This window comes from Physcomitrium patens, chromosome 14 (genome assembly GCF_059467195.1).
Source record: "Physcomitrium patens ecotype Gransden chromosome 14, ASM5946719v1, whole genome shotgun sequence".
Classification (NCBI taxonomy): Eukaryota; Viridiplantae; Streptophyta; class Bryopsida; order Funariales; family Funariaceae; genus Physcomitrium; species Physcomitrium patens.
Genome location: NC_143423.1, coordinates 8000176 through 8071898, shown reverse-complemented (window position 1 = coordinate 8071898; position 71723 = coordinate 8000176). Strand labels below are relative to the sequence as shown.

Genomic DNA, 71723 nt, shown 5'->3' with positions numbered 1-71723 from the left:
TATACTTCTAAAATATTTGATGTTGATCAGCTTCTGGGTATACTCAGATATGCCGACAGGCATGCAACCATGGTTTAATCTAACTTTGTTGATGATTCCTTTTTAACTTCCGTTCTTGCTTGTTACACAACAAATTTTTTGCTTGTGATCTCTCTATTCTTTCTTTGGACTGCCATATTCTCTTTACTGTTAAGTTCTCATTCTTAATAACCATACTCTTTCATTATATTCTACTGAATTTTCTTCCTATCTCTCATCTAAGTAAACCGGCAATTAATTCCTAATACTCAATGCTATTGTCTATTCTCAACAGCGGCACCAAAATGTGATTGTTGTTTTACTTATTCTACAATTTTTTTCAGAATAAACCTATATAGGAGAATTCAAACATAGGAAAAGACTAAGTGCATGAGTTTTACTTATTAGAATCACACAATTAATCATATTCCAAACTACTAAAATACCAAGAAACATTATAATATTTTCTCCTAATAACAATACTCCTTCATCAACTGATAATAATAATGTGCAACCCTGCACTCTCAAAAGACTGTTCAAATCACATAATTTCCATCCAACACCAAAAATAACAGACTTCACTCCAACCAATCTAGATTCACATAATTTCTGTAATCACATACTTCCTTTGTTCAAACACACACAGCTCTCAATAAACAACAATCATAATCTTCCAATAACTCTTCATATAATTCAATTACTCAGTGCTCAAATTATATAATCAATAACTCATAAATCAATCTCTGATTTATTCTACGGACTCACTTTTCAATATTTAAAAACTATCCATTACTTTTCAACAATAAAGAAAAACAAAGAGGTAGCACCAAGCTTAATCCTGGCTCATGACTATCTCAGTCTGGCACTCAGACTAACTTCTACGACTCCTATATACTTACTCCTTATTCCCAGATTGTAACCGTAATCCTATAATTAACCGCTTTTAATAACTAAGTTAACCATCTGTCCTCCTGAATTGACTATTCTATAGACTATTAGTCTATTTTATCAATATCTTACAGAAATAAATTAATATCTATTCTACAAATATCTCCTTTTTTATTATATAAATATAAGAAAGCTTATGAAATGAAGAATGCAATGACACAAATACAAAAATAATTAAATAAATTAATACTTATTATATATCAAATCAATTTATTATTATAAAAAAAATAAAATTAATAAATAGCAAAGATATAGAGATGATTGAAGCTATCCAATATCTACACTAAATTATGCTATTCTTTTTATTGTAGAACATAATTTAAATATTAAAAAACTAAGAATTATCTTATTTCACAAGTTGGATGGTACAAGATCAAAATTTTGAGGATTTATCAATCAAGTACAATTGATAATTAAGCTTCAGTTTCAAAGCTATCTAATTCTAGAATTAAAAGTTAAGTTTTTTAGTACACTTCTTTCACATTCTATACTATGATAGTTTTTAACTTTTTTTGAATGATGAGATCCATTATTGAATAATTTAAAGGCTTTATTGATAGAATTTTGATCCATGTATAGAAAACATGATGCAATTTGTATTGCAAAAAATAAGATTTAAATTTTGTAACAAAAATATCAATTCATAACATTATATGTTGTACAATTTTGACAACTTATAACTTGTTGAAGATGAAGATGATCTTGCATAATTTCCACTACATAGAATTAAATTATAATAAATTGTGAATAGTGAAAAGATAGCAAAGGATTAAAATAAGTTACTAGGATTATAGCTAGAATTTTGAGTAGTGGCTAGATTATGAAGAATCTAGGATTTAGTTGGATGTAATAAAGAAGAATAAAAATAATTATAGATGAAGTTCATCTATAATAGATATAAACTTTAGCTATAAGTAAAGAATGTTCGAAATGAGAGTTATTTACTCCATATTTCTTTTTATATGCAATATTACTGTATTAAGTATTGTGGCTTATAACTTCTCTTTTTTCATCAAGTTATGGATCTACTCACATTTTCTTGTGATTTTTGAAGTTGTATGAAGTCTTTTTTGTTGTATAGAATAGATCATATTGTTTTCGCGAGTGTTAGGCTTTAGAATCTCCTAACTTTCACATTCATATCTAGATCTAGACCTTGGTTTATTTTTACTTTTTGTTAAGTGCATTATGGATTTGGGATATATTTTATACCTTAAGGTGATGTTATTGAACACTTATATTATACTTTCTTGCTGAGTTAGATCTTTGATGGACTAACTATGTAGTTTCATGTGTTAAAGAAGTTTAAAGGACTTAAAGACCTCTTATGATACTTAGAGGTGATTTGTGAGCATAAAAGTGATATAAGAGTGGAAAATCTGATTTGAGACGTTTATATAGTTCATTAGACTTATAAAAAGTCCTAGAACTAAAGTTTAAAAATATTTTGAGAATAAAAATAATAGTTTATTTACAAAGAGGGTATTTTAAGATTATATGGAAATATCTTTTTATTGATTTTGAGAGCTTTAGGACTATTTTTTTAATTTTTTTTGTTACATCTCTTCTTTAGATATGGCTTCAAGTAAAGATGAAGGCTTGAGAGCAATTAAAAAATTTAATAGTAAAAAATTCTATAATTAGAAGATAAAAATAGAACTTTTATTAGCTTTTTAGGATCTTTGAAATATTATAGATGAAAGTGAAGAGCTTCCAAGCATGCTTGCTATTATGAAAGAAATAAAGGACTATAAATGTTATGAAAAAAAGACTTTTGAATTCATTATATGTAATATTGATGAAGCCAACTTCTCCCACATTATCTCTTACAAAGGTCCAACAAAAGCATAGAAGATTCTTTGTAATATTTGTGAAAGAAAGAATTTATCTAACATCATCTATACAAGGAAGAATTTTTTTACTTGCAAGATGGAAGAAGGTGAAGACTTCATGGCACACATCAACAAAGTGAAGGCACTTGCAAATCAGCTTACAATTATAGACAAGTCTTTAGAAGATACAGATATTCTCATGGTTCTATTTATGAGCTTGCCTAAATCTTATAACTACCTCATTGTGGCTTTGGAATCCATCAAGATCAAAGAACTCATAATAAACTATGTAACAGCAAGATTTAGCCATAAAGTGATGAAGAAGAAAAAAAAAAAGCCTCAAAGTAAAGATTTAGGACTTTATTCATGACAAGACAAGGAATACTATTCAAATCAATAAGGTAATGTCAAAACTTGCTTTATTTGTGGCAAAATAAGACATTTTGCTTGAAATTGCTATAAAAGCAAAAAGATAGAAAGGAAGAATGCAAATAGTCTGTAAGATAAGTTTGAAGGATAAGATTATGCATTCACAACAATAAATGGCTTTTTCATGGATGCTATATGAAGATGGATTGTGAACTCAAGTTGTTTCAAGTATATGATATCTTATAAGTATTTATTTGATACTTATGATGCTATTATAGCATCAAATGTGATTTTGGCAGATAGTGGCACATGTGAAGCCATTGGAATTGATTTTATTATAGTAGAGGTAGTTGTGACTAGAAAAATTAATAGGATTAGATTAAAAACATCTTCCATGTATCCAAGATGAAGCAAAACTTATTTTCATAAATGAAAATAAATAATAAAACTCATCCAATAACATTTCATTCAAGAAAATTTTCAAAAATTAAAATCAATTATAAAATCCACAAAAAAAAATTCTTACAATTATAGATTCATTTCAAGAATGGTGCCATTATTAAGAAGGCAATTTTGGTTTAATTATTATATATACGGATTATAAGAACCTTAAATATTTTATATGATCATATATTTTGAATTATTATTAAGTATATTGGAGCATGTCTTTCTCAAGATTTGAATTTAAGTTCATTTATCAACCAAAAAAATAACAATGTTTATCAGATATTCTTTTTTATAATTTTATCTTACACCAAAAAAAAAGAAATGTGACTTTTAATCAATAATAGATAATTTTCTTAAAATTAGAGAATTTTATTTTTAAGCAATGAAATCAATACTAACTATTAATTCAACTTTTTTTAAATAAGTTTAGTCAAGTATGTCCTTTGATCTTGTTTATGATTTTTAAAAAATTCTTTTAAATTTTATGATACTTTCAAGTTTGAATTCAAAAAAAATTTGTTTCATTTTAAGAATTGCTTTTATGTTCCAAAAGACGAAGCATAATTATGTATTTTCAAAGCTTATTTTGAATTCTTAATAATAAGATATTTTGGATATAATAAGTTTTTAAAATTAATATCAAAATATTTTTAGTAGATAAAAATATAAAAAGCAATTAAAGATTTGTACAATCATGTAATATTTTTTTAAGATTAAAAACTTTTTATTATTGACCTTACGGACTTTTTGACTTAATATCTATTCTAATACAACTATGGTATTTTATTTCTAAGGATTTTATCATAGATCTTCCAATCTCAAGCTTTTATAATTCTATATTTGTATAAGTAGATCATTTTATTAAAATAAAATATTTTGTATTATATAAAAAATCTATCAAAAGTGAAAAAACAACTAAGCTTTTCATTAATAATATCTGTTACTATTATCAATTATTTAAAGATATAATTTCAAACAGTAGGTCTCAATTTGTATCAAGATTTTAAGAAATTCTTTTTAAAATTTTAAATATAAACATAAAACTATCTCCAATTTTCTATCTTCAAATTAATGAACAAATGGAGCACATAAATCAAGTTTTGGAGCAATATTTGAAGTGTATTATGAACTACCAATAAGGTAATTGGATAATTCTTTTACCAATGACAAAATTTTCTTATAATAATATAATATATTTTTTAATATAATAGATAATTTTTTTTGCTAATTATAATTATCATCCACAACTTCATGATTTTATCTTTTCAAAAGTTGATAATCTTATGGTGGAAGATTTGACAAATTATTTATCTGAGCTACATACATTAATGAAGGCATATCTAAAAAAACTTAAGAACAATAAAAGATCAAAGTAGATGATTATTGCAAAGAACAACCTAAATTCTATATTGAAAATAAGGTATGATTACTTTGTTGTAATATTAAGACTATTTGTCCTTCTGAAAAATTAAATTATCATAAACTTTGACCATTTTCTATATATAAATAAGTTAATTTTGTTGCTTATTGATTACATCTATCAAAGTCTATGAAAATTCTTTCTATATTTTCCATGTATCTTGTTAAGCCATATGAGATAGTGAATATCTCAAGAAGAAGACAAATACCACTACTTCCTCTAGAAATGGATAATAATCAAGAGTTAGAAGTTGGAGAAGTATTAGATTTAAAGCAAGGCTAAAATAGGTTGGGATATTTTATTTATTAGTAAAAATATAATATTAATAAATATACATAAAATTTAGAAAAAAATCTTATAAATATAAAAAAATATTATTTTTTTTTTATTAATAACATCCATCAAAATCAAGATAAAAAGTCAAGCAATTTTTTGCTATAAAGTAAAGGATGTTCAATGGAGATTACATTCTATCTTCTATTTTTTATTGTGAATTATTTTTATTTTTTGATGTTAATAAGATGGAGAATCTATAATCTACTGATTTAATTTAAGAACTGTCATTTAATAAGATACTAGATAAGACATTGCAATTGTTATAGCTTTTAAGATAATGTAATCAAGATAAAGATTCTTAAGAATAATATGTTCTTCCTTGAATAAATGGCACAATACAATACATTTGGCATCACAACCTTAGAAAAGACCCTCAATATTTGGTGATTTTATTAGAAGTAAGAATAACTCTTGATGGTATAATAAATGTTTTATTTGAAAGAAGTTATAAAGACTTCAACAATGATCAAATAATAGGATAGTCTTTTGCATTGAAATGGAACATTATCAATAGCTAAGAGATGTATTAATCATCTTCAAAGAAAATAATAATCAATGTACATGATAAATACAACTTGTCACATCTTAAACTTCACAACATGTGATTACCACTCTTCATGGAGTACATTCTTAGAAATAAGGTATAATATCATAGATATACATATTTATCCTAATTATTACTTAAATAACATAAATAGATAGAAGTAAGTAAAAATATGTCAATTTTATAATATTTTTTAGAAAAGCTTTTTAAAAGCTTTATAGATGAGGTTTCACATTTATACATGTCTATAGGTGATTGATAGATTAGAAACTTAGCCAAAAAATTAGCCACATATTGTACTTATTAATAGCTTGTGGTATAAGCTAACAATATGGCTCATATATAAAAAAAACTTATTTTATAAGTTAAGACATATATCTTACAAATTTTCACATAGCTCTTAGGTAGATAGTATATATAGAGGTAAGAATGAAGCCTTCTTCACTCTTATTAATTATTTTCTTGCTTCTAGTCTAATTTCAAGGATCTCTAGTTTTCTTGTCTTTTAGCAATAGCCATTTTAGTTTCTTTTTAAAATACATATTTTTTATTTTTTATTTTTTTATCTTTCTTTGAAAAAAGCCTCACTTCTTTATTTGCTTTTTTTAAGTTTTTATCTTTAATAATTCTATAAAAAATATCTTAAAAATATCAATACAATATAAAATTGGTGTTTTAATAAAAGTTATCTTTAAAAATTTAAATGTTACTTAAGCTTCTTTTATCTTCTCAAGTTTTTTTAAAAGTCAAATATGTGAATAGATATGTAATTTTAATCTTTTTTTTGATAAAAATCTAATATTAATTAATAATTATTAAAAAAAATTAGATATTTTATTACAAGATTATTATTTAAAATAATATATTTTAATAAGAATTCATTAAAAGATATAATATATTTATATAGAAATTTACTTGATTTAATTGATTAAAAAGTCTTGATATTAAATGTAGAAGTTATCTATTCTTAATAATAATCTTATGAAGTGTTTTATAATTTATACACATTTGCAATGATTTTTCTTTTTTCTTCACAAATAAGATAAGAATTTTTGCTTGAAATTTTTAATGGCATATGAAGTTCTTAGCTAAATTTTTATTAATATATTCTTTAAGTGAAGCTCATTTATTTTGTGATAAAATATAACTTCGTCCTAATGACAAATGAGCTCTTTTTTTAAGATCAATTGATCAATCCTAAAGAAAAAGATTTGGAAAAATATACGTATTTTTTTTTAAAATATCTTGATAATCCTTATTTTAGATTGAAATACCATATAAAATCTTTCTACTATTAATAATAGATGTGGTATAAATAATAAAAGATAATCCTTTTTGAGATTATAAAAAATATATATTTATTTAAATATTATATTATTTTATCTACAATAAATTTTATCAAATAAAGAACTAATAATAACAAAAATTATTAAGCTATTATAACCATATTTTATTATATTTATAAAAATAGTTTCATATATAATATCTCTAGAAGACAAAAAACAATCATCTATGACTTTTAAATGTACCAGCTTAGTTTTTTTAACTAATATTATATTATATCTTTCAATAAAGTCTTTATCTTTATAACAAACTAAGATTATCAAATCTAAGAAGATATAAACTTCGTGATTTTTGGATTTTAAATAAACATCTATAATAGAATAAGGTGATAGTTTTGAAAAAAGAATATAACTAAAATTAAGTATTATACAAGATTTTAGTTATATGATTTCTATTGTGAATGGACAAACTTATTTTCTAACACATTATCTTCTTTAATAGCCATGCTCGTTATATTGTTGTTGCATTGCTTCTTTGCACAATATTGAATAAAGTACTTAGATTTTTTATAATATAAGCACAATATTTTTTCATGACATAAAAGTCTTTTTTTACTTATTGAAAGATTTAAAACATATTGCATCATTAATAAAGCTAAACATATAAACAATATTGACTTTTATATTTAGCTTTATTATAATATGTAATATATTTTAAATCTTTCAAGTTAAGTTTATTAAAAAATTAATTTTATATTCATCTTTAAATATATTTACAATACACATTGGTTTGTTCATAATATGGTAGTAGATAGAAGTGTAAATCGAGTAATGTTGAAGAAGAATAATGGTTGTGAATATTAGAAGTAAGAAAGAATGTATTAAGATTGTATATGAATGGTTTACCACTTCATTAAATGATATGGTATAAATTTACATGATTATGTATAATTCATTATATTAATTTAAAATAAATATTATATGGCATTAAATCATTTATATCTATAATATATATAGAAAAATATATCTAAATATAATATTTCATAATCAAAAAATAAACATATCATTATATAAGCTACTTATTTAATTATATAATTATTTAATAAGTATAAATTTAAAATTTTTAAACCTTCAATATCAAAAAATCTATTCAATTTTAGAACAATTGAAATATATATATTTAGAATTGAAAAATCTCAAATATAGCTATAAATCTATTCAAAGCTTTTTAAAATATTTTTATTATAAAAATAAAAAATCTAAGGTCTAATTTAATATTAATATTTATTAAAAATTTAAAAATTATAAAAAAATATTTATATTACTAAAATTATAGATTTAAAAATAAATAAAAATCAAATAAAATAAAAAATAAATAAATAAAGAAGTCAAAAAATTGAATTCATTCATATTATATTAAATTCTAAATTTAAAACTAAAATAAAAAATTAAAGGTAATAAAATATATTTAATTTTAAATAATTATTTTATCCTTCTAATGATATAAAGTACATATTATTTTAATTTTAGATGAGTAAGTTATAAAGGTTTAAAGGTAAGAAGAAAAATATAAAAAATTTAAATAAGTAGATTTTATTTTGAGAATAATTTTCTTAAAAAATCTAAGATTTAAGCCTCACTAAATCTCACAAAGTAATGTATAAGATATCTTAAAAAATACATGAGGCTTTAGTCTTATCTTCCTATATGTATCAAAGATGCTATAATCTATATTAGACATATGCAATTTCTTTTTCTACAACTACTATAGTGGTTATTAATTATTATGATTTTTATTAATAAAATATTTTTATTTTTTACAATTTTGATTTCATTATGGTCTTCAAACATAAAAAATTAGCTTATAAATCCTTTAAAGTGTATTATCTATTTTTAAAAGAATCTTTCTAAAAATACATTGACTATTTTATTTGATAATAATATTTAGTAGAAAACATACTTAATGACATGTTTATTAGAAAACATACTTAGAATGTTTTATTGATACAAAAAATATACTTAGTATGTTTATTACACATTTAGAAGCAAAATCACTAGTATTACAACTTAAAAATTGAAGTAATGAAAAAAAAGTACTTCTTATTTTACTAATATTGTTATTCATATTATTACAAAATAATCCCTCTAACTATAAACCAACACAAATAAATACATAAAAAGATTAAAATTTTTATATTCGTAATACATTTAATGTATATAAAAATCCAATTACAATAGAAGATTAATTTTTTAATATAATAACTTTATATCAACATACAACTAAAAAATATAATAAAAATTGCATAAATAAGATTACCTTGTTTGATATTTCATAAAATAATTAATAATTAATAATTAATAAGATTATAATTAAATAAGATTACCTTGTTTGATATTTTATAAAATAGATTTGAATTTAGTTTCGATATTTGTATATATTTATATTCTATTTTCTTTTCCACAATATTTTTACCTATGCCTCATAGTTGATCATGTACTCTTATGATTTTACTATTATTTATTTTTATCAATGATTCATAAATCAATGTATTTAATATAGATTCCATATCATGTTTTAATATATTTTTTTGATTATTGGCCCATATTTGCAATACTCTTTCTTTTAACATGCCTTCTTGGTACACATTACTACCAAAGAAACAACATATGTCCAAAAATATTTTCTTCTCTTCAACTTTCAAATTGTCAAAGCTTACTCTTAATATCTTTCAAATCTTGTAATTACTATTTTTTTCATTTCTATCTAAATTTTTTTTCTTTATTAACTTTTATAAATTTTTCTTCTAACATCTCAATCTCTTCTTTTTTCTTAAAAATTCTTCCATACTTTTAGATTCAATGGTAGGCCATTACAAGCTCTTATAATTTTTTTGCCAACCTCAACAAGTTCATTAGGTAGATTTTCTTTGCCATAAGAATGAATAATCAACAACTTCATTTTTGTTTCTTCATCAAGTTCTTCAATATTTAATTTATAATTTTTTTTTATCACAATACTTTATTGCTTTTAAATCTCAAGTTACTACAATAAATGTGCTATTATTGCTTGCAAATATATCATCTATAGGCATAATATCTTTAATTTGACTTTGATTCTTTATATTATCAAAGACCAAGATGGTTTTATTTTCCATCAAGAATGATTTTAATATTTTATGAGCTTCTTTTGCATCCTTTGGTTTTACCTTGACTTCAAATTGTTCTAAACTATTGCAAGAAATCACCACTACTTTCAATACACTCAACAAAGCATAAAACATTGATATGTCTTTTATACTAATAGCAAGTTAGTATGTATTTGTTGATATTATATATTTTAATGACAATTGTTTTTTAATGCACCAAAATATGGTGCATTTTCCACTTCAATTTCAATTAAAAACTTTCTCTTTAATAAGTTCAATCTTTCACAAATATTTGCAAACTTTGATCAATGCAAAGGATTCAATTTCCAACATTCTTAGATAAGTTCAATCAAGTCATAACAATTTAAGGGTAAATTTGGTCTTTCATCTTTTTCAATTCTTTCTAATATCTCCTTCATCTTAAAAACACTATAAAAAAAATCTTTTTTGAAATAATCTTCGAGCATATTATTGCAAATGAATAAATATTTGCTTCGAAAGGATACATTGTTATTATTTGAAATTTAGTTTTTAATACCTTAGGAATCATATATGCAATAGTAGTATAAAAAATATTATTCTTTGTAATCTTTGGATTGCTTCTAACTTTAATTTTAGATATTTCAAAATCTATCACTTTTACAATAGCATATCAAATAATCTTATTCATGATTTTTTTCTCTACTATATCAATCAAAATATTATCAAGTTTTAGATCACGATGTACCATGTGCATATCATGCAAGTAATACATTCCTTTTTTAATTTGATTTATAATATCAATAAGAAAAATGTAAGATAATTGCTCTTTTTTTTTACAATATGTAATTTAAATTTATTTGCAATAATTCTATTTCCATACATAAAATCTTTTTTAATTATTATTTCAAAAGATTCACCACTTTTATTATTATTACTTTTTATTAAAAAATAATATGTTATTAAGTTGAGATGGCATAAATTTGCTAAAATGGTCACCTCTCTTTTAAAAAACTTGTTATGTCCAACATCTATTTTTTTAATTGTACACAAAACTCCCAACAACTTTGATTTGTAAATTGTACCATAACTTCTATCACTAATACATTTTATGATTTCAAGACTTTTCATGTCTCATGATAGTTTTGAATCATCCCATTCTTCATCTTTTATACAAAGTGGATCTTGTAATCTATATAATAAATGCTTTGCTAATCCATAATATTCAAAATTTACTTTTCTATTTGAATGAATCAACCTCTCATATAGAAAATTAATATCACTTTCTATTTCACCACATATTACAATATTAAAAGTAGAAAATGTGATGTCTTCAAAATTCTTGGAATAATTCTTTAAAATCACATCACTTATTTTATTACAATAATATTTTAAATCCAAACAATAAATGGTATACATATCTATTCACTTACTGAAGCGAATGTATTTAAGATCAATTAGTTCTTATAAAGTAATACTACTAATCTTACACAAAATAAAGTAAGATAAATATAATAGATAATAACATATTATTTAAGCACTTTTGAAAAATAATTTGTTAGTAGCTACATACAAATTAAACAAAAAATTCTAATAGATCAAGCCATTGCAATAATATCATCATATATAAGGAAAAAATATAATAAAAATTCTATAATAGTATAAAGGACTAGTAATTATTGGAGATGATTAATTTAAAGTAATTCTTTTAATTGATATATTCCTAAAAACGTAATTCCTATACATATCTTAAGTGTCTTTAGACATATAATTAAGGTGCTTAAGAAGAAATCATACTCAAAGAAGAAAACTTATAATTCACTCTAGTAATGTCCATTATGTTATTACATCATCTAAGTATGTAATGCATTAATGTACCTATTCTAAATCAAATAATACATTTTATATTAGTAACTTTTTGTCATTTTATCCAAATTTTAAATAATACTTAAAGAAAATGTACTAGAGATTAAGGTGATTAAAAAGCCATTCAAAAACTATTTTTTAATCCAATGAATTATGAATATATCAAGGCTTGAAATTTCATGATAGAAATGGTTAAACAATTAAGTAAGTTAATTTTTTCATATTATCATAAATAAATTATATAATTATTTAAGTCAATATGAAAAAGGTACACAAGTTGAATTAGATATTATGCACAATAAATAGTTTTTATTGAATTGAGTTGCTACCTTATAAAATATTAAGATTTAACATCACTTGCTTAGAACCTCAATGATTCAAAAAATCTAAAATTACATCAAATCAAAAAATAAATTTTCCACAAAAAGAATCCATGTTTGTATTTCCAAATAGCATGATGTAAGGATAACTTGAAAGGAAATTATGAAATATGATTCACCGCACTAGTAGAGCACTTTGCAAAACCAAAGATCAAAAGAACAAGAAAAGAAAAGTGAGAAGACCATACTTAAGAGGCAAAGAAACAAATGGCAAGGAAAGGAATAGGTTCCAATACAAATGGCATGGTGGAAATGGCAGTGATGCATTAGATTGCAAGCATAAGGAAGGAAGGAGTGGCAAGAGTCACAAGAAGAATAAGGAAGAGAAAAATATGTGGTGTCAAGTTGTGACATGATTACATGATGAAAATATGATTAAAAATAAATTTTTAATTAAAAATCTATTATATTAATTCAATAAAAATTTAAAAGATTTTAATAAGGCTTTTATAAAAGTCTCTTAGCCTATTTTCTTGTTTTAATAGCAAGTAGATAAAAGTTAGTTAGTATTTTTACCTTGTAGAATATAAAAACTTTTTTATTGCCTTAGAAAGGCCATAAATTGTTAAAATCAGGGTAGAAGAAGTAAATGGTTGGTATAGTTGATACTAGAATCAAGTTAAAGGTAGAATTGGGCTAAAAAATCCTTAGGATAGATTAGATTGATATCCGAGGGTTGTTTGTTTGTGAGGGAGGATCAAAATCAAATCTTTGGTCACTAAAACAATCGCTTAGGACAAATTAGGATTTCATTCGAAGATCAAAGATTAGAGTTTGAGAGCTAGCTTAAAGCTCTTTTTAGAGGCATAAGGATTATTTTTTTAGGATTTTTGACAATTTAGAAATTATTGTTCAAATGTCAAGGTTTGTATTAGTGATTGGATTTTATATAATATAATTAGAGCTAGCAATTTTGGCTAGTTCAAGCAATTGGTATAGCATGTATGGTTCAAAATTTGATACTGTTTGGATTATTGAGTGTGCTAAGTTTATATGAAACTTTGTAATAATCTAATAGTGTGGTTTAAAGATATCTAGTTTTTAGTACAAGAGGGTTTTAGAAATTGGGAATTTGGGATTGAGTAGGATTTCTATGATATCTAGAGATCTACTAATTGGATCAAGGTTAAATGTGGCATGGTATTGAAAGACTTAAAGAACAAGATGCACACCAATTTTGAGTTAAAGTTAACTGTTGGAGAAGGAGAAATCACTACTGAGATATTTGCTTCACTTTTCAAGTTGGCGGCCAAGTGATATCAATGCAATTTTTGGAGGTTTTCTCACAATCTATAAGTTGGATTGAGCTAAAAATTCTTGAGCATATAGAAGACTTAAATTGACAATTGCATGAAAAATTTTAAATCAAGTAGATAGTAAGATTAGAAGTTACAGCTTGTTAAAGCTCATTGATTAGGATTAAGACTTATAAGAAAAATCTAAATTGCTTAAATATGAAAGTACATAGTAATTAGGATTTATGTATGATTAAGGCTACTAAGAAGAGTATTTTTTAGCACTTTTGAATTGAAATTCGGATTATATTCTTTTCAAATGGGTGAAACCTATTAGGATTTCTTGGATACTTGTGAAACACAACCTCACCTTTCACAACTAGGTATCTGATGCATTCCTAAACAAGACAACATTTAATATAACAATGGAGGAAAGAGGAGTAGGAGGACAAAGAAGAGAGCATGGATGAGAAGGTAGGATAGTGTAGAAGAATGCAATGCAGAGCAAGGTAGAGTTATGAGAAGAGGGAGGACTAGGATTGGGGTTAAGGAGGAGGGAAGGGAGGATTAGGATTAAAGAAAAGAGGAGGGAGGATTAGAGTTAGGAAAGATGGGCATCTTAGAAGCTATCAATGCCACAAGACCGAATGAGGCGCAAGAAGATTGATGATTATATTGTTGCATTTCCATCCAATGTAATAAAGTTTTCATCTTGACTTTCCTCACTTGTTGCGCAATAAATCCTTGCCTTCCAGTGCTTCTACCTACATTCATTGCTTTAATCATGTGCTAATGATTCTATTGCTATTAGAATTGCCAAATCTCTTTGGATCATGATTTGTATATGTTCTTCGTTGCATACATCTACTAAACTGAATTACATTTCAACCCATCATGTATGTCATTCTTTAATCACAATGATATTCTTCTTCCTAATGTTTTTATTGCATTGTACGCCCAACTTAAAACATTCTAAGCTTTCTATAGATTTTGAGGATTTAGAAATTTCTACATTGTTTATGAAGTTGTTATATAAAACAACATACATGCATCCTACATAACGCTCCACTACATAGTATTCTTTCATTGTCCAAAAGAACCAAATGCCAAATGCCACATTATTTATTTGACTTGGTTTAAAAATTTTGAATCAAAATCTTAAAAATTTATGGATTTTGGAAAGACTGATTGTTTTCATCAAAAAATGCTATGAGTTCAATCCTTTCTAGCTACTTTCAAGTTAGTATTATGAAAACAGTGATAATTCAAAAATATGAATCTACACAATTATCAGTGTTAAATGTGTATCTTGGTCAAAAACATCAAATGTAATTAGAAAGTACATTTTCATGTTATTTCGTTATTTGTACGTATGTATTTTAAGTATGTCCGAATGTATGTCCATTATTCGTTTCTAGAAAATTAATAAAATTAAAAAAAAAAAAAAAAAAAAAACACCCACAATTTATTGTCTTTTATAATTAAAAAAAGAAAATTCTCAATTCATTTCTCAGCAAAATTGAAGGAAAGGTCCACCAGGACGTGATTAAAATGGTCGCATCGAGATGCATCCAAACTCACAGTTAGCGGGTACAATGCTGATAATATACTGGTAACAAACGTCTGTGTCACATCTAGTTCTATTAAAGCAAATAGCAATGAAATTCTGGAAGCTCCGAACTCATCTTCTTCGGCCAATCACGCCCTCAGACAGACAGACAGCCTGGTGGTGGAACTGTGAAGGCCATTCGTGAAAAGGGGGTGGCAACGCCGAGGACAACATGCGGCACTGCTTCACTGGCAAATACTCGTGAATGCTTTAGAACCCAGCTGACATACTTCGCCATTTCAGTTAAGAAAAATAACACACACTCAATGAACACAGGCAGCTGCAACAACAGGACCCAAGTCTGCAACGGGACCCAAGTCCTCTAGCCTTTGCCTTTACGAGCCCGAGATTTTGGCATCGACAACTTTGAGTCAACACTGATGCTGTCACCGGACTGGTAGACGTCAAGACGGTTGAGCTCTATGCAAAGAGAGCCTTGCCTGCACTAGGAGCACAAAAAGTTGTCAGTGTCCAGACCCCATGCAACAGCTTTTGCACAACTGCAGCATAACTTGCTCTTAACATCTCTGCACACTGTTTTCAGTGCATGTAGTGGAGTTGCTCTGTGTACCTGACCGTGATTTTCCTTGTTCGCTTTGCCGGTGGCGGTTCGTCGCTTCCTGAACCTGATGCAGAAACAGGTGGTTGTCCAGTTTCGACGGAAAGCTCAGAAGCGGTGGAATCCCGGGAGGCCAGGCGGTTCAGTTGGCGGTCGGCTTGATCTGGACGTTCTGCCACTGACCAAGGCTCCGATTGACTGCTCGATGATCCTGTTGGGATTTCAGTTGCACGGGACGTTGCGCAAGGGATGAGTTCGGTTCCTCGTGATGTCTGTTGTCATGGGAATGAAACGTGCGTCAGGAGGTAATGAATAGAATCGCAGAAATCATCATGACATTTCAGTGCATCAGGCATAAACTTCCAATCTCTTCTAATGTTTTCCAAATTGCTAGCTTTTGCAATCTAGATATCAATATACAAGTTCCCAATGCTAGAAAGCGAAGTCAAGCTGGTAATAAGCGCCTTTGCAGAGGTAGTCGAAAAAACAGAGCGACTCAGCGATCCTGTGCTGGCAAGACCACGAAGAGCAGCTAGCCGCAGATTTGTTTGCATCTGTTGCTGCTCCACTTCACATTGAAGCAGCTGCTCAAGCTTAAGCTTGCCGCCATCCGTATGATTTGCTGACATCTCCAGCTCCCTCTGCAGGAGTAACACAACTTTATCATTCAAGCCGCGAAGTGTGTGCGCTATAAGAGATGTCTGTTTAGTAGATGAGCGAGAATAATTACCTCAAGTAAACCAAGAGCAACAGCAGGCTCAGCAATCTTCCAAACTGGATGGTTAGGAAGTGTCGAAGGTCCCTTTCCTACCGCTGGGATTGGCCCGACATTCAGCATTTTGCTCATACCTTTGAACTGCAGCATGCCATTGATTAAAAACAATGTTAAACTAATCCAGCTCTGAAGTGATGTAAACAAAGCTTGATCGGATATTCCACAACTTTTCGCAAAAAAAGGTATTTCCCTTGGAAAACCGCAGTATCGAGGCTTGTAGGGGATCGATAAACTTCTATGAAACAGACACTCGAGAATGAAAATGAAATGATATTACGAACCTCCTCATAGAACACGCCCTCATGAAACATAGAACCCAAAAGTAAGACCACTCACGTAAGTGTGGTTGAGCGCCTCATCCGCCGAGCAGCGCCGATGTGGGGCAAATGCTAACATTCGTTGTAGAAGGTCCAACGCATTGTCATCAACCATTCCTGATAATCGTTTCACAATGTTTCCTGCCTAATAGCAAAGGCACTCTTCCAAATTAATTTTATTTTTACGGCGTTCTATACTGTTGATCGTGATTCCATAAACTAGATCACCCAATGACAAGACAATAAGTTCGGGTTACGAAAGTGTTGATGCAAATCATCAGCGACGTCATCTCCTAGATTAAATCAGTCAATCGCTCTCTCGGTTTCAACAAACGACTGGACAAAGGACATAACTATCTTATATGTGAGCAGAGAAACTCGAGGGAAAGACAAGTGTTTTCAGGATGCGTCAAGAGTTAAGGAAAATCCAACCTGAACAAATATAAAAGAGAGCTGGGAATCTGAGGTCTCACCCTTCCTGGTACCTTCTTCAGGTATGCTCGCCAATGTTCGCCAGGGACACTTTCAATGTCTTTCCAGCAAGGTGTGCCGATTACGTTGAAAATCACATCCAACTGTAACAGAAGGTGTTAGAGACAATTTTGTCTTGCGCTCCTCTACGACCTAGTAGGATCTAAGAACACGTTAAGAGGTACCCACTTAGTGCAGAGCAAGTCAAATTAAAAATAACTTGTTGGCAGATGACTTCGATGAAAATACCTGATCGTGTAGCTCGGAGGAAATGTCGTTGTTGTACGATTCACCCCTTAAAGGCGTGCTTGGCTCTCCGCTGAAGGCGCATTTCACAATGGCGGGGTTAGGTTAAATGACACAATAGGCAGGGCGTTGCAAACCTGGACACTGCGATTGGTGCTTGGGCAAAGTCACGATCATAAAAGCTCTGAATTCTCATCTAGATAAAGAATTTGTGGATTTGTTGCATCGGAAACTGGACCGGAAGCATACCGCACACCGAAAAGAGGCTTGCTTAAACGACCAGAGTGTTGAGGATGACCCTGCCGCATGAGAAGCTCCTGAACCCCATGAGTGTCAAATAGCATGAGATCAAACCAAAATATTACAGATGGACATGCTTTAGAAACCAGTTGTTCAGACAAAGCTAGATCTTAACGCTGAGTTTGATATATTTATCTCCTAGTGCTACCAGGGAGCGTTACACAATAAAATGAAGATTCATGAACATCTATTCAACTACTCTTAATCAGAGAGCTCAGTTGATGTCAATATCTTACCCAAAAGATGCAACCAACTGACCAGCTGAAACAGTTCAATTTTGGAGCGTTAGATACATTTTGGAAAATAGAATAAGAGTTCATGAATGTAAAAAGAAATAATAAATAACAAAAAAAACATGAGTTCGCGTACCTACAGAAGGATTCATAAAGAAAACTAACGTTCATCCGACAAAATCCTTCAAGTTTAGAATAATATTCAGATTCAACAAAATTGGTGTGAATAGAGAGATAAGATTCTAAAATATAAGATGACTTGAGATGATAGAGACACATATCGTAATACCAGGATCGAACTTACACATCAATAGCAGATGTGTACTGGCCTTGCGACATTACCACCTCAGGTGCACGGTGGCTTGGGGTCACTACCTGCACATAGAGAGGAAGGACTTTATAAGTTAATGTCAGCGCGAAATGAGAAATGTGACATGGGCTTCTGTTACCACACCAATGTAGGCATCTCAATAGGATCTAAATGTGCAACTTGGTGGCATAGCCAAGAGTCACCACAGGGCTGGCCTGCAGTAACTCGATTCCCAGGGATACATGCCCGGGGTATTGTTTATTAGGTTACCGTATTGTACAAACTGGAGAAAGCCAGTAACGTTGGTTTCGAAACCATATTTTTGAAACAATGAAGGCCTTTCACAGTTGAGATATAGATCTAGTTCGTCCCAGATGTTGAAAAGAGAGTAGGACGATTTTGTGATGAAAATTCTGAGCAATGACCAACTTTTCGTATCATTGTCACTAATGTGAACATGAAAATTTCAGCTTTGCATCAGCATGGCAAGGTTACCATACAACAAATAAAGCAAGCGACACTGCAGTTCCTTCGTCAAAGACGTTCACTCACAGTCTTGGTGTATTGTCTGGTCAGAACCGGCTTTTTCCTTCGCCCAGTTGGTTTCGCATCCGTGAAGCTTGACGTCTTAAGTGACATAAAAATTAAAATAAAATAAAAAATTATACCGTCAATCACTGTAATAGTCAACTACGACCAATAGTACAGGATATGGATAAACCAAACCTGGACATTCCTTCATGAAGCAGCAACTTTCATGGGGGGTAATTCGGAGAGAGTATTAACCCTAGAATGAGAAAAGCTTGCACGGTCCACGCACCTCAAGGGCGGATCGCGAAAGTCCGAAATCACACAACTTAGATTGAAAGTTTTCTGTCAGCAGCACATTTTCAGACTTGATGTCCCTGTCACAATGACGCCGACACAAGTCTCATGGATGGTACTGTACCCGACTGAACACCAAGATATTCCAAATAGTGATTGCAGTTGACATATAAAATCCAAAATTCAACAAAAAAATAAAAAAATAAAAAATAAAAATAAAAACTATATTCCACAAGTTGAGTTTGAGCTCTGAGAAAGATAGTTTAATCACTTGCCTGTGCCACACATGACAGGAATGCATGTAGTTAACTGATACGAGCAGCTGCCACATGAGTGTTCTAACAGTTTCCGCCGTAATAGGTTCACTTTGACGATACAAATCCCCACTGAATGTTCATAACCCACGCCATTGCATACATTGAGTAATGACATTATATCGAAATTCTATCGTACCTATCTAAAAGTCACCAAAAGTCGCCGTAAGCACCCAGTTCCGCTCTGCACTATATATGTTGCAGAAGCACGTTCAAGATATGGCAACTAAGGTGGAGAATACATGTGGATATCAAGATCATACCGTTCGGCAAATTCAGTGGCGATATACAAGTCCGTTGAGTCTGGTTTCTCCAGATTCTTCGATGTGAAGACGTCCGTCACTGCAACATAAATTTCAATTAGAGTCGATGCGTGAACAAAGACACAGTAATACAGAAACTTGAAAATTGTGTTACTCGAATACAACAGATAAAATGCCCCTCAAAACAAGTCATCTCAATTAAATTTTAAGAATTGAGATGTCCGACACTTTTAGCAGTCTATGCACTCATCCAAGCACGAGGGCGTACATGATATGATATAGGGATGAATGAGCCGCCGCATGATGCACACTTCTCGTAGCACACGTTTAGCCAGTATTTGGCAAAAGAATACATCGGGTACCCTCTGTTGTACATAACAGTAAGGTGAGCACAAACATGAACATAGTATTACTTGGAGAATGCCTCGCCAAAACCGAATGCGAGGTGATTTCAGCTTGACTCAACTTTACAAGTTCGGTGACCTCCCAGGTAGGAAGTTCATCATCCTCCTTGTGCTCATTGCACTCACACTCTCAGCTCACCGAAACAACACACGAAAGACGCTACACACATATCCCTTAATCTATGACAAACAACCACAGCAGCCTCTGATTCCAAAAGCATAAAAGGGAATGGCATCAATTCGCAAGTACATGGAACAGAAACAGATAAAGAAATGGGTGAACAAGGAGTTTAATCCTCACCTTGAGGGCAACAGTTCGACCGAATTGTAGATCTGTCGCGCGACAAACATCGCCATATGATCCTGAGCCAACATGGACTTCCACCTTGTATCGGGGACCCACTGGACACGCAATTTCATGGAATTGGTTCAGGATGAACATTCTTTACAATGCTCATCACAAGCGACTTTTCGAAAACTCAGTCAGAATTTGCAGAATTCTAATATGGATTTCCTGCTCTACAAATGTACTTGCGGTTCAAAGCAACCTATGGCCAATACTTGAGTGTAAAACTAAAACTGGACGCGTATCAATAGACGTACACTCCACAGCTTTGATGTGGAAAGTTATATTTCATGTGAATGGGTCCACACACAACATCATCGGGCACCTACAAAGCCTTCAGACGGTTCATCATTAATAAAAACCATTACTAACTCTTTTTTAAGAAAAACCCAAATTCATATCAGCATGAACAAGACGCAGAGACCCATCTCGCCATCCTGTTAACTGCCTTTAATATTTTTGTTGTATGATCCTAAAATCTGAAGAACGCATCCAGGCATGACCTCGCGAGCTGAAGACAGAATCGCGATGCTCGTCGAGTGCCAGCCGAAGCTAAGAAACGCCACTCCCCATCCATAGTAGTAAACACATAAAGTTCCAAAGGTTTAAGAATATAAAATTAAAAAGACGAGATAGAAATTGAATGGGAGAATTAGCATCATTATTATACTTGCAAATATTATTCTACAACAGAATCCGATCAGGCTGAGATAGAGGAAGACGGCGAAGCTTACCAGACCAGAGCTGTCCGCACACTGCGTAGATGCCCTTGGCGGGGTTGACATCCTCCACATCGCTCCAATCCATCGCACTTTGGAGCTCCGACACAAGAAGCAACCACAACAAGCCACTCACTCCCCCCCGTCCCGTGCACTAGTAGGTCGGCTGCTTAGAACCATGGGTCGAGGTGATGCCAACGCTCTCCGCGTTCTAAATTGCGTCGCATTTGGCGTCCAGTTGTCTCTGCAAAGGCACTCGTCGCAACAGTGGCCGGAACAACATACCCCGACCGCTAGTCGAACAACATCCTTGTCTCTCAAAGCCACTACCATCCCACAGGCATCCTTTGGTCCTTTCGAAACCCGCAAACGACCATCGAATGTTGCATCCTCTGACAAAGCTTTTTGTTTCCCCACTCAGTCAAACGCTTCCCATTGACTCCCTCTCCCCCCCACCACCGGCCTACCTCGCTGCCTAAAACGCCTCCCATGTGAAAATTCTGCACTCAGCCACCGCAGATTCCCGATGCTTACGGTCTTGCAGTCGGTAACCGAGAATAACTGTACGGCGATGACCTTTGTGAACAGGGATAGCTCTGACTGACTGGCGGATGGCGTGCGCTGTGATCTCACTCATTCTCGCACTATACCGAAGCTACTGCAGACTAATCATCTGTCTGTATTCTCGCACCTTTCCCATTTCTGTGAAGATTGATTAGTCTCGTCTTCATGCTCAGGTTAGCGGTAGTTGGTGAGTATCTCGATCGCGCGTTACAGAGCTACCGCGTGTTCACAATTCAGTCCTGGATCTGTCTTGTTCATCCAGTAGGTTAGGTCCTAGACTTATTTGTCTGCACCAACAGTTGCCTGCCACGTAAGGGAGGTTGTCAGCGAGACGTCGGAAAAGTCGACAGCATCAAATCATGGATTTTTGATGGAATCACTCGTTTTGTTTAGATAGTCAACGAATATGTAAACCGCTCTGGCCCATGAGTCTGTTTCATTTCCGAGAGGAAGATTGTCTTGCATCGAACTTTGACACGGTAACCGAGTCCGTAGTAACATTTGCGTCTTCCTGCAGAGACAGTGGCTGTGTTTTGCGAGGTTTTGGCGTGTGCCAGAATTTTTTTGTATGACGCTATCTGGGTGAGGATGTTGAAGGCTGCAGCATCGGTATTGTTGAGGGAATGAGGTTTGCAATAGAGATATTTGTACGATGGGTAAAGATGTATCGTAATCTAGTGGGATTGTAGCGGTGGTGTTGTGGTTTCTAGATATGTGGTTTTGTGCGCTTAGGGATTCGGATTGGGAGTTTTCATTTTCCTGGAGCAATGCGGCGTTGAGTTTCCCGTAGTGGACTTGAATGCTTCGGAGGAGTCTTTTGAACTTTTGATTGCTGATAGACATTTTTGGTAAGAAGATGTTATTGGCGCCTCGGCATTACGAGAACGAAGATTGACAGGGAGATCTGATGACATATACATAAGAGGATATGATTCATACTCCGCGATGGAGAGAGAGCATGGGGGCTGGCAGAGCTTTCGGGTTGTGCGATTGGCTAGAATAAAGGTTTACAAACCCCTCATGCTTACTCTGCGAAGGTATTGTTCCCTATCTTTGAATTCTAGTCTCTAGTTCTCTCTTTTTCGCAGTTTTTGCATTCCATTGATGAGTTTTTGCCTTGGGCACTCAACTCATCCGCAGAGAACGATTTCTGGCATTAACAGAGGGGCTGAACGGACGCAACAGGCCTTCTCGGTAGCTCTCGGCTTGACTCTTGGTGTTTTCCCAATTTGCGGCGTCACAGTAGTATTCTGCTGCGTAGCAGTGGCGCTGCTGGGCACGAAGTGTTAAGGGCCAGCGATAATGCTGGCGAATGTCCTCGCCATTCCCTTACAAATGAGCTTAATTGTACCTTTTCTCCGAGTGGGTGGAAGTGTACTGGGAGCCAGTCTTTTTGCACTGACAAAAGACACTCTCTGGCAGGCCCTCACAGGAAAATCTTCAGGCGAGTTAGTCTTTGCCATTGGGCATGCAATACTGGGCTGGCTAATGTCCAGCCCTTTTCTCTTCATGATGTTGTATGCTTTGCTCCTGCCACTCACTTTGGGGGCGCAGAAACGATTTGGAGGTCGAGATCAGCTGCCAAGTCAAGCTCGTGTTGCTCTAGATTAACTCCACAGACAAGAGAGGAAACCTTTGGAACATTTCCTTTATATGTTGCCGTCGTCTGCAATGCTTTGAATGATAGCCGGTGTAATCGATGCTTCGAAATCCATTCTGTCTGCAGCTAAAACTACACGGCATTTTCTCAGCCAGGGGCCGTATACTCTTTTAAGTCTACATCTCCTTCACAGCCTAGCAGACAGGACCGGCCATCAAGTGGAGAGAAATCAAACTTGCAAGTTTCAATTCAGCAACCCTCCTTACAACAGTAAAAAGATAGCCGTGACTTTCACATTTCCTCATTGTTGAGGCAGAAGGGCGACTTGCTGTAGAAGCCAGGATGTTTTAAGCACTTCCCCATTTCTCAAGAGTTTGGCAATATCTGGGATCTCACCCACCAATGACGAGTTGCTAGAAGTGCACTCTTCAAACAATATCTTCCTCTGGAACTGTCCTTCTCGAGTAATCCAAGCTTCTATTCACCAACTGTGAATAATCATTCACAGTTCCTCTGACAAATCCTCACTCTCATTCCAACTCTACAAAACACTTCATCTGCTGCAATGGTTCACGGTTTCTACACATGATTGTATGTCTTGTGCTTTTGGTTTATCTGGACCCACCTGCCTCATGTCCATCTCTTATCTGTAAGCTTAAGTTGAGTTGCAATCGTGACCTTGTAATCCCCATTTTTTACTTCTCCGATTCATCATTTGGAAACTGTAAATGATGAGTGTGTTTGCTAGCATGTGTAACCAGTGAATGTGAGCCGTCTTTTCTTCACCTTCTCAAACAGTTTCTGATTTGGATCATCTTCTATCCCACTCTTTCATCAACCAACAATTCAATGAGTTAACACTCAAGTGGATTATCTCTTTTTTTTGATAAGACATAAGTTTATCAAAAGTTGCGGATTATCTTCTTGTAAATTAATATTGTTCTTAGTATCTTCTTTGTTCTCAAGTCCCCTCTTTTACTTGTTTTGAGTAATATTAGACATTTATTTTCTAAGTATTATCATGGCATAGCTTCTTGAAATGAAGAGTAGAATGGTACAAATGCAAGAGTAATTGAAGGAGTTACTGCTCTTAATGCATCAACTCAGTTTACCATCACAAGGAGCAATAAGAATGGCAAGAAGTGAAGATATAGATATAATTCGAATTATTTCAACATCTACACCCAATCATGTCTTTTTTCTTACATTGGAACATTCTTTCGATACTAGAGAACTAAGAGTTGCCTTGCTTGAGAAGTTTGATGGTACAAGATCTAAGTTTTGAAGATTTATCAATCAAGTACAACTTGTGATTGAACTTCAATCCCAGAGCTATCCAATTCCAGGATCACAAGTTAGATTCATTGGTACATTTCTTTCAAGTTCAGAATTATTGTGATTTTCATCTTTTCTTAAACAATGAGATCGAAAATTGGATAATTTGGAGGTTTTTTTAGTGGAATTTCAATCCATGTATAGAAAACATGATGTAATTCGTGTTGCAACTAATAAGATTCATATTTTATGACAAGACAATTAATTCATAATATTATATACTTTATAATTTTAACAAGTTGTAACTGATATCAAGTGGGATGATGATGCATTTATTAGTTGATTTCTTTATGGATTATAATATGAGGTAAAGAAATAGATGCTCAACTTAACCGATCCTCAAACATTGATTCAAGCAATTGACTTTCCTATGAAGTGTGACAATTGACTTTTTGAATTTTAATCTAAGAATTGGACAAGTTGGCCTTAATGTTACTATAATTAATTGGCAACACCAACGCCTCTTCAACACATACATTCAAAAGTAGATGATATGTAAATTGATGAGGTATATTTTAAATTTCTTATTGAGCAAGAAAAGATTCATCGCCATCAAGAAGGATTGTGCTTATATTGTGGAGAACCTAAGCTTACTACTCAACATTATCCAAACAAGTAATGCAATTATAAAATGAGGAGTAGAAATGTCAAAATAGACAATATATTGAAAAATTAGTTTGTCAAGCTATAATAGAGACTGTTTGGCTTAAACCTTGTACAATATCTAATGAAAGTCTTATTCTCTCTTTAAAATCCTCTCTTTGTTTTACATTAAATATTATTTTAGGACCTATACATTACAAAGTCTATGCCTTATTAGATTCAAGAACCTCAACGTGTTTCTTAGATAAAGAATTTACTAAAAGACTTAACATATCTTTAGTAAGGAAAATTAAACTTGTTCACATAAAAATCATAAATGGTTTTTTGTTGTCTTCCAGAGATGTACTCACAAAATCCTTTCCATAGAAGTAATAATTAATTATCATAATAGCTTTATAATATTTAATATTATTAGATCTCTCTCTAATCCAATCATTTTAGGTTTATCATGGTTAAAAAAATACAACTCTCGAATAAAGTAGATTTCTCGTAATCTTGAATTTTTTAAAAGTATAACTAAGAGTGTAGTTAATCAAATAAAAAATCACAAGTCTAATACAATTAAATCTATATTTGTAGATGCAAAAGCTTTCTTATATGCTATAAAAAAAAGATCACCTTATGTCATTTATGCCACATATGTTATAAATGGTGCAAAGACTTCAAGTGGTATTCTAAGTCAATATTAGGATTTTCAAGATATATTTGAAAAAAAGAATGTGGATACTCTTCCAAAACATCGTCTCTATAACTGTTTAATTGACCTTTAAGTAGGAGCATAATCGCTATTTGGACTAATCTACAATTTATCACAAAATGAGTTCGCCGAATTCAAGGAATATATTGAAGAAAATCTAGCCAAGAATTTCATACGCCATTCCAAATCTCCAGCAAGAGCCTCAATTCTATTTGTGAAGAAAAAAGATGGATCATTGCGGACGTGAATTAATTATCAAAGATTCAATAAGATCACCATCAAGAACAGGTATCTACTACTTTTAATATTTAGACTTCTTGATTAGTTGAATCAAGCTAAGATCTATACAAAAATAGATCTACAAGGAGCATATAATCTAATAGACATCAAAGTATGAGATTAATAGAAGACTACATTTTAAACCAGGTATGAACATTTTGAATATAATGTCATGCCTTTTAGACTTATAAATGCATCAATAGCTTTTCAACATCTTATGGATGATGTTTTTTGAGAGTTTTTGGACAATTTTATTGTTTGTTATCTAGACGACATCTTGATCTATTCTAAGAATACAAAAGAACATGAACTTCATGTTCATCGTGTATTACAAAAATTAAGAAATGAGAGACTCTATGCCAAGATAAAAAAGTATGTATTCCACACTACTTAAGTTGATTTCTTAGATTATATCATTTTAAATGATGGATTTATGATGGATCCTAAAAAAGTTCAAACTATTATGAATTTGAAGATCCCAAAAACGGTCCGAGATGTCCAATGTTTTTTAGAATTTGTCAATTACTATTGGATCTTCATCAAGGATTTCTCTCAAATCATAGCTCCACTTACACATTTGATTTGTAAAGACAAACTTCCATAGAATCAAGAAGCGGAAGCAACATTTGAAGCTTTAAAGACAATCTTTGTTTCTATACCAATCTTGCATTCTTTAAAGAAACATATACATCAAACTTTGCTTTGAGTGATGTATTATTACAAATGGAAATAGATGATAAACTTCATCGAATAGCTTTTTATTCCAAAAAACTTTCAACTACCAAGATTAACTATGAGATCCAAGATAAAGAACTTCTTACAATTATGGATTCTTTCCAAGCATGGTGTCATTATTTAGAAGGCATTTCTAATCTAGTTACTATGTATATAGATCACAAGAACCTCAAGTATTTCATGTCAGCTCATGTTTTGAATTGTCACAAGGCTCGTTGGAGCATGTCTTTATCAAGATTTGAATTCAATATTATTTATCGGCCAAAAAAATAATAAGGTTTGCTTGATGCTCTTTTTAGACATTCTTATCTTACTTCTAAAGAAAGAGATGCAACTTTTGATCAACAAAAGATAATTTTATTAAAGCCAAAATAATTTCATCTTTGAATAGTGAAATCAATATTGATTATTGATTCAGCTTTTTTCAAACAAATTCAATCAAGTATGTCCTTTGATCTTCTTCTTTATGATACCAAGAATACTTCTTCTAAGTCTTGTGATATTTTTAAGTTTGAATTCAAGAAAAACCTATTTTATTTCAAAAGATGCCTATAAATGCCAAAATAAGAAGCACATTTATGTGTTCTTTAAGCACGTCACGACTTTCTAGTAACAAGATATTTTGGATACAATAAGACTCTGGAGCTAATATCTAGGGATTTTTGGTGGTCGCAAATGTGGAAGACTATAAAAGACTTTGTTCAATTGTATGATATTTGTTCAAGATCAAAAACTCCTCGGTATCGACTTTATGGACTTCTTCAATCATTATCTATTCTAGAACAACCATGGTCTTCTATTTCTATGGATTTTATTATGAATCTTCTAATCTCAAGATCGTATGGTTTTATATTTGTTATAATAGCTTATTTTATCAAAATGGCATATTTTGTACCATACACAAAATATATCACATATGAAAAAATTGCTAAGCTTTTTTTTGACAATATCTATCGATATCATGGATTGCCAAAAGATATTATATCGGATAAGGGGATTCAATTTATATTAAGATTTTGGAGAACTCTTTTTAAGATTTTAAAGGTGGACATAAAAATTTCTTTAATCTTTCATCTTCAAACTGATGAATAGACAAAGTGCGTAAATCAAGTTTTGGAGCAATACTTAAGATATACCATCAATTATTAATAAGAAAATTATAAAACCCTCTTGCCATTGGCAGAGTTTGCTTATAATAATACAATGAATTTTTCTATATAATAAATATTTTTTTTTATTAATTATGGTTACCATCCATAACTTGATACTTTTAACTTTTCAAAAGTTGATAATCATACGGTAGAAGGTTTGGCAAATCATTTGTCAAAGCTACATTCAACAATAAAGGTGCAATTAAATGAAGTTCAAAAATTACAAAAGATTAATGTTGATGCCTATCAAAAAGAACAACCACAATTCAATGTAGATGACAAGATATCGTTGCTTTATAGTAATATCAAGATTACTTGTTCTTGTGATAAGTTGGACTACCACAGGCTTTGAACTTTTCTTATTTATAGATAAATCAATTCAATTGCTTATCGATAACATCTACAAGAGGCAATAAAGATCCATCGTGTCTTCTACATGTTTTTTCTTGAATCATACAAGACTATGAATATACCAAGAAGAAAAAAAGCTTCACCTCCTGCTATAGAAGTAGACAATAATGAAGAGTTTGAAGTGGAAGAAGTTCTAGACTTAAGGCGGTGCTGAAATAAATTAGAATATCTTATCTATTGGCATAGATATGATATTAGTGAATACACATAGGAGCTAGTAAAGAATCTTGCAAACATAGCAAAGGTAGTGGAGGCTTTTCATCAATGACATCCATCTAAACTAAGATGAAGAACAGTATATCTTTGCTATAAAAGAAACAATTGTTTAGAAAAAATTGTATTCTATCTTCTATCTTTCATTGTGGCTTTTGTGTATTTGTAATGTTAAAAAGATGAAGAACCAACAACGAGCAGATTCAACTCAAAAGCTTTCATTTACAGACTTACTAGATGAGACATTATAATTGTTACAACTTTTAAGACGACAAAATTGAGATGAAGATCCTCAACAACTATCCTTCCTCAAATAGATGGTGAGATAGATTGTGTTTGATTTCATGACTTTGGAAGAGACTTTTGATGTTTGGTGATTTTATTATAGGTAAAAACAACTCCTCATGGTGCTCCAAATGTTTTGTTTGAAAGAAGTTATGAAGGCCTCAACAATGATCAAATTATAGGGTGGTCTTTTCGCCTTACTATGAGACACTATTAATGGTTGAAAGGGCCTATCAACTATCTTCAAAGAGAACAAAGATCAGAGTATGTGGCAAATATAATTTGTCACATTTTGGATTTCCTCAACATATGAAGACTGCTCCACATGGAACTCGTCCTTAGAAGGGGGGATAATGTCATGGACATACACATAATAAAAATAAATAAAAGTAAGTTAATTCCATAATATCTTCTACAAAAGCTTCCTAGAAGCTTTATAAATGCTACTTTGACTTTATAGGTGTCTATAATTGACTTTTTAGGTTAGAAACATGGTCAACAAATTGGCCATGTGCCACATATGTTAATAGCTTAAAGAACAAGCTAACTATGTGGCCTACATGTAAAAAACTTATCTTGTAATCTAAGGCATGTATCTTGTAAAGTCAACACATATTAGAGGTTGTATAGAACATTGTCCCATAGCTCCTAGTTACATAGTACATATAGAGGCAAGAGTAAAGCCCTCTTCACTTTTGTCAACTCTTTTCTTGTTTCTACTCTAGATTTAAGAGTCTCTAATTTCTTTGTCTTTTGGTAATAACCATTCTAATTTCTTTTTAATATACATACTACTTCATTGCTATTTTTTCACTTTTCTTTTAATACTAATTTTCCAAATTTATGCATCTTCTTCTAGTTCATATCCTTGACACATGATACATACAAGTATTTAAAATCAAATGAAACATGATATAAATAAATGGATCACATGAATTTTTGAAAGATTATATTACATGATCTAATGAGACTTATTACATCATTTCTAAATATTTGTTTTGTAAAATGAATTTGTAAATTCTATATATAAACGTCACTAAGAATCTTTGATATTGTAATTGCTACAGATAGACCAATTCAAATGTTTCTTTTTACCATGAAAAAACCCAAATTTATGTCAAAGTATACAAATTCAAAAGTGTGTGCAAAGTACTTAAATACTAACAAAACTAAAAACATGTGCAATGTTGAACATATTAAAACAATACAGATTACATGGAGGATACTGACTAGACACCACACAATTTAGAGTTCGACAGAGTGAGGTTAGCAATGTATAAAAAATATATATAATCCTGTCTTGTCCCTAGTACAACTACTACTACTATTACTGCTACAAGAAATGTGCATAATCCTTCTCAGAAAGGAATATGTTTTGCAGGCTGGGTTTGTTTATGAGAGCCATGTGATCCCGACACATCCCAACGGTGTGAAGAAGAAGGGTGCTGGAACCATCGCCATAGCCCCTCCCTCGCCCTTCTTGGCATCACCTTGCTGCACTTCGTCTTGGCGCCACGGCGCTGGCATCGCTGTTTCTTCGCATTCCACTGGTTACAGTGGTGGAGAGTATTCAAGGATCTCAAAAAGACTTTGTCTTGCCGCGTTATTATCGAGTTCATGAATATGCGTTTTTGGGTCAGCAGTTGAGAGTTCCATGAGGCTGAGTTTGTGAGTATGTGGCCTTTGTGAGCGGGACTGGAAGCTTTGGGTCGGTTTCTGTTTAGCGTTACGCGCTCTGGGTGGATTTCGCAATAGGGTGGAAGGGCGTTGTTGGTCCTAGAGGAAGGTGGTCGGTAAGAACAGTGCGCATTTCGCAGGAGGGATCGGTAGGTGTCAATGGTGTCTGTGAGAACTGCAGCAGCTCCGAGAGTGTGGAGGGTTTTACTGATGGGAGCTTGTGGGGCATTGTTGACTGGCGTTGTGGTCACTGATATTCTATGGAATATGTCATTGGCGTCAATGTTTTATAGCACCCACGTTTCTGACGCCCAATCGCTCTCTTTGCCCCCCATGGCAGTGACGACCTCTCTTGTAAGGAAACACCCCACCTTATGAATTTTGGAACAGCTTGGTTCTTGCAGCATCGTTTTAGCTTTAGAAGTGGCTATGGTGTCCATTGTTAATTTACAGATTATGGATCTGTAGAACAGTCCAATTTGAGGTTGCGTGTAACTTGTGCATGTATGTGAACGTCGTGCGACCGTACCGATAAGGTGGTTTTCAGAATGAGCTTGGAAATGAAGATGACGAGAAAGTTCGTCTTCCGTTAGCTTGGGAGGAAGCGGCTGAAGCACCCGTGGCACGCTTGGACGGCGCAGCAGTGCAGATTGCACATCATCTCTACGTGTTTGCAGGCTATGCCACCATTGATGAGGTTGTCCTTCGGCTCTAACCTTAGTAAGTTCATCAGCACGCACACCGTAATTATCTCCATAGTTAACATTCTAACAGTAATGTCCCGTAATATACATACTCTCACAAATTGCTTAGAAGAATATAAAGTGAGCTTCACAGAGACATATTCTGTTGCGATTTCTGAAGATGATTTATACGAGGAATGATTGAAATAGTCAACTTCCTCGAGACGTGATGCACAGCGGTAGCTGAAAGCACTTACTACGAAAATGTGGGCAGGTTCATACGCACGTAGATGTGTATAATTTGAAGAGCAATACTTGGGAGACGAGTTTTGCTATTCCAGGAGCGATGGCTCACTCTCACGTGGGCATGGCAACTGATCAGCGCTTCATCTACATTGTGAGCGGGCAGTTTGGATCACAATGTAGCAATCCAACTGCACGGAACTTTGTGCTGGACACTCAAACAAGGGCTTGGACCCAGTTTCTTCCCCTTCCAGACCCCAGGTACCCTCTAAGGAAGGGCTGATTGTGAATGAAATTGAAAGTGTCATTCACCAGCTCTTGAATACTCGACTTGAATCTCTTTGTCCCATCTACCAATTTGCTCATTCAGATCAACTTCCCCAAGTGCTTTCACATTTTGGGTTGTGGGTTCGTTGTGGAATGTCGATTAGATATGCCCCAGCAACACAGCTGTGGAATGGAAGATTGCATGTTCTGGGAGGAAGCAAAGAGGACCGTCAACAACCTGCCAGTGAACATTGGAGCATTGCTGTACGTGATGGCAAGGCCTTGGAAGCTGAATGGAGAGAAGAGGTTCCTATTCCACGGGGTGGCCCACACAGGTGACTGTCTTCTGTCAATTTTCTTCGTAAGTCATTCACTCTTTCGAGAACAATATCAGTTTGCGGGTTTACCTTCCGTTTATTTGCAGATCACATTGCCTATTTGATCTGCAAATTCTGGTGTCCATTTACAAAATGCTATAGTTGCTAAAACCATGCATTACTTCTCCTCCCTGCTCAATAATACATTGATGCTGTCCTGCATGTTTTCACTCTCAATCTCATTTTACTTAATTAACAATTCGTAATTGTGCAAATCTCAGGTTGACAGAACTGGGATGTTTCAAACATCTTCATGAACCTAGGTGATAAGATTTCCTTGCAAGCTTAGACCAGTAGGGGGGGAATTCTACTGTCATTTCTCAATCAACCTGGTTCATCATCCTTCGGATGAGCATAACTTTGCAGGGCATGTGTGGTGGTAGAAAATGACCTTTACGTCATAGGTGGCCAGGAGGGCGACTTCAAAGCAAAACCTGCCTCTCCAAATTTCAAGTGTTCACGACAGAAGGAGGTATAGTGGAGAATCTGGCACAGCTCAACCCCGTACTGCAACACATCTCCAGGCTTCAAACAGTAAATGATATGTTGTTGCCGTGTTAAATGCGAGCCATCAGTCGGTGTCCATTTTGTCAGAATTATTGACAAGCTGTACAACAGGTGGTTTATGGAGATGTGTACATGTTGGAAAAGGATGCAACCAGATGGACAAAACTGATGCCAGTGCCCAAGCCAATTTCGCACATTGAGTTTGCATGGGTCACGTTCAATCAATCCATTGTTATCATCGGTGGGTCCACCATGAACAATCCTGCAACCAAGAAGATGGTGTTACTTGGAGACATTTTCCAATTCAACACACAAAAGAAAGTACGTGCAAATATGCTTCGACGTCTCTTCTTTTTTTTCTTTTTTTCTTTTCTTTTGAGTTTTCTCGTGTAGCTTTGATGGATTCTTCTGTTCTTAAATGAACTGAATTCTGGTGCTGTTTTGGTTACAGGTATGGATAAGTTTGGGGCAGATGCCTTACAAAGGTAAAACAGTTTTGGCTGCTTATTGGGAAGGATGGCTTTATTTTACTTCAGGACAACGAGACAAGGGGCAATCGGATCCAGAGCCCAAGAGAATCATGGCAAAAACATGGAAAACTAAGTTGGAAATTTAAGGATTACAAATCATTATTATGATTATTATTAATAATAATATTCTTGGTTTCTGAACATCGCAACACAATTTCGAAAGTGAAATTACAAAGCTTACGATAGCATTTAATGTTGTATTAAAACTGTTTTTTAAGCTTGAACTTTAGATCAATAATTTTGCAAGTATGCCAAAAGTGTCAAAAAGTGAAAATTATTCCAAATAAAGAGTTTAAAATTTACTTGAATCATAGTGTTATGATATATATATATATATAAGTTTTTTCAATAATTTGCATCAATGATGGTTTATTTCTTAAAATGCTTTGATGGTTTGGATTTTTCTGTCTAAAAAGAATATTCATAGGATCCAAAAATATATTATCTTGAAAGCATGAGATTATGCATTGTTTCAAGTTTCAACTATTGGAAATTTTAAAAATAACAACATATAAGTGAAGATGACATAAGAAGAAATAATGTTAAAAAAAAAATATATATATATATATATATATATAAATCATAACAATATAGTGTTGGAATTAGAAAATTTTGAATAATTCAAGCAGTAAATGAAAAAATAACTTATCTGAAGTATGATCACAAATTTCAAGATTATATGGTTTGTCAAAATATTTTTTTTAAAAAAATATGTATGATATTATCTATATATATATTCTTATTGTATAAAATAATAAATTCAATCAAAATGAATTATATCAATTTATCATATATATATATATATATATATATATATATCAAACTAATAAATTTCCTATTGCCAATCAATTTAAAATATGATGTTGAAGTAAAAGTGAAAGTAGAATAAATTACCTTGTGGAAGATATTATCTAAGGTAAGTTACTAATGGTCAAAGGGTTGACTCTTAATATATAGAAAGAGCATCCTATGGATATAAGATGAGGTCAAGGACCAAGAGTCAAAGTCTAAAGGATAAAGTATGAACTAGGGAATATTCATAAATAATGTAAGAGTAATTAGTGTTTGGCATAGGAGACCTTTGTGGTTAGTAAGATGCCAAAGGATCCAAAGACCATAGGATACCCTCAAGGTACGTTAGATATTAAAGGATTCTGGGACCAAGGATCATGTGTGTAAAAGTCAATGAGAGGAAGTTATCTTGTAGGGCAACAACTACAACCTATAAGTATTGAGTGTTAGAAGTGAGAGATATCTTACTCTATACTCTCTTTGTATATAACCTTGTTGGTGCTATGTGTTGTGACTTCAAAGTTCTATTTCTTCTATAGGTTATGGGCCCACTCACCTTTAGTTGTGAGTTTTGAAGTTCTTTGAAGTTGTTTTATTGTTATGAAGAGTAGATCTTATGGTTGTTGCTGATGTTAGAGTTTGGTATCTTCTAAATCTCTTTTTGCATCTAGTTCTTGATGTAGTTATGCACTTACTTGTTATTAAGTATACTTATGGTCTTGGAGATTATTATACACTTTAGAATGTTGTTTTAGAACAATAGTGGTGTATTTTTTTGCTGACCTACCTCATTATTACACTAACATTGAATTTTCATGTGCTTAAGTTCCTAATAGATCTTCTTATAATCATAAGAGGTGTTATGAGACATTAGAGGTGATAAAAGAGTAGCAAAGCTTGTATGAGAGTTTTTTGATAGTGTGTAAGACTTATGAGAAGTCTTATAAGTGAAGTTGAGAGTGATCAAAGAGTGAAATCACTAGTTTACTCACAAAGAGGGCATTTTGGAATTCTAAGGCAGCAATACCTTCTTGTTGATTTTGAAAGTTCTACCTTCTCTTTTCTTGATTTTCTTTAATACATCCCTTCTTTAGACATGGCTTCAAGTGAAGGTGAGGGTTTGAGAGTGATTGAGAAGTTTAGAGGTGACAACTTCTACCATTGGAAGAAGAAAATTGAGCTTTTGCTGACTTCATTGGACCTTTGGGACATTATTCATGAAAGTGAAGAGCCTCCTAGTGATGATGCTGATGTCAAGGTGAAGAAAGAGTACAAACGACGTGAAAGAAAGTCTTTTGGCATGATTGCAATAAATCTTGATGATGCCAACTTTTCACATGTAATTGCTTGCAATGGACTAGCAGAAGCATGGAAGACTCTTTGCAACATCTATGAAAGTAGAAACCTTCCTAATATTCTATGGACAAGGAGAAAGTTCTTAATGGTAAAGATGGAAGAAGGAGATGATCTAATGGCTCATGTCAATAAGATAAAAGTACTTGCAAACCAACTAGTAGTTGTTGATACGCCAATCGATAATAGAGAAATTGTGTTGACATTGCTCATGAGACTTCCCAAGTCCTATAGCTACCTCATTATGGCATTGGAGTCCATCAACATGAAGGAGCTTACCATGAATTATGTCACATCAAGACTTGCACATGAAGTAACGAAGAGGAAAGAAAAGAAGCTTTAAAGTGATGATTCAGCTCTATTCTCAAGACAAGGCAAAGGTAGCTTTCCACACCAACATGATAATTCAAAAAGTAACATAAAGAATTACTATATTTGTAGAAAATCAGGTCATTTTGCTAGAAATTGCTACAAGGCCAAGAGATGAGATAAGGAAAATACAAATAATGCTAGCGATAGTTTTGATGGAGATGATTATGCTTTCATGGCAAGTGAAGGAGCCTCCATGGTTGCCATGTCTAAGTGGATTATAGATTCGGATGCCACTAAGTACATGACACCATACAAGTGTTCATTTGACACTTATGAAGCAATTCCAGCAACAAAAGTATGGTTGGAAGATAATAGTATGGTGTAAGTCATTGGAATTGGCTCCATTGTGGTGGAGATTGTGGTGAAGGACCAAATCAAGAGGATCAGATTGAAAGAAGTCTTACATGTGCCAAAAATGAAGAAGAACCTTCTTTTAGTGAGCAAACTTTTATCACATGGTTGTAAAGTTTAATTTGACATGGATGGATGTATTGTAAAGACATTGAGTGGACAACATGTTGCCAAAGGCCTTAGAGATGGCAACCTCTACTTCATCAATTGTAAGAAGGTGAATGGAGTTGAAGTGGCAGCATATGCTGATTTTCTACAAAATCATGACAAGTTTGATATTTGGCATCAACGACTTGGTCATTTGAATGCCAAAAGTATGAAGGAGCTCCAATCTATAGTAAGTGGCTTGGACCTTGGTCAATTCAGCCACAATGCTATGATACTTGCTTGTGAAGGTTGTATCCAAGGCAAACAACAAAAGGCTTCATTTCTAAGTAGAATTGCAACACATGCAAGCAAATTATTGGAGATGGTTCATTCTGATGTTTGTAGACCAATGAAGACACCATCAATTAGAGGAGCAAGGTACTTTATGACATTTATTGATGATTTCTCAAAAAAGGTGTGAATATACATCATTAAAGCCAAGAGTGAGTGTTTCTCAAGGTTTAAAGAATGGATGTCCAACAAGTGCACTGACATCAATGACTCTCCAAGAAGCTTGGAGTGGCAAGAAATCTTATGTTTCATACATGAGGATCTTTGGATGCATTGCTTATGCAAAGGTATCAGATTCCATGAGGTCTAAACTTGATGCAAAGAGTAAAAAATGTGTATTTGTTAGATATTGTAAAGGTACCAAAGCATATAGGCTTATGTATTTAGAAACCAAGAAAATCATTAAAAGTCATGATGTAGAGTTTTTGGAGTGCAAGAATACTTATGAGCACTTGGAGATGTGTCCAAGTGGGAGTAATGGTGTGTTTGTAGACACATCTTTAAATCTACCAATGAAAGAAGAAGAAGAAGATGATGATGATACTGAAGATGGTGGAATTTCAAATCAAGATGAAGAATCAATGAAGGTAGATCATGAGGTGCCTACTATTGCTAAAACTAGCAATGAAGACAATCAAGATGTTGAAGATGATGATGGTGATGATGAGTACCAATCTTTGAGTGTGAAGAAACAAGTTTTAAGAGAAAAGAAGATTGCAAGAGCTATTGGAGTGGATGAAGGTGAATCTTCATCAAGTGAAAGGAGATATCCTTTAAGACATCGAAAACAATTTGGTGCATGGTGGAAGAATCACACCTTTCTTCAAGTAAGTGAAAAACATGTCAATGTTGCACTTCTTGCTGATCCATTGAGTTTGTATGATACAATGAAGTCCACGGATGCTATGAAGTGGGAGAATGCTATGAAAGAAGAGTACAAATCACTCATGGACAATGGAACATGGGAATTGACTCAACTTCCACCAAATCGATCTTCAATTGGTTGTAAGTAGGTGTTTAGAACCAAAAGGGATACAATGGGCAATGTTGTGAAATACAAAGCTAGGTTGGTTGCCAAAGGATATCCAGAAGTTGTTGGAGTTGATTTCAATAAGACATTTGCTCAAGTGGCCAAATTCACCACCATTAGAACTATTGTCGCAATTGGGACAACAATGGACTTGGAGATGCATCAAATAGATGTGAAGACGGCTTTCTTGAATGAAACGTTGGAAAAAGACATCTACATGGATCAACTTCAAGGATTTGTTGAAGATGGCAAATAAGACCTTGTTTGTAAGTTGAAGAAATCCTTGTATGGGCTGAAGCAATCTCTAAGGACTGTTGAGGTAAAAGATAAAGATGTTGAGATAAATAGGTAATAGTAAAAGTAGAATAAGTTATCTTGTAGAAAATATTCTCTTAGGTAAGTTGCTAATGGTCAAAGGCAACTAAGGACTAAGTGGCGGCTAGGGTCTCGACATGCGGCTAGGGTCTCGACATGCGGCTAGGTTTAATGTCTCGACAGATGGTTAGGTTTAGAGTCTCGAGAGGCGGTTAAGTTTAGGATCTCGAGTGGCGGCTAGTTATAGATGAATGTGGATGAAGTCTATATATATTGGATGTGAACTCTGATTATAAATAACGGGTGTTGGAAGTAAGAGTCATGTCATTCCACACTTCTCTTATGTGCAACCTTGCTGATTTCTACTTACTTGTGTTATGCTTATAGTATTTCTTTAATAGGTTATGGGCCCACTCACTCTCTGTTGTGCTATTCAAGTAAGTTGAAGTCATTTTCTCTTTGTTGCTTTTGTGTGGATTAGATCTTATGGTATTTGTTGATGTTAGATTTGTTGGTATAAGGAGGCTATTGGTATTAAACTTATACATCTCTAACATTGCTTTGTAGGTTCTTATCTCCTTGCTTTGTGAGGTTAAGACTTTGTAGAAAGACTTTGATAGTGTCTTTTGAGTTGGTGAAGTTTCTTCATTATCCTTGAGTGTTTTAATGAGAAAGTGATTAAGATGAGTGATTGTGAGTTCCATGAGGGTGCAATTACTTGTAGAAAGCTTCACAAGTTGAGTTGAAAGTGTTTTCAGTGAGATACCAGTCTTTTGTTCATAACAGGGCATTCTAAGATTCTGCTAGTACAAACTTCGTTTGGTGACTTTAAGCTTTTAGAGACTCCTTCTCTCATATTTTTTGATACACTCCTCCTTAGACATGGCTTCTAGTGAGGGTGAAGGTTTGAGAGTGATTGAGAAGTTTAGAGGCAACAATTTCTACCATTGGAAGGTCAAAATGGAGCTTTTGTTGGCGTCTTTGGACCTTTGGGACATTATAGATGAGAGTGAAGACCATCCAAGCATAGATGCAAGCCCTAAGGACCACAAGGACTTCAAAAGACGTGAAAAGAAGGCTTTTGGCATGATTGCCACCAATTTGGATGAAGCCAACTTTTTTCACATTATCCATTGCAAAGGACCAGCGGAAGCATGGAAGACACTTTGCAACATATATGAGAGCAAGAACTTATCCAACATCCTCTTCACAAGAAGGAAATTCTTCACTTGTAAGATGGAAGAAGGTGAAGACCTCATGGCACATGTTAATAAGGTAAAGGCTCTTGCAAATCAACTCGCAATTGTGGACAAGCCTTTAGAGGATGGTGATATTGTCATGACTCTCCTCATGAGTCTTCCCGAGTCCTACAACTACCTCATTGTGGCATTGGAGTCTTTGAGGTTGAAAGAGCTTACAATGGACTATGTGATATCAAGACTTGCACATGAAGTAACTAAAAGGAAAGAGAAGGAGCATCAAAGTGAAGATTCAGCTCACTTCTCAAGACAAGGCAAAGGTACCTATTCCAACCAACGTGAAAATGTGAGAAGCAATGCAAGAACTTGCTTCATTTGTGGAAAACCGGATCATTTTGCACGAAATTACTATAAGGCCAAGAAAGAAAATAGAGAAAATGCTAACAATGCATGTAATGAAGTTGGTGGAGATGATTATGCATTCATGGCAAATGAAGGCACATCTATGGCTACCATGTCCAAATGGATCATTGATTCGGGTGCTACCAAGCACATGACTCCATACAAGTGTTCATTTGACACTTATGAGACTATTCCAACAACAAAAGTATGGTTAGGAGATAATGGCATGGTGCAAGCCATTGGAATTGGCTCCATTGTGGTAGAGATTGTTCTGAAGAATCAAATGAAGAAGATCAGATTGAAAGAAGTGTTATATGTGCCAAAGATGAAGAAAAACCTTCTTTCGATGAATAAACTTGTTTCTCATGGTTGTAAGGTGCAATTTGATATGAATGGATGCTTTGTGAAGACAATGGATGGAGATAATTTTTTGAAAGGCTTTAGAGATGGCAATCTTTACTTCATCAATTGTAAGAAGGTGAATGGAGTTGAAGTGGCGGCATTTGCTGAATTTCCACAAGATCAAGTCAAGTTTGGCATTTGGCATCAACGCCTTAGTCATTTGAACGCCAAAAGTATAAAGGAGCTCCAATCCATGGTTAGTGGCTTAGATCTTGGTCAATCATGCACAAATCTTACTTGTGAAGGTTGTATTCAAGGCAAACAACAAAGAGCCTCATTTCTAAGTGGAATTGCAACACGTGCAACCAAATCGTTGGAGATTGTGTATTCTGATGTTTGTGGACCTATGAAGATACCATCAATGGCAGGATCAAGGTACTTTGTTACATTTATTGATGACTTTTCAAGGAAGGTGTGGATTTTCTTCCTTAAATCCAAGAGTGAATGCTTTTCAAAGTTTAAGGAATTTAAGGCACTTGTGAAGAAGCAATGTGAGTGCAAGATCAAGGTGTTGCGTACAGACAATGGAGGTACCAAGACATATAGGCTAATGTGTTTGGATACCAAGAAGATTATCAAAAGTCGTGATGTTGAATTTATGGAGCATAAAAGTGCTTGTGAGCACTTGGAGATGTATCCAAGTGGGAGTAATGGTGTATTTGTGGACACATCTTTAATTTCAGCAACGAAAGAAGAAGAAGAAGATGAAGACAATGAAGATAGTGGAGATTTGAATCAACATGAAGAACCAAAGAGGATGAAGAAGAAGAAGAAGAAAGTGTATACAATTGGTATGACAAACAATGAAGAAGTTGAAGATGATGATGATGATGAGGAATACCAACCTTTGAGTGAGAAAAGACAAGGTTCAAAAGAAAAGAAGGTTGGAAAGCATCAAGGTGAATCTTCTTCAAATGATAGAAGATATCCTACAAGAAAAAGAAGACAACGTGGTGAATGGTGGAAGGACCACATCTTTCCTCAAGTAAGTGAAGAACATGCAAATGTTGTACTCCTTGCTGATCCATTGAATATATATGATGCTATGAAGTCTACGAATGCGTTGAAGTGGGAGGAGGCTATGGAAGAAGAGTATAAATCTCTCATGAACAATGGAACATGGGAATTGACTCAACTTCTACCAAATCGATCTTCAATTGGTTGTAAGTGGGTGTTTAGAACCAAGAGAGATGCAATAGGTGATATTGTGAGATATAAGGCAAGGCTAGTTGCCAAAGGATACTCACAAGTTGCTGGTATTGATTTCAATGAGACATTTGCTCCCATGGCTAAGTTCACCACCATTAGAACCATTGTGGCAATTGGGGCAGCAATGGACTTGGAGATGCATCAAATGGATGTGAAGGCGGCTTTCTCGAATGGAGAGTTGGAAGAAGACATCTACATGGATCAACCTCAAGGATTTGTAGAAGAAGGCAAGCAACATCTTGTTTGTAAGTTGAAGAAATCCTTGTATGGACTCAAGCAATCTCCAAGGGTATGGTATCAAAGAATTGACACATTCTTTGTTAATGAGGGATTCCAAAGAAGTGAGGCTGACCATTCTATGTATGTGATACAATCAAAAGAGTTCTTGATGATTGTTATTCTTTATGTAGATGATTTAATCATCTTAATCAATACTCTAAAGATGATGGATTGGTTGAAGGCAGAGTTAGAAAAGGAATATGAGATGAGTGATTTGGGAGAGCTTCACTATTGCTTAGAAGTGGAATTTGTAAGAAATCGTGCTAACAAGACCATCACAATGAGCCAAAGGAAGTACATTGAAGGAATGTTGAAACGATTCAACATGGAGGATTGCAAGCCTATTGGAACAGCTTTGGAGTCCAATTTGAAGTTGATGAAGCTCACGGATGAAGAGTTTGCACAAGTTGAAAGCCAAATGCAAGGTGTTCCATACAAGGCAGCAGTTGGGTCACTCATGTATGCAATAGTTGGTACAAGGATGGATCTTGCTTATGCAGTGAGTGTCGTAAGTCAACACATGTCAAAAGCAGGACCACTTCATTGGATAACCATCAAGAGGATCATGAGGCGGTCAACAACGGGCTATGTATTCTTTGTTGGAGTGGGAGCAATTTCATGGAATTGCAAGAGGCAACCCACAATTGCAAGGTCCACAATGGAAGCGGAGTACATGGCAGCAAGCCATGGTGCAATGGAAGCAACATGGATAAGGTAAGTTTTGGAGGACATTCGACTTGTGCAATTGGAAGCAACTCTATTGAATTGTGACAATCAAGGATGCCTTGCTTTTGCAAAGAATCCAAAGCACCATTCAAGAACGAAGCACATTGATATTCAACATCACTTTATAAGAGAGAAGTCTTATGTGCAACCTTGCTGATTTCTACTTACTTGTGTTATGCTTATAGTATTTCTTTAATAAGGACATGGTACCAACATATTGATACATCCTTTGTGAATGAAAGGTTTATAAGGAGTAAAGTTGATCATTCATTATATGTGATGCAATCAAAAGAGTTTATATTGTTTGTCATCCTCTATGTTGATGATTTAATCATCTCAATCAATGCTATGAAGATGATGGATTGGTTGAAAGCAAAATTAGAAAAAAAAAAATATGAGATGAGTGATTTGGGAGAGGTTCACTATTGTTTAGGAGTGGAGTTTGTGAGAGATCGTGCTAAGAAGACCATTACAATGAATCAAAGTAAGTACATTGAAGAGGTGTTGAAACGATTCAACATGGAGGAGTGTAAGCCTATTGGAATATCTTTGGAGGTCAATTTGAGGTTGATGAAGCTCACGGAAGAAGAGTTTGCTGAAGTTGAAGGACAAATATAAGGTGTTCCATACAAAGCAACAATGGACTCACTAATATATATAATGATTGGCACAAGAGTGGATCTTGCATATGCGGTGAGTGTTGTAAGTCAACACATGTCAAAGGCTGGACTAATCTATTGGGCAACCATCAAAAGGATCATGAGGTACTTAAAATATACTTTGAACTTCAAATTATGTCTTAGAGGTCATAACATTACTATGCATGATTATTGTGATGCAGATTGGATTGGAGATACAAATTATAGAAGGTCAACAATGGGATATGTATTCTTTGTTGGAGTGGGAGCAATTTCATGGAATTGTAAAAGACAACCAACAATTGCAAAGTCAATAATGGAAGCGGAGTATATGGCAGCAAGCCATGGTGCAATGGAGGCAATATGGCTAAGACAACTTTTAGAGGACATTAGAGATGTGCAAATGGAAGCAACTCGAATGAAGTGTGACAATCAAGGATGTCTTGCATTTGCAAAGAATCCAAAGCATCATTCAAGGACCAAGCACATTGACATTCAACATCACTTCATAAGAGAAAAGATTGAAATGGGAGTGATTGATATGAAGTATTGTGTAACAGAAGACATGCTTGCTGATTTGTTGATAAAAGCATTAGTAAAGGATAGACATCACATGTTGACAAAGGCATTAGGATTAAAAGTCTTTTGACCAATAGTAAAGTGGGAGTGTTGAAATAAAAGTGAAAGTAGAATAAATTACCTTATGGAGGATATTACCTAAGATAAGTTGCTAATGGTCAAAGGATTGACTCTTGGTATATAGAAAGAGCATCCTATGGATATAGGATGAGGTCAAGGACCAAGAGTCAAAGTCTAGAGGATAAAGTATGAACTAGGGAATATCCATAAATAATATAAGAGTAATTAGTGTTTGGCATAGGAGACCTTTGTGGTTAGTAAGATGCCAAAGGATCCAAAGACTATATGATACCCTCGAGGTACGTTAGATACCAAAGGATTCTAGGACCAAGGATCATGTGTGTAAAATTCAATGAGTGGAAGTTGTCTTGTAGGGCAGCAACTACAACCTATAAGTATTGGGTGTTAGAAGTGAGAGATATCTTATTCCATACTCTCTTTATGTATAACCTTGCTGGTGCTATGTGTTGTGACTTCAAAATTCTATTTCTTCAATATATGAAATACTAGTTAGAATTAACTGACCCTTTTGAGCAGAAACAAAATATTTACAAACTTGAATGTTTATACTCAATGTAATTTTTTTTCCTATCTCATCAAGTAATATGTTTCGCACGAGTTATAAATTGTTTGCAACTTATGCAAAACCATATATGTTGCTATTAATTAATTGATTGATTTCTTTATGTTTTTCATAACAATTCATCCATACATGCATAAAATGGTGTCAGTAACTAACATAACTATCAACGTTAGAATGGAAAACAAAAGCTGTATATCATTGTTTGAGAGTTGCCTCAAGTTTATCTAAATAAATGGTTTGTAATAATAATAATAAAAAAATATTTAAATGCAACCATTAGAAGAGTAAGTATTGCTGGCAGTACACATGGTCACAGACAATGGTATAAAGATGGAGTAGACGATTACCATTTTAAAAAAAGAAAAGAATAGACAATGTTTGGCGATATACTCTCCAACTATTTTGATCAATGCCATTTAAACAAGATATACCACACAAAAATGTTTATAAAGCCATTTAAAGTAGCAGAATACATGAAAGTGACAAGCTTAGTGCTACCATTTGTGGGTGGCATAATAGTTGTATGCACGGAGTAGATTTATAATGAAGTTACATGTAAAGGAATTATAACAAAGAGAAGATGAGAGAGGATTTGGAGAAGAGAAGTGGAGAGGAAGGGGATTGGTGAGGAGGCTCGGGGATCCGAGGTTCGGAAGAGGCTCGGAGGGAGGGCGTATCGGGGAAAGGGGAATGGAATAGACCAAAGCGAAGGGAAAGGCGGCCTAAGGAGGGGGAATGGGAAAGGGGGGGGGGATTGGACTTGCATTGCGTGTCCGGGCTGTGCTGATCTTCCTCGTCCTCTTCCTCTCCCATGCAGCAGCAACAGCAGGCAGCATCATCCCCCCCTCCCCCCCCCCCTGTTGCCCAAAAGCTTCCCACTTATAATTAATAACACCCATTCGGCGGTATAAATCGCGTGGGACGAGGGAACGCACTCTCATGTCCCCCCCCCCCCCCCCCTTCGCCTCCCTGCCCTCACCTCGCCGACGGGCACTCCCAATCACGCCGAACGAGACAACGGGAACGGGAATGGGGAACCAACGAACAGAACGAACCACCGGAAGGAAGGATCAGTGGGGAACCAACTGCGTCGTCTTCATCTGCAAGAGGAGGAAGAAGAGGAGGTGGAGTAGCCAGCCAGGCTGCCCCGCTGCCCACTGCCCGCTTCTAGCTGGCTTGCTGTCTCTGTGTCGTTGTTGTTGTGTGCTGCTGCTGATGCTTGTTGCCATCGTCTCACTTGCTCGGGTTCCGGTGCCCGCGCCTCCTCCTCCCCGTTCTCGCTGCGGGTGCTACGCGAGTCCTTCGTCGTTGCTGAATTCTGCATCTGCAGATCTTCGTTTCGTGTGCCGTGATTCAATATATTTTGCATCTGGCGTTTCTGCAGTGTGGCTTGCTCTTTTTCTGTCTGATTCGGGTTGACTCTCTGAGGCCTTGGGAGTGAGGAGAGAGAGAGAGAGGGAGAGACTGTTGCTCATTGAGACTGATCGTCGACTCGATCTCGAGCTGAGGTTTCGTGGAGGCTTTGGCGGAATAGTTGTGCTTAGGTGGTTTGGAGGTAATGATTCGCGATATACATATATATATATATATATATATTTTTGTCGTGGGAGGTCTGTGTTGTAACTTTAGGTGCAAGTTTGTTGTGCGTAGGTGATTCAGATTTTCGGTGTGCCTCGTGAGTTGTGTATGTCGTTGCACTTCCTCGCATGTTGATTTTTTATTTGTTCTACTTCTTTGTTTTTCTTTTTTCATTTATCACTTTTTCATTTTTGTTCATTTTGTTTTTGTTGGAAGCATAGTCGTCCTGTTTTAAGAGGTTTTACGAGGTTGAGCTTGGAGATAGAGTGGCGCATGGTTTTTGAACTTTGTGTGGGCTATCCCATGTGGATAGCCGCTGTGGAAGAAAAGCCTCTCCAGATTTTTAGTTGAAAGGACAGCTTCAAGTTCACGTCGAATTTTTGCACCTTGTAATAAAAGATAGAGATGTTACAGGGAACGGTGCAAGCTTCGTTGCTTCAATGAATTTTTTTCTGTCCTCACTTGATTGAATCTACGTCCTGCGTAATTTCCAGAACGGTTTTTATGTTTTTTTTTAATTTTTTTTAATATTTTGTCGTCTTATGTGCAATGGAACAATTTAAAATTGCAGGGGATTTAGCGTCAGCATTTGCCGAAGACTGTGCAAGAGTTCTTGGGTTCTCATCTACTATGTTCATGTTCCGCTTACAAGGAGTGTGAAAGTTTTGGTTGAAGCGTTCAAAACGTTGGGAAAGTGGCTTGTGATTAGGGTTGAGTTTGTTGCGGGGCATTTCGCTGTTGCGGGCACGCAGAAAGGAGTTGGAAAATGTAGCGTTGGTCCAAGCTTAATAACTTCGTATTCATCGTATCGGAGCTGGCACTTGCTGCGTAGATCTTGGAGAGTAACTGTGGTTGTATTTCGAATCGCTTTTTTTCTTTTTTAGGCTTTAGGGGAGGCTACACACATCTGTGTATGAAGATGACGTGGTCTTATTTATATATAGATAGAAGGAAAATTGGTGGACCAGAATAAGTCACCTATCCCGGTATTGGATCACTATGAAGAATTATAGAGAAGTTTTTGCAGTTCTCGATTTCTCAAGGCATTAGGGTTGTGGATTATGCCTTCGCACAAGCGTTATCAAGGAATGCGGGCCTTCTGGCATGGCTGATGGAAGAAGCAGCCCATGCATTGGCAGATATTGTAGAACGGGTGACCTCGTGGATCCCTCGCCTTGGCAGCAGGGAGGATGAGGCTACAGTCATGTCTCGAGATTTTTGGATGCCCGATCGAAGCTGTCGCATGTGCTATGAATGCGATTCTCAGTTCACAATCTTTAATCGGCGACATCACTGTCGAATTTGCGGCCGCGTCTTTTGTGGAAGATGTACCCTCAATACCATCCCGGCCTCTTTCAGCCCTCGCAGTGGCCACGACGAAAACGAGCGAGTCCGTGTATGCAACTTTTGTTTCAAGCTCCGGAGTGAGCAAGAATATACCGATCGCGTCATTCTTGCTGTGGACTCGCCAACAAGTCAAACTTTGAGTCCGTCGGAGCCAGGGTACAATTTCAACACGGCATCAGGCTCAACTAGCAAGACACCTTCTGGGAATCATGATACCTACTCTCCCAGACCTCTCCCTTCACCCGATGGCAATATTGCGGAATTAGAGGCTCCTGTGGATGGGAACCCTGCTTGTGCATTATGCATGAACACTCAACCTGTTAGTACTGTGTGTCTTCATGGGCAATCAAGGGATCAAGCTTCAAGTCTCTATGAGTTTTGCAGGTCAGCGATTTTATTATCGTTTTTAATGACAATAGCACTGCTGAAAGTGCTTTGAACGTTGAGGAGGGTCTTGGAGATGAAGGTCTTTTGTTGGTGAGAACGTTCTTCAGAGAGGCATCGAATCTTGAGATTTTGGTGGTAATTACCATTTTTTCTTGCCAAGTGTTTTCTTGCTGCCACATAAATCTGGGTTTATGCAGGAGTGATGACGAGGAGGATCAAGGTCAGAAGACTGAAAGAGATCTTTATGATGAGGATGATAGCGTTCTGGACCTGGACTACGCGGATGGGCGTGGGAAATTGCAAACCTCTAACGATGGTTCTCATAATGTGGGAGGAATTCCTGTGATGGTCGATAAAGTCCGCGGTAGCAGGTGTGAAGCTCGATATGGTGCGACCATCGTTTACGGGTTTGTGTAGAGTGTGGATTCTGGTAGTATAATGATTTAAAGCTAGCTTCCAGGCATTCGATTGTCTTAGGAGGCATGGCTTGGAAATATGACGTTCCTGTCCTCTTGTTAGATGCTCATTTTGATATGTTCTCGTTTCTTATCATCATCATTTTAATAATGTTAATAATCACAGCAGTTTGAGTTGTGATAATCTCACAGCTTTAGTACGATAAGCTGAACCTACATGGAATAAAGGCTTGATAATAAGGTGGTTGAGAAGCGCGTGTAGTTTCAGATAGCACTTGACTTTCAGTTTTATTTATTTATTTATTTATTTGGTATTACTATCATTATTTAACATATTCTATATTAAGCTACCTTACCCGACGTCGTGGACAGGGATGTCGATGGGGAGACTTCTGTAATGTGGAGAAGTGCTCAATCGTGTGATGATATTGAGAGCCTTGATGGGATTCTCAATGAACCCCCTATGTACGAGGAAGAGCCTCTTGTGTCACCTGTTCCAAATGAGATTGACCATCCAAGTTTTGATTACGAGAGTAACGGGGTTATCTGGGTTCCGCCGCCTCCCGAAGATGTTGATGAAACTGAAATGAGCTTGGTAAGCTATGCAAAGAATTACACGTTTTGTGTCTCGGAAGTTGGTTAGAGAGGGATGTGAAGCATGTTGTAGCTTTACTGACTTCAGACATGCCTGTGATCGCATTAACGATTTCTTGGGGTATGGAACATTTTGATGATGGATGTAGCGGGAAGATGGTAATTTACGCTACTGTTTCGAAGTTCAAACTTCAAAGTGCGTAACTAGAAATTAGTTCACAGTTCTCTTGCTTCTTGAAGCGGATATTGTTTCTGATCTTTCAGTTCGCACACATTTTTACACGCATTTCTAAGGTTATGGATATCGACATCTTCTCTGCCTTGAACTTTTTTAAATATATTGCAACTCGCATCTTTTAGCAAAGATCCTTAGGCTGCTCAATTCTGTATTCTGAATTTCACTGGAAGTCTATTATAAATGATAAGTTGGTTTAGTGTGTCATATTCACGTGAATTCATCTCTGGAAATGCCGAAAGCCCGCTGCCTTTTCTTGACAAAAGTGAAGGCAAGGATGAGGAGCGGTTTTCGTGATTTTTCTTTCTAAAAGAACTCTTCATTCATTTTCCTCTTTCTTGTTTGCAAGTTCAGGTCGATGAGGATGACGATGATGTTGAGTGGGTGCCGCGAATGCCTGGGAGTGTCAGCAGCAGTGAGAATAGGAGCAAGGCAGCAATGCGGGCCATAGTTGATGGTCATTTCAGAGCCCTTGTTGCCCAGCTTCTTATTGCAGAAGATGTGCGGGTATGTGCTCTATATATGCAGCACTTCGTCTTTTTCTTACACTATTATTCATATTATATATTAAGGTAGTTCTGCAATATCACTTTCTGAACAAGCGAAGATTTTATCCTAAACAGGTGGTTCGAATTGGATATGATTGAAGTAATTCTGCACCGGATACATAGCTTGTTGTAACAGAAGTAGCATAGAGTTTTATGACTTGCATAAATTCATAAATTTTATGATTTAGTTTTCATTGTTGAAGCTACAAATGTTAACACTTCACTGCTCTAGCAGTTTAGAGGAGGCCCAAGCAGCTGGTTGGAAATTGTAAGTACGTTGTCGTTACAAGCTGCCAGTCTTGTTAAACCGGATACAAGTAAAGGAGGTGGAATGGATCCAGGTGGCTATGTGAAGGTCAAATGTATAGCCTCTGGACGGCGCGAAGATAGGTAAAAAGATCGTTTTTACATGTTTTTGATATAAACAACCCTCACTTGGGACTAGCACACGGTCACTTTATATTTGAGTATTCCTGAATTTCAAGGATCAGTATTTACCATTACCGACTACGTACATGTGGCAGTTAATATTTCAGCTTCTTTCAGAACTAAACTGTAGTTTTATGTCTTTTAAAAATCTAAGAACAGAAAACTCACTAAAATTGATGAAGTCTTTATCTAAGAGTGATGGAGCTCAAACTAACATCGCCGTCATTGTATGTTGTTGAGCAGCACGGTCGTAAAGGGTATTGTATGTCATAAAAATGTGCAAAATCGACGCATGCAATCTCGTTTCAAGAACCCTCGTCTTCTTTTACTGGGTGGGGCTTTGGAGTATCACCGTGTTTCTAATCAACTTTCATCTCTTGATACTTTGCTACAACAGGTTTGTACATCTGAAGAGATCTGGAGTGAGTTTGAGGACATATTATGGAACTTTTCATGTGTTCTGGTTGAGTTATGAGGTTACTCATTTTGTCCAGCTGTAGCTAGCACTATACGCTTTTTCTAACGACAAAATCACGTGGTTTTATTTAAAGACCTTCAGCTAACGGTTTACAAGTGCAACCGTTAGCCGTATTTAACATCACATTTTTGCAGGAGAGGGATCATCTCAGCATGACTGTTGCCCGTATTGAAGCCCACCACCCTCATGTTCTCTTGGTGGAGAAAACGGTGTCAAGATATGCGCAGGACAAGTTGTTGGAGAAAGAAATTTCAGTTGTTTTGAATGTCAAGAGGCCACTTTTGGACCGCATTTCTCGGTGTACTGGAGCTCAGGTCAGTCTTGAACCTACTTGTTTTTTCCCGTAATCTAGCACTCCCTGAGTTTGTAATGTATTAGAATACAACGAAAGAATCCGATTACATTTACTTATAACATGGAGCCTGGGTCTGAGGCATTTACTGGTTATTCAAATATTGCAGATAGTTGCTTCTCCAGAATATCTTATGGCGCCTACTCATGGTCAATGTGAACTGTTTCACATTGAAAAATTTGTAGAGGAGCATGACTATAAAGGTCAGGGAGGTAGACCAGGTCCAAAGTATCTTATGTTTTTTGAAGGATGCCCAAGACCTTTGGGTTGCACAGTTCTTCTACGAGGCGCAACTACAGAAGAACTGAAGAGTGTGAAGAAGGTAGTGCAGTTTGCTGTATTTGCTGCTTATCATCTGGCATTAGAGACGTCGTTCTTGGCGGACGAGGGTGCTACATTACCTGAACTTTCACTTTCATCTCCAGTGAGCTCGGTTCAAGGCACACAACGGGGATCGGATAGACCAGTTTCCTCCATGTCGAGCATCACCGGCCGCCCATTGTCTGGACATCCTCTTGTAAGCATTGTTCCTTGTGCATGATTGTCTCGATGCCTGGATCGCTTACCTTCACGATTACTATTTGTTAACTAAGGGTCATGCTTGTCTTTTACAATGAAGACTTCAGCATTTAACTTTGTTGTTTTTACGATGTTGTTCCAATGAGACTTGCAGCTGCACGCTCTAGGTTACCGATGCTGGATAAGTGGATGACAAGCAGTGCTTTGCAGTTGATGATGCTCTATTCATGTGGCGTTGTTTGTGTTTGGAATAGGTGTACTTTCGTTTGCAGAAGTATTTTAAAGGTGAATACATTATTTCCAATACCAGCACTGGGAACTCATAACGGAGGATGTATTAATTTACCTTGTCCTTTTTGTTCGTTTGCTTCTTGTTTATTAGGCACCTAACACTCAATCTCATCAGCAAGGCAAGAAGTCCCAATCGTCATTACCAACTAAAGCTTCGATAGGAGATGTTCCAGATGCCCTCTCCAATCCTGCTTTGGGTGGTGTAGAGAATAAACCCGAAATGTACAATTTTCCTGTTTCTCAGGCAGTTTCAGGTACCAGACCATCATTTTATATTAATATGGAGCCTCATCCGGGATCCAAGAATGTGAAACAGAACACGTCTGATACATCATGGGTAGGTTCCCGCATTTCTTGTGTTATTATTTGTCTTAGTTGAGCTTGTTGTTCAACCTCATGACGTGTACCCAAGCATCATTTCATTTTAGGTGCAGAGTTATATTATTTATATCTTATTTTACGTTGTAGTGCTGCTCAAATGAATAAGTAATATTTTGTTCTTATTATTGTTTTTAGGATATAGCTGGTCGTAGCTGCATTTTTTTTATGGATCTAATTGAAAGCATGAGAGATCTTTGTCTTACAATTAAAGTTTTAGTTGCAAACTGCATTCCAGTAGAAGATACTTGTTTCTGTAGGTCCTAGAATATGTTCTCTGACTCGTCTTTGACGTGAACAGGACAAAAGAGCAGTCATGCAGCTCTCTTCCGCTGGAGACCTGCGCCAACAAGACCTACCGTCTGAGCTGGAGAATACGAAGGATGTTAATGAAAGTTCTACCGCTCAGGGGACTGTGACGAAGGATGACTTCCCTCCACCATTGGCAGATCATCAGAGTATCTTGGTCTCTCTATCAAGTCGATGCTTGCGCAAAGGAAGCGTTTGTGAGCGTCCCCACTTAAAGCGTATCAAGTACTACGGAAGCTCTGATAAACCTCTTGGAAAGTTCTTAAAGGATTCTCTTTTCAATGTGGTGAGTTTTCGAATTTTTCTCGACTTCTACTTATCGTTTTAGTGCTCTATTTCGGAATTCTTCCAGCTTATGGAACTGGGGTCAAGTGACCAATAAACCATGGTAATTTATTATCTTTTTATATTGTAGTAGAATTTCAACGATGTTCTATATCAAGTATTTGTAATTCTTAAACCACTAAGAATTGTGTGCGTCTCTACAGAGCAGCAGTTGTGGTTCTTGCGAGGAGCCGCTGGATTCGCATGTTCATTGCTATACACATCGCCAAGGGAGTTTGACTATTTCTGTGCAACGACTAAGGGATACTGAGCTGCCAGGGGAGAAAGATGGGAGGATATGGATGTGGCATCGATGTCTTCGTTGTCCACGAACAGATGGTGTTCCTCCAGCAACTAGAAGGCTTGTAATGTCAGATGCAGCTTGGGGCCTTTCTTTTGGCAAGTTTTTGGAACTTAGTTTCTCAAACCATGCTGCGGCCAGCCGTGCTGCAGCTTGTGGCCACTCTTTGCATAGAGATTGTCTCAGATTTTATGGGTACAGTACACTAGCTCCTTTTTCTGAGCATTATCCGAAATTTCTGCATTATTTTAGGCTTCAGTACTGGTTCAGTATTTTCTGCATTCTGAATTTTGAGTAGTGTAGCATTGCTCAAATGGGAACTGTATCCTAATGTGTAATCATTAATTGAAGTCGCAAGATAGTAGCCCAATTTTGCATTTGCAACATTACTGGCTCTTTTTTGGTGGATTCAGGTGTGGCAGCTTTGTGGCTTGCTTTAAATATGCGACTATCAACCTCCACTCTGTGGCTGTTCCTCCTCCGCAGCTAGAATTTCACAATCCTAAGCAGCAGGGCTGGCTACTTAATGAAGCAAATGAGGTATTCGAATTTTGAAATTTCAAAATGCATGAAGCGTCATGCATCCAATTCGTCTCCGTAATTCAGTTACTTGTCACATAAAGAGTGTTACCTAGTGCTTGGAGTCACTTGTTTTGCTTCTTCTCTCATCTCGAGTTGTGTGCGACGCTGTTATTGGTATGGTGGTGTTGCACCATGACATCTAGAAGTGCTAGTGTGCGTGATAGGAGTGATAGTTTCTCACTTCACTAATGTGGGCTCTGAAACAGGTCGCAAATAAATCAGATCTAGTATTTGCAGAGATTTTTAATGCCATAGGTGTTCTTGGGGAAAAGATAGCAAGCTCGAAGTTCTTGTACTCCAGTGCCAAGCTCTCTGAAGCTAGGCGGCAGCTTGTGGAGTTGGAAAGCTTGTTGCAGAAAGAGAAAGCGGAGGTTGAGGTAAGTCATCCAATCTATTATGAACGCGATACAGCTTGGAGAAAGCGCCCATCCACTTACTGGTGATTCGCCGGGTACACGTTATTTCAGTTTTTTCGCTTAGGAATCTAGTGTTCTGTTGTGGGTAGTTATACTAACGACAATTTCTTTGTTATGTTTTCGTTGGAATACCGTTTTGCAGACACTATTACACATGGCTGCACCGTTGTCTGCCCCGCTGGTGGCAGACATTCTAGCTCTTAATAAGATCAGACATCACCTAGCAGAAACTTCTGCTGCCTGGGAAGAATGTCTTTCTAAACTCTCCAGCTCTCTGAATGTGCGACCGCAGATGAGGAACTCTGATCCAGGTTTTCTTGATTCAACATTGTTGCTTTCTAAAATTGGCAATACTTCATTCGGAAGGTTCAGGGATCTAGAGGTTAACTCTACAGCGAAGGAAGAGCCAATATCGAGTTCAAACTCAGATATGGGATATCGAAAAGAGCAAGAGCAATCTGACAATTCCACCGGAGGAAAAGTAGAACAGATAGCTCACAAGCAGCAGAATGTGGAAGATACTTCGGAGGCCAGCGTTGAGTCTGCTAGTACTGGTGAAGAAATGTTCAGGCTTTTTACCCCTTCGGTGGCCGCTGACGCTCTTGATGCTCAATCTACAATAACCTCCGTCTCTGGTGTTCACCCGTTATTGCTTGATGAGCTTGATGAAAGTTCGGGAACAGATTATGTGAGCTCAATAGGTCTCTCCAAACAATTTTCAACTCCATTTTCTTTTCCTGGTGTCCTCGAAGACTTGGCAAGTGCAGAAAGCGGGGAACCACTCCAAGAGGGTTTCAGGATAGGCAGCACTCCAAGAGGTATACTACTATTATTAATTCACCTCGCTCCGTGATTTCACTTAAAATCATCGCATTAGTTTATCTTGCTTGTATGAGGACCAGAATGTTCATTCAACGTGGTTATGTATCTTTTCATGTTGGCGCATGAATTATTGTTTTTTAATCGTTGGCGGAGCCTTGAAGTGTGACGTATCAATTTTAAACAATGTTGTGTGTGTGCAGTTTTGGCAAGCCTCAACTGTCCAGATGAAGTAGATTCAAGTTTGGTTTGTTCATTACCTGAGGGCTTTAGCCCTGCCACTACAGATTCTGAAAACCTCGAAGGGGTCTGGCCAGAAAGTTCCAGCAGCGTGGATGTCTCTAATATGCAGGGAAGCGTAGGTCTTCACAAAGTCATATCTGCTCCTGGAAAGATGGAGAGTGTTGGCAATGAATTCTCGAAAGAGATGTCTTTGATAGGCAGCGGAGATATTCTTTTGCAAGACAAAGAATTGGTCGAGAAAAGTGACGCGACCTTGCAACCAAACGTTCCAACATCCCCATTAAGGTCTAGCTTCAAGAACAAAGAGTTACCTGAGGAATTTGCAGGTGTTGGTGCTGGATCATTGTCTAATCTGTACAGCAAAAACGTGTATAGCCATCCCGGATCAACTCAGAGTAGTATTGCAGGATCTCCACCAAGGGCAATCCCATCAACACCTATGATTGTTTCTCTTACGGGACATCTCTATGTATCTGGTGCAGCACGGCTCTCTCTTCCACACGGTGTCAATAACACTGCAATTAGTGTCCATGATGATGAACCAACAAGCATCATTGCATATGCGCTTCTCACCCCAAAATACCATGTAAGTGAATGTAGTGCAATGTACTACCATTCCGTACTAGCTGCTGATTGCTTCAGTGCTTATCGTACCACATTGTTTATCCTTGCAGCTATGTCCTGTAATTTCAAATGTAGTCCTTTCATAAATGTTTATCAAATTTCCTACATTGAATAAGTTGGAATCACTTTTCCTTATTGCAGGCAGAGCTTGGAGAAGCGGTTGCAGAGAATGACAAAGAAAAACCCAAAGAAAAGTTTCGAGAAAATGAGGAGAACGAGACTGGAGACTTCGCAGGTATGATAGACTCAATCCATCAAATGGAGGAGTCCACCGCGAGCATCGACGTAGAAAATGATATGATTCTCAAAGAGAAGCTTCTGAGAAGCGCTTCTGTGGAAGTACTGGCACCAAGCAAGAAGAGAGATGTCAAGGTGGCGTTCACAGACTCTAAAGAAAGCGGGAAAGTTGAGTTCCGTGTCACTTGCTATTATGCAAAACAATTTGATGAGCTTAGGAAAAAGTGCTGTGGAGGAGATATGGATTATATACGCTCAATGAGCAGATGCAAGAAGTGGGGAGCTCACGGAGGGAAAAGCAATGTGTTTTTTGCTAAGACCATGGATGATCGATTTGTTGTGAAACAAGTGACGAGCACTGAGAAAATATCTTTCTTGGGCTTCGCTCCACAATACTTCAATTATCTCACCGAGTCTCTCAACTCTGGGAGTCCTACATGTCTTGCGAAGATTGTCGGACTGTACAGGGTGGGCCACATCTTCAATTTTAACATTTCTGATTATTTGCCAGTATTCCGAGCTTTTTAGATTTCTTTTTGTCTGTGCTGGTTCTTACTTTATCGGAACGTCGTTGGCAGGTGTCAGTGAGGCAACCCAAAGGAAATAAAGAGCTCGACTTACTTGTAATGGAGAATCTTCTCTATGCACGCAATGTGAGCCGCCTCTATGATCTGAAAGGATCTGTGCGATCAAGATATAATTCCGACCTCACAGGAAACAACAAGGTGCTGCTGGATGAAAACTTGTTGGAGATGATGCCAACTTCTCCAATTTTTGTCAGCAACAAAGCTAAGCGTTTGCTTGAAAGGGCTGTTTGGAATGACACAGCTTTCCTTGCGGTGAGTAATGGCAGACGACATTGTACATTGTATATCGAATTGATAACATGTTTTTAATCGGTCTGAATCTCACGTCATGTCTGCACTTTCTAAACCATTTAATACATCTCAGTTGTGACCTTTGTTTTCGTTCTTGGAGTTATAATTCTACGATGCCTAGGTGATCACCTTCTGTGCACCTGTGGTTTGAAGCGGTAGTGTCTTGGGTGAATTGGGTTGACCCCCTCTTTTGACGTGACCATCTTCTAACATCGTATTGTTAATTGGATGGTGCCACAGGGAGTACACGTAATGGATTATTCTCTGCTTGTTGGTGTGGATGAAGAGCGACAAGAGTTAGTACTAGGTATAATTGATTTTATTCGCCAATATACGTGGGATAAACATCTGGAGACCTGGGTGAAAGCATCTGGTATACTTGGTGGTCCTAAAAATGCAGCACCAACTGTAATCTCACCATTACAGTACAAGAAGAGATTCCGTAAGGCAATGTCGACTTACTTCGTCATGGTGCCTGATCAGTGGAGCCCTAGTCCTTCACTGATGGGACATGCCCGGACTAGCGAGTTGGCTTTGTCAAATGATGGGACAAAGTAATAGAGCAGACGTTGCTTGGGAAATAGTGACGAGGACGGTGGCTGTTTCACCTTGCCTTCTTTAGCATCTGTAATTTACCTTTTCTAAAGAGTCATCTAAGATAGCACTGGCTCTCACCTTGCAACATGATTCTTTACTTCCGGCTCACATTTGAAACTTACGGGTCGTCGTTCTCCTGTTTTTTTTCTTTTTCTTTTTTTTAACATAAACTTTCGAACTCATATGTTGGTAGAACGCATGAACCATGATATATTTTTGAAGGATTATTGAGTGATGGGATTTCTACTCTACGCAGTGGTTTTCTTGAAAAATTTGGTTTTTGTTTAAGACAGGCCACTCATCCCTGTATTTATTTCGTACAGTAGGTGATAAAATGCCCATAAAGGATCTGAATGCAATTCCTCAACACAAGGAGTAGAATTTTATATTTTCAAAGATTCTGACCACCAATACGTGTCTTTGATTGATATGATTTTATAATTTCAAATACAATGAAAGAAAATTTTACAAGTAAAAAAGAAAAGATATAATATTTATTAATATATAATGATGTATTTTGTATGACCTGTAAATCTTTAACACAGATGGGAATTTGAAAAAAAATAGTCAAAATGTGTATTATAAATGTTAAAATAATACTATTTCAAATGTTATTTGTCACATCACATATGTTTGTTTGTTTGTTTTTTTGTTTTACTCAATATCCAAATTGCATGTTCATGTACTATGTGATTAAATGACATTTAATTTTTAACACAATATATTTATAAAACATGAAATTTCAAATTGGCTTTTTGGAATTTACTGGATATTAAGTAGTATATTCTAAAGCTCAAATTTATTCCTATTTTCCATTTAAAAAAATAAAAAACACGACTTAAAATTAAGTGTGAAAACAAAACGAAGATTTTCATTTTGAGTTCTACATTTTTAATAATGAAATAAAGTACGTTTTAAATTTTCATATTGCTTTCATTAATTTTAAGCAAAATTTAAAGATTTTTAGAAGTACAAATATTTTCTAAACTGTTTGAATTAAGAATTTTCGTATGTTGAATTCTAGATACAGATTATATTTTCTTTGTCCTTTTCTTTCCTTTTTGGTAAAAGTGTGTTAGGTTTTAACAGAAAGTTATTTTAAATATAAATAAGCAAGAAGTTTAAATATTCTAATACAAATAAACAAGATTCTCTAATTATAAAGGTTTTAAGTTTTATGATATTTATAATAAAAGAAACATTAATTTGTATATATAATTAGTATATAATATTTTTTTAAAAATATTATGATCTAGTATATTTTGTTTACTTCTATTTACTCTTTTCATTTAAGTAGTATATGCATTTATAATACAATGTACATAAATAAAATAAATAAAATAAAATAAAATAAATTGAATTTTAAATATCCCTAGATGTGCAATGTTGTTTTAGAATCTCTCTTCAAAAATTCTTGTATCTAAGGTGCTTGTGTGGAAGCACATGACAACTTGCAATCTTCACCATCTTCAAAAAACTTCAAAATAGCATTCTTTATTGCTATTATGTAGACAAATATTTGAGACCATTCTTATTCTAGTCATTCTTAATGTTTTTGTACTTCACTCTTGGTTTAAAGCTCTTTAATTTCGTTGTTCCTAACAATAACCATTTTAACTTTATTTACTTAAAAATAAAAATAAAAATAAAAATTTTCTTGTTGTACATTAATATGTTTCTTACCAATTTATGTGTGAATTTATATCCTAGACACACTAATTCTTCTTAAAAAAGTTTTTTACATGTTTACAATACAAACACATATTTTTGTGTCCATTTGTTTATGACTTAAAAATCATGTCTTTGAAGTTTAACCCTAGCTTACTTCTTACAAGATCTAGTTTTTCACCATTCTACAGTAGGATCTCCATTCCATATACAAAATATGATATTTGGTTGATTACAATGAATTTCACATTTTCATGACTAATCTTTGTATTGTGGTCGAACATTCATGTCTCTTAGATGGCAAAGGTGTAACATTCTTCTGGTTCCCATTCGTTACAGAAGACAAATGGAAGCAAAGGGTTCTCAGGCACTTGTAAACTTCAATGAACAAAAAGTTTGGCCAAGATCTATGATTCATGAATAGGCAGCTACAGATAGTTTATTCTGCTCAATAAGCTTCTTACTGGAATTCAATACACATTTGGGTTATTGTTAACAGTGTTTCAAGCTCATCAGGAAGCACGTAGATGTCGTCTCCACCTACTCAATGGTGTTCGTATCTTATGGGTTCTGAAACAACCCTAGACTTGATCGAAGAAATCCAGCATTTATTCAACAACACGTAAGCTTGATCATTGACACCAGCTGAGCAACATGATGAATGAATCTGAGCTTCAAGACGAACGGTACTTGAATCTATGGTGAGATCACATAAAAAGTCCGCTATGATTCCGAGGATCGCACTGAGTGTTGCAGCGCTGCTGGCAAGAACAAGCAATGTTACCTTGTTTGCCACGAAGCTCTCACTGAATCGGTAGGGCTTTGACCCCTTGACGAAGTAGAACGCAATAAAAAATTAGCATTTAGCCCAACTTCATGATTTGATGTTTTTAGCCTCAAAAAAGGCTTGCCATCTGTGTGATCGCAGGACATGGGTCTGAGTTGGATGATACATATTGCGGTGCCAGTGTAGCTCTACCTGTGCTTAGATAATTGCTCGGAAAGTTTTTTCAGTGAATTCGTGGCGGTGATCCCTGCCTGTCTCTCACGAGATTCTGGTAAACATTGCGCTACCGACTGATCCAGCACACCATGATTATGAACTAGAGAGTCCTTTGATTAGTTTACGATGATAACTGGTTCCGTATTTTTCCTGCCAACATTTGTCTGTGTTGGGTTGCCGAATACACTGGCAGAAAAGGGGAAAAGACTCAATGTTGCTGGACTCGGTAAGGATACAAAGCAGCTGTGGCTGCAGCTCATGTCATTGATTGGCATCTTTTGGTTTTAGCTTTTGGCTTGAACTCAGTTGCCAATCGATGGCATGACCTGCTGTACATAACCGGCCATATGGAGCAGAACCTGAAATGATAACTCTGACCCTAGATGCAGTGTTCAGATGGACCGTGCTACAAATCGAGGGTTACAATACCGTAAATATTGCCATGATAACGTGAGTACAGTCACAATCTTCCCCAGCTGTCTGATATAGACACGAAAATGAAGCACTAATACTTTTTCCAGGTTTCCAACCTCTACGAAAGGAAAGATTTGTTCAGACACGATAAAAACATTGGGAGCATAAAAACGAACATATAAGACTAGGAGTCTTTTCTTTCTTTTTTTTATTTTTGTTTTGAAAAAAGAACAGGTTCACGTACTCAGAATTCTTTCTAAGGGCATGTCTAAAAACTAGTTGAGGAGAACATGAAAATCCACCGTTGCTTGAGGTCAAGCTGTTTTATAAAGATTTCTCTAATGGAATTTCAAAAAACGACTATCGCAACTTTACAGTTTTGGATGTACTAGTTATTTCAAGAGCAGACACTAACGGTGACGGATCATGACTACCTCAGTTCTTCAAAAATTTGATACCTACTGAAAATGATGCTTGATGGAGCAAGCATAGTCTGAGAGCTTCTTCTGTACAATTATGTGAGGGATGGCCATGGCCAATAAGAAGCCAAGGGACAAGTTTCCTAATCTATACTTCTATTGTTGCATGTAAATAAAAGTTCTATCACCTATATAACTAACTCATTACATATACTTTAACTCATTATCGAGCCTAACTCTGAAAAATCCCATAGAAAGACATCAGAATTAAGAACCTTCTCAAGTCCAGCAACATCGCCTTTGACAAGACTTGAGTTGCTGCAACTGCTACCACTTGGGCTAGGGCTCCATGGTTCCATTTCGCAGCTTGTTGGAACATGGGTGTTAGCGCACTGATTCTCTGTACAGTTGCTTCTCGAGCTTGTTTCTTGTTGATCACACATAAGATCTGTAGGAATGTATGGTGTTTGAGCCATACATGGAAAATGCACATTCTGAATGCTGCAATTTGCACCACCTGATGTTGCACCTGCAGATTCACAACTTCAACATGTGAGAACAGCGGTCTAAACTAGAGTTTGCGAACTCTCAACATGCTGCAATTCATTGAATTACCCACTTTTTAGTTGTTTTTTTCCAATCCACGCCACTCCATACCTCTCGCCAAATCCCTGTCTCCTCTCAGCTCCTCGTAGATACAAAAACTCATTAATCACGACGGAACTACTTCAAGAGCTGACAATAAGCAAGTTTGATCGCGGTTTATCGGTAGAGTACCTGGAATCCCGCACTCTCCTCTGTAGAATCGGCCATTTATCACTGCCATGTTTCTGGACATGGAGTCTTCTCTTGGCATAACTGCATCTCCGACACGTTGCATCTACAGGATGTCCATAATGAAAACCTTAGGACCAATATTTATGCTATCATCCCTTATTTTAATTGATGGAATACGTAACACCACAGAAGCTTCTCTCACATATTTCATATCTATCAATTCAATCCTTGTGTATTTGATAAGTAATATAAGATGAACTCTTGATTCGAGAATATTCAGGATTGAGACCAGTAACTTATCGTACTACTTCAACATAGCACAGCGTAACAAAATTTGATCAGCATGCAGAAAAGAAGTTTCTAAGGAACATCTGCACAGTGGATACACTGGTTGCCACTACTTTAGATGTCAGAGAAGAAAAGCTTGTGTGATATATTTAGTTATTAATATTGCAATGGATTGATTACCTCTTTTGTTTGTACAGCTCTTGAGAGACTGTATTTTATTTTTTGCACTGCAGCATCAACTCGAAGATTTTGATTTGTCACCGTTGGGTTGCTACGGTCATAGACAGATGGATTGTAAGCACTTGAAATGACTGACCTTGGTTGTGAGACACAAGAGCGTGGACTGCCAATCATGTCCCAAGATTGGCGGCCTACCGAAAACCCATGTGTAGTGTTCGACAAGGCTACATTAGAGCCATCCAATTGCCAGTCCGGTCGTTTTCTCATCAGGACATTCAACATGTCGTCCTTAAAGCAACCAAGGGCAGCCTCGGCAATTTCACCTCCTTTAGGAAGTGCCATGCTGCTGGCAAGATCAGCTAAAAGCTGAGAAATCGGTTTGTGTGTGATAGGATCGATTCCCATTTCACACAGTTTCTTCTTGAGACGTGTATTCCAATAGTTTTTCACATCGTTATCTGTTCGTCCTGGAAGTTGTGCAGCAATAAGGGACCATCTACACAAGCCAAGGTCCTATTCAGATTCTCCACATGAGTTATGCTAGTAATATGACGTATCACCTCTGTTAGTGCCTCGCATCACATCAAACACACGCAGTTCGTAAGGTATGATGTGGCCAAGTATGAGGTCGAGGTTTCTTATTGAAATTGTCTAGATACACGGTGTCCTGGCAGCGGTTTGAATAAAATTCAGAGATATACATAAAAGAAGAAAAATAAAGTTCATGGATGCATGATTCTTGCAAAAAGCAGGAAATGATTAAAAGAAAAGCCTAATTTCTACATCAACCCGTAAATACTAGAGACCATGCACTACCTGAAATTATTCCAGTCTGGATCTGAATGTGTATCACAACTCAATGGACGTTATCTGCTCTCCAGACTCAATTCCCACCAAGGCCTGGAAAAATATTCAGCCTCGTATACTTCTCTAAATATGCATATGCGTGGAAAATAACTTGCATCCAATAGTGTCTTCACACGAATTGAAAGTCGTGTCCTAGAGCCAATATGACCGCTAGCCGAGGCTGGTTGCACGAGAAAACTTGCCCTCTTGGGTTAAACCATGGCTCCTCTTATACCACATCACACATAGTTGAGAGAGCTAGAAGAATTCTTTCAATGAGACATTTCGATCACTTCCGCAAATCTTACAAATGAGCTTCAACATTGCACGGGAATGGAACACAATCTCTTGAACATCATGATATGCTGTGGGTATTTAAGTTCTTAAATCGGTTTTTAAATTAGTTGGACAAGCAAGGCCCCTCTAGCATGCGTCCTAAAAAGATACGTACAAAGTACAGACCACTCGTGCATCCCTGCACAGAATTCGTCAGCCTACGGGAGGACAAATGAGTTCTGATGTGTAACTACGCACTTCGTAGATCAAAATGATCAGACACTTTTTAGTTCTGGCATTGAATGGAGTTATAAGAGATATTCTCGAGCCCCAATGGTACGTCTGCAATTGAATATGAGCGTTACTAGTACAACCGTTATCTATCAAAAATTTACTTCCCGTTTCTGAAGGACGCTAATAAAGAACGAAGCATCTCAGGACTTCGACACCGTAGAGATTCCTTTCACATGTTTCTGGCGTGATGGGTAACAAAGGTATGCTTTGTTAGTTCTCAATAGCTCATGATTTGTCATCATCCCCGGAAATTGAATGCAGAAAAACAAAAAACAAAAAAAGTTCTGCTCCTCCATCGTAGGGTTGTTGCTGAAACGTAAGAGAAAAGGATCGTGCCATAAGGCTGGAGAGATAACCTTACTGTGAGTTTAAGCTAAGTAAAAGTGAAAATTAGACATTTGCATTCACCAAAGTCGTGTGCCAATTTAATAAAATAAAGAAGAATCTCATTTTTCATTAGCGACTTTCTCACCGAAGAAATCAAAGTGAAGGAGTAGTACAAATTACCGGCTCCCCAGGGCTGCATGCAGATTGACAATAAGCTGTTCTTCATGGTCGGTGAAGCGCCCATGCTTGAGGTCTGGTCGCAGATAGTTAGTCCAGCGCAGCCTACAGCTTTTCCCGCACCGCTGCAAACCTGTCAAGACCGATTCCACACATGGATTCATGCTCAATTATCTAGACTTCGTATCATGAAGATTTTAGTTTAGATTTGAGCTAATTAAAAATATTCGACATCTCTTGAACGAAACAAGACGCTTCATCTTGGTTGCAACCAGCACGACTTGTGTTCATAAAACACTGTGACGCACATGAAAGTGTTCGAGAATTCTATACTCGTTTAGTTAAACTGTCTAGTCAAGGAGTTGAACCCCACGAACGACTCATTAATTCGGTTATTGAGTCAACGCTTCTAAAATGATTTGAGAGAGTGAATCTATCAATACATCAACAGCAATGCTAGAAAACTACATAGTTTATAGCTAGAAAATGGTGGAACGGGTAACAAAGTTAAATTCTGAAGATAAAAGCACATAATCTTCAAGCACAGACGTGCACATAGTAAATATCATTTTAACCATAAGGTATAGTGGAATTGTTGGAAGCCATGAAAAGACGAACAAAAAAAATTGTCATCTTATGAGCAGAATGAATCTCATGGGATGTGAGGCTATCTTAGAAGTGAGGAGATGTGAGCGATTAATTTGATCAGCACACTCGACTACAGCAGCAAGAACCGCCGCTCTAAAATCATCCGCTCTCTACCGTTGTTCATGCAGAAAATATTCCTTTTCCATTGATCGTGCAGTATACTTTCATACACTTTATCTTCTGAAAATGCAGTCAAATTGAATGAGACCATGACTGTAGCTCTGAGCGCATGCAGGACCACGCATTCAAAACTCGGCGAAACTCAAGATCCAGTATTAGCTGCCGGTACCAGCTTTCTTTGGCAGCGTGCGCCAGCTTCCAGTCCCGTGCTGCGCAATGCAGGCCAACAGCTTAGCATCCTCCTCTGGCGTCCAGGGCCCTCGCTTGACGCTATCTTTCTCGCAGCACGGAGCGCGTCCCATGGTGCTCAAACGCTCCAACAAAATCACAGAGAGCAGAGCGCGTCAATAGCGAAACCAAGCATCCAACATCCAATTCTTACGCCTCCGTCGAATCCGAATTATGCTAAAGCGAACGTCGCGACACCAAGTCAGTGAGCATGGAGACCAGGGGCCAAGAGCGGCACACAGCGAGAGAAGACAAAAGCAAAAGCAAAGGGGCAGGGCAGGGGCAGGGCCAGAGAGGGGAAGGGGAGAAGAGGGAAGACGGAGAGGGCGGGACGGGAGGAATGGGCGTCCCCGGGGTACGGATAAAACGGCGCACGTGGCGGGAGGGTGCGACGGGGTTCTCATGTGTTACGGGCCCGCCCGCCTCTCCCGGGTCCCCGCCCCTCGTGAGCCCCCTCCACGGTTGTGGCCCCCACCATCTCGTCCCTCGCCACGAACACCCATCCATCCATAAATACATTCATCCATTCTCCTTAATATCTATCGTAGCCCCCCCTCCCTCTCCGCGCTCTCCTCTCGTCCCGTCCCGTCTTGTCTCTTCCTTCCGCTTCTTCTTCTTCTTCTTCTTCTTCTGCTTGTTGTTGTTGTGTGTTGTGTGCGTGGGCTGCTGCCTGATATCCGGGCCGGGGATGCGGAGCCGTGGAGGCCACGCCCTCCTCCTCCTCCGCTGCTCCCCTGTGTCGTGCCGGGTGGTTACGCCGGCCCTGCAAGTGTTGATATCGTCGTCCTCCCTGCGCATCACGCGTGACGTCGCCAGCTTAGCACAATGCCAATGTCAATGCCAATGCAACAAGGGGTGGTAACGTCGCCAGGGGCGGAGTTAGTTAGTTCGTTAGATAGTTAGTGATGGTTGCAGTGAATGAGATGGATGGATGGATGTATGGATGGGTGAATTGGTGGGAGCTTCGTTCGCTCACCAGGACAGGGAGGGAGGGAGGGAGGGAGGGAGGGACATGGTTTAATTAGTTCTTTTTGTTAAAATAACTTGTTTATCATTTAAAGCATAAAAGTATCGATTGAAGTATTAAAGAATACACATAATGTTTGTATACTTTAATGTAAAAGATAATAGATTGTAAAAGTAATTAATATCATAAGTTACATCAATAAAACCATGGCACTTGTAAACTAATTTATTGCAACAGAAACTCTTGTAAATACTGTACGTGTATCTATCTATCTATATCTATATATATATATATATATGTGTGTGTGTGTGTGTGGATACTTCTTTAACATCTATGATTTTCATTTTAAAAATATAAAATGGGCAATGAAATGGTGGTCCTTGGTCTTGTATGGGACACACACCATGTCCTCCCATGAGATGGAATCCCACAAGCAGCATGGAATCCTCCAAATTCTAGTGACAAAGACAGACCCCATGTTGATTGAAAGTCTGGGAGAAGAACATGTGGCTGGGCTATATGACCTACATTCATGACTTTCAAAATATATATGTACCATTCTTCTTGTTATTGTTATTTTGTCCCTCAAGTGATGATTTGTGGGTTCGACATAATTAATCCAATTGTCTCAGTCACCAATTGTAAAGTTTTCATGGTTGCAGATTTTCAACAACTGGACAAAGGTCCAAATTCATGCAATGCTTAAAGTAGTCTTTCAAAATCAGTATGAGAATTAAGCCATGGAAAAATCATAATAATGAAAATAAAACAAAACCTCATATGACACTATTCTGTTCAAGAACTATGCACTAATCCCAGACTTCCTTGCCTAATGGTTACTTCAAAACCAAAACATCCATCCCAAACATGCCAATAGTCTGAGAAATAACACAAAGCTATTAACTCAACCAAAAAAGTTCTACATTAATGCTGTAATCCTTAATGAAGAGAACACTGGGTTTGATAGGTCCAAAAGGGGTATTTTATATCACATCAGGCCTCTGTGCATAGGGGGTTGTTTACACAAACCAATGAAGCATTCATATACAAATACCCATGTACATACATACATACATACATACATTACATAAATGTAGAAATGTGTGAGTATGTGTGTGTCAGATCCAGAAGGTGCAGATCAAATCTGATTTATTTATAACACAGGGAAGGTATGTATGGAGAAATTGGGGCCCCCTCGTCAGAAGTATGAGAGAGAGAAAGGAAAATGAGAAGTCAACCTGTGGGAGAGAGGTCATTTGGTGTGGTCTCTCAACTGTGCTACTACGTGGGGGGGGGGGGGGGATAATGGCTCTCCTTAAGGGCCTCTCAAGTGGGACTTGATCCCCCCTCTTACCTACCTTGGCAGTTCAGACTCCATGAATGAATGCATGCTTGAGTAATAATAATAATAATAATAAGGGAAGTAAAAGAAGATGTAAAACAAAATACTAGTACTATACACTATTACATTTATATTTAGATATATAGATAGAGAAAGATACTACACCTTTGCAAATTGAATGGATGGATTGTTGTGTGTTTGTGTGTGTGCACAAAGCCATGATCATTCTGGGCCATATGAAGTTTGCATGGTGATGGATGTATGTATGTATGTATGTATGGATATGTGGATGGATGGATGGATGGATATAAGGATGGATATATGGATGGATGGATATATGGATGGATATATGGATGGATATATGGATGGATGGATATATGGATGGATGGATGGATGGATGTGACATCCTGTGTTGGACGGACAGTCTCAGCATAGAGTGGATGATGATTGATGAAATGATTCATAAGACCCCCCCCCCCCTTTGCCCTGCATTGCTCATGTAAATCCTGCTGCATGGGTTTATGACCCCCCCCACTTTGTTTTTGAATGGGTTTGTGGGAGTCTCTTTCATCCTTGTTTGTTAGCCTTGTTGAAGGACTAGGATAGTTTCACATGAGAACATTTCTATTTTATTTTTATTTTTATTTTATTTTAGGGTTATGACCCATGATGCCATTTGGAAATAGTTCTAATGGGATGGTTCCATTTTAGCTTCATGGACAGTGTGTATGTTTGTTTGAGTTATTAGGCATCCACTTTTGCATTTACAAAGGGGGGTTGTGATGGAAGATGATGTGTCTGTAATGAAAGGAAAGGCAAGTGTGTGGGACAGTATTTGGGCGTGGGTACATTTGTTGTGATAAAAGAATTTTGCATATGTGTTTGTAGATTTGGTGAGGTCAAAGAGAGTTGTGTCCAATAACATTTCAATGTATCATATGGTTATATCTAACAACTTTTAAAGTCTTTGACAAACTTTTACTGTTTTTTTTCTGTGAAAATGTAAACATTATATTTTTGTTTGTTTTATTTTGTGCTTGAAGTTATTCAGCAGGTTTAGTACTTCCAATGAGTTTTACACAGTTAAACCAAGCCAGCCAAACAGATTGACATTGATATCCATAATCATTTCAAATAATAGATTAGATCTTCAAAATTTAATTGATTTAAATATTAAAAAATATATATTAATATTAAAAATCTGTATAAAAATCTGTATTAACATTGATATTCTATATTAAAATTCTATTCAATATATTTGTAAATATATTGAATAAATTATAATAAAAATTTGAATTCAATAACATTGAGAAAAAAATATATGAAGGTTAGACACTCAAATACAAAAAATAATATTATTATTTTTTAAATTGGATTAATATATTTTATAATAAACTATTAAATAAATCCACTTAAAAAATATTTGTATATGTGTACTTAGATACATGTATATATATATATATATATATATATATATATATATTTGAAGTAATTGATTTCTTAAATAGTTATTAAAAACACCTTTATTTTTGTAATTATTTAATTTATTTTTGAAAAAATTCAGAAAGAATTGGTTAGCAACTTTGCATGCCAAACTTACATTTATTGAGTGGTAATTCTTTTATTTCACTTATTTATAAGTGTTAAAGAATTAAATTGGTTCTAACTTATTTTAATACTAAAATAATAACTAAATTTTCTTAAGGCTATCTAAAAAAAATTGTTTAATAGTTTATTTTTCTATTTTGTATATCTATGATATTTGTAACAAAGTTGTGGTATTACTTCTAAGTGACATCTTTTAAAAGTAATTCATAAAATATTTAGACATATATTAAAGAGTCTTTAAGTAGTAGTGATATAAACCTCCTTGTCTTGCATTACAATATTAATTCAATCACCTAATTATACAAAGAATTACCAAATTTAAACCATAAAAGAATACTAATTAAAAACTTATTATTTACAAAGGATTGAAATTATACAAAGGATTCTTCATCCTATCTATTGCTTGTCTATTGATCTCATATTTATAAGTAATATATAAGAGAAAAATTATTCTATAAATAAATATTATTATATTTTTAATATTTAAAAAATATTAATGATTCTTTTATATAGTAGAGATGGTTCTTAATAATTATAAGAACTTGGCATAAAACTTAAGTAAACTTACTAAATTTAATCTATTTTATGCATTAATATATCAAATTCTAATAAATTATTTTAAGATATTATTTCTTCTTTTTTACTAGCTTTTCTTGAGCTATTATCATTATGTATATACTATCAATTTAAACAAACATGTTAAATATTTTAGACTTGTTCTAACTCTTAATTATAGATGATAATTAACTTTAAATACTAATTATTTCTAACACTCAATTTAAGAATTGAATCTTTGTGGCTTTAAGCAACAATTCTCTATTAGAATTATCAAAGTACAAAAATTATACTTTTATACATATTATATTTTATTTTTGATTTAAATTAAATTTATCTATTTTGATATATCATAGTTATTTTAATATAATAAAAAATATATAATAGTATATTTAATAATTAAATAATAATTATTATTAATAAAACATAAAATTAAACTATACATAATTTTAAAATTTTAAATCCAAAAAAACCATTATTTAAAATATACATGAAAAAATTCTAAATCTCAACCTATCTAATAGACTTACTAAATATTATTCTAATTATTAAAAAAAAAATTATCATAGGAAAAATAATAATTGATTTTAAAAATCTATATATATATTTTTATTAATTCTATTTTTTTCAAATATATATATATATATATATATATATATATATATATATATATATTTAAAAAAATATAATTTTTTATCAAAGATTTGAAAAAATTATTAGTTAGAATACTTGTAGTTTTTAATATTTTATAATATATTAAAAGCTAATTATATAATTTTAATATCTTATCAATATAATTTATATATATATACATATATATATATATATATATATCTAATTTCTAATATAAATAATATGTATAATATGTTTGTATTTCTTTTTGAAATTATATTTTTTTTTCTTTTCTAAATATCATAATTTTAGTAGAAGAAAATTAATTTAAGTTTTTAACTTTGAGTTTAATAATTTTTGGAATTTTTTTTAATATATATATATATATATATATATATATATATATATATATCACAAAACAATAGTCACTATTTTATTCTTTACTTAATATTTTAAAGACATCTAATAAATATAATAAAATAATTAATATATTGATTTTTAAGAAAGTAAAATAATAGAAACAAACTAATTCATTATAAATATTACATAAATATTCTAGATCAATTTAATCTTAAATATTACTTAGGCAAAAAAGATATTTCATAAAAATATCATCTAAGTTATTTCATATTATCAGATTTTTATTTTTTAATATTATCAAATTATTTTTTCTTATATTGAATACTAATCTTCAACACTATCTTACTATTGGTGAATTTTTAAAATAATTAAACTAAAAAAAAATTATATTATTATTAAGGACATGAATTTTTATCATAGACATATATATTTACTATGATATTTATCTATGTGATTAAATAGGAGTAGGTAAAAGTAGATTTATTTCATAATATTTTATAGAAAAGCTTCCTAAAAGCTTCATAGATGCTATTTTGACTTTATATGTATTTGTAGTTGATTGGTAGGATAGAAACTTGGTAAATAAGTTAACTTTATGTTAGTAGTTTGGAAAACAAGCTAACTATATGGTATACATATTGAAAACTTGGCTTCCAAGTTAAGATAAGTGTCTTGTAAAGTCAACATGTTTTGGAGGTCCTCTAAGATATCACCACATAGCTCTTAGTTAAGAGTATATACAGAGGTAAGAGTGAAGCCTTCTTCACTCTTGTTAATGCCTTTCTAATCTTTAATCTTGTTTTAAGACTTTCTAAACTTCTTATCTTTAGCAATAGCCATTTTAGTTTAATATCATATTATATTTGAGTGACTTTCTATTTCTTTTGAGTGACATAAGAGTATATTAAAGATTTCTTTTTTTCAAGATTAATATCCTTAATAGTTTGAAAAGATTATTAACTTTTTATTTTTGTCATATTTTAGAAGTGAGTGAATTATTCCACTATCCCTCTTTGTAGAAATTTTCATTTGATATTAGAGATTACGGATTATCTTGTTCTAATTTAACTTTTGAATTTATTTGAGTTGTCTATAGAAAGAAAGATTATAAATGCTACTCTCAACAAAAGTAAGAATAGATTTACAACTATTGTAGATCTTCATGAGCTTATCAATACTCTAAGAGTAGAAATCTCATATATTTTAAATGTGAATCATAGAAGTATTATTTCTATGCATGTAGAAGAAGTTCAGAGTTTGCAGCAAGAAGTTATGTAGTTGAAGGAAGCAAGTAGATTGCCCTCACAACCAAATCTAGGAAGTTTTTCTTGTACATGTATGATAAGAATAAGG

General features: G+C 35.1%; 4 protein-coding genes and 1 long non-coding RNA gene across 9 annotated transcripts; 3 read left to right on the top strand and 2 right to left on the bottom strand.

Moving 5' to 3' along the window:
• Window positions 1-15322: 15322 nt before the first annotated feature.
• On the bottom strand, window positions 15323-22187 carry LOC112291456 (mitogen-activated protein kinase 3). Of its 3 annotated transcripts, none has more exons than XM_024538868.3 (17): window positions 21510-22187; window positions 20731-20831; window positions 20294-20390; window positions 20026-20104; window positions 19724-19834; window positions 19444-19528; window positions 19176-19250; window positions 18618-18688; window positions 18317-18341; window positions 18030-18097; window positions 17784-17853; window positions 17537-17638; window positions 17083-17208; window positions 16702-16827; window positions 16436-16612; window positions 15984-16243; window positions 15323-15857 (listed from the first exon to the last, which is right to left on the bottom strand). In XM_024538868.3, exons 1-17 carry the CDS (start codon window positions 21580-21582, stop codon window positions 15833-15835), a joined length of 1671 nt encoding a protein of 556 aa, XP_024394636.1. In that variant the 5' UTR covers window positions 21583-22187; the 3' UTR covers window positions 15323-15832. The 3 variants fall into 3 exon arrangements, with proteins under 3 accessions (XP_024394636.1, XP_024394634.1, XP_024394635.1); XM_024538866.3 differs by having other exon boundaries at window positions 15323-15852; XM_024538867.3 differs by having other exon boundaries at window positions 15323-15852; window positions 15989-16243.
• A 772-nt stretch (window positions 22188-22959) lies between these two features.
• LOC149987833 (uncharacterized) lies at window positions 22960-24179 on the top strand. Its single transcript, XR_016506310.1, has 2 exons — window positions 22960-23095; window positions 23222-24179. It is a non-coding gene; the product is annotated as an uncharacterized LOC149987833 (long non-coding RNA).
• Window positions 24180-30152: 5973 nt separating this feature from the next.
• LOC112291147 (kelch repeat-containing protein At3g27220) lies at window positions 30153-33959 on the top strand. Of its 2 annotated transcripts, XM_073538491.2 has the most exons (8): window positions 30153-31398; window positions 31592-31741; window positions 32002-32231; window positions 32402-32572; window positions 32836-32877; window positions 32981-33086; window positions 33233-33442; window positions 33573-33959. In XM_073538491.2, exons 1-8 carry the CDS (start codon window positions 31204-31206, stop codon window positions 33735-33737), a joined length of 1269 nt encoding a protein of 422 aa, XP_073394592.1. In that variant the 5' UTR covers window positions 30153-31203; the 3' UTR covers window positions 33738-33959. The 2 variants fall into 2 exon arrangements, with proteins under 2 accessions (XP_073394592.1, XP_024393982.1); XM_024538214.3 differs by lacking the exon at window positions 32836-32877 and having other exon boundaries at window positions 30154-31398.
• Window positions 33960-45620: 11661 nt separating this feature from the next.
• LOC112291923 (1-phosphatidylinositol-3-phosphate 5-kinase FAB1B) lies at window positions 45621-57369 on the top strand. 2 transcript variants are annotated; one of them, XM_024539929.3, is made up of 19 exons: window positions 45621-45934; window positions 46529-47688; window positions 47889-48062; window positions 48480-48702; window positions 49291-49443; window positions 49720-49874; window positions 50157-50310; window positions 50526-50705; window positions 50853-51260; window positions 51645-51890; window positions 52233-52526; window positions 52729-53060; window positions 53279-53405; window positions 53654-53824; window positions 54006-54681; window positions 54886-55511; window positions 55691-56254; window positions 56365-56625; window positions 56905-57369. In XM_024539929.3, exons 2-19 carry the CDS (start codon window positions 47069-47071, stop codon window positions 57220-57222), a joined length of 5682 nt encoding a protein of 1893 aa, XP_024395697.1. In that variant the 5' UTR covers window positions 45621-45934; window positions 46529-47068; the 3' UTR covers window positions 57223-57369. The 2 variants fall into 2 exon arrangements, with proteins under 2 accessions (XP_024395697.1, XP_024395699.1); XM_024539931.3 differs by lacking the exons at window positions 45621-45934; window positions 46529-47688 and having other exon boundaries at window positions 47889-48079.
• A 3144-nt stretch (window positions 57370-60513) lies between these two features.
• Window positions 60514-65166, bottom strand: LOC112291924 (uncharacterized). The gene is made up of 5 exons (XM_024539932.2): window positions 64868-65166; window positions 63934-64063; window positions 62011-62506; window positions 61543-61645; window positions 60514-61294 (listed from the first exon to the last, which is right to left on the bottom strand). Exons 1-5 carry the CDS (start codon window positions 64998-65000, stop codon window positions 60981-60983), a joined length of 1176 nt encoding a protein of 391 aa, XP_024395700.1. The 5' UTR covers window positions 65001-65166; the 3' UTR covers window positions 60514-60980.
• Between the last annotated feature and the right edge of the window lie 6557 nt (window positions 65167-71723).

Bases quoted from the DNA above. Each gene is read 5' to 3' on its own strand.
- LOC112291456 (XM_024538866.3), bottom strand. From the start codon at position 21,582: ATGGATTGGAGCGATGTGGAGGATGTCAACCCCGCCAAGGGCATCTAC. The intron at 19,529-19,723 runs GCAAGTGATTAA...TCATTGTGACAG, and splicing joins TCCTGTCATGTGTGGCACAG to GGACATCAAGTCTGAAAATG. The intron at 17,639-17,783 runs GTATTTTCATCG...CTTCTGTTACAG, and splicing joins CCTCCGAGCTACACGATCAG to TTGGATGTGATTTTCAACGT.
- LOC112291147 (XM_073538491.2), top strand. From the start codon at position 31,204: ATGGTGTCTGTGAGAACTGCAGCAGCTCCGAGAGTGTGGAGGGTTTTA. The intron at 31,399-31,591 runs GTAAGGAAACAC...GGTGGTTTTCAG, and splicing joins TGGCAGTGACGACCTCTCTT to AATGAGCTTGGAAATGAAGA. The intron at 32,232-32,401 runs GTACCCTCTAAG...AATGTCGATTAG, and splicing joins CTTCCCCTTCCAGACCCCAG to ATATGCCCCAGCAACACAGC.
- LOC112291923 (XM_024539929.3), top strand. From the start codon at position 47,069: ATGGAAGAAGCAGCCCATGCATTGGCAGATATTGTAGAACGGGTGACC. The intron at 47,689-47,888 runs GTCAGCGATTTT...GGGTTTATGCAG, and splicing joins AGTCTCTATGAGTTTTGCAG to GAGTGATGACGAGGAGGATC. The intron at 55,512-55,690 runs GTAAGTGAATGT...TCCTTATTGCAG, and splicing joins TTCTCACCCCAAAATACCAT to GCAGAGCTTGGAGAAGCGGT.
- LOC112291924 (XM_024539932.2), bottom strand. From the start codon at position 65,000: ATGGGACGCGCTCCGTGCTGCGAGAAAGATAGCGTCAAGCGAGGGCCC. The intron at 62,507-63,933 runs GTAATTTGTACT...TGGCTTGTGTAG, and splicing joins CATGCAGCCCTGGGGAGCCG to ATGGTCCCTTATTGCTGCAC. The intron at 61,295-61,542 runs GTACTCTACCGA...GTGAATCTGCAG, and splicing joins AGGAGAGTGCGGGATTCCAG to GTGCAACATCAGGTGGTGCA.